This window comes from Equus przewalskii, chromosome 8 (genome assembly GCF_037783145.1).
Source record: "Equus przewalskii isolate Varuska chromosome 8, EquPr2, whole genome shotgun sequence".
NCBI lineage: Eukaryota > Metazoa > Chordata > Mammalia > Perissodactyla > Equidae > Equus > Equus przewalskii.
Window position 1 is genome coordinate 1461104 of NC_091838.1, and position 72089 is coordinate 1533192.

Here is a 72089-nt window from a genome sequence, read left to right on the forward strand (position 1 = left end):
CATTAGCAAAGTAGCAAATTGAATGTTTCTGTCACTCACAAGATCAGCTGAGCTAGCCACCGGAAGTCGGACTAACCTTTTTGTAACATGTGATTATGCCACTGTTCAAAACAAATCACTTTTAAATGATTCAAAACCCAGAGGTAATTAAATAGAACTCGAAAGAGTCTTCATACAACTAAAACTCCAGGGATATATATCTTCTATTAAATTTTATTTAATAACTCACTTGACATTCATTAGGTCCTGTCTAATGACTTGAATGTTGTTCTGCTTGAGGCCATGTGATGGGAGGATGGGCTCATGGGATGAGAAAAAAATTTCCTCTTCAGGTGGAGCAGGTATACGCCGGTACCCCAGGCCGGGCTCAGACTGTGGCTTTGGTTGGTATAGACAGTGAGGTGGCAGAGCCCACAGGGCAGCAAAGGAGAGCCTAGAGCTGAAGCGCTGGGCTAGGGAGTTATCCGCTAAAGAGAAGACCTAAGAAAACTTGTCAAACCATGTTGACTCTAGCAGACCAAAGAAACTCCTTTTGTGTAAAAATGTCTCAAGATGTAATATAAAGGCAGCCCCTTCTCCCTACCTAGCTCTCTCTCTTTCCCACAGATTCTTCTTATTCTCCTTCCCCACCCCTCACTTCAGATACAGCCTGCTTAATCTCAAAAAGCGTTAAAGACATTTCTCTCTCTCTCTCCCAGAGTTCGAGCTGATCCACTTCCCTCCAGATACTTCACAACTTGTGTTATGTCTCTGAGCAAAGTGAGAGGACCTGTGGCTGTTTCAGCTTCATAGAAGTGTTCCCCATGGGTACACTTGGCTTCCCTTTGCACGGATGACTTTTCTACTGGCTTCTTCTTCCTCAGAGTAGGTTGGTTCTGGTGGAGATAGCTCTGTCCTGGGCATTCAGTTATTTATGTTACTACATGATCCATGCTCTCCTCACCTAAACTGTAAGGTTTTTGAGGGCAGGGATCTTTTTCATAAATCATCGTTAATGCCAAGAATACACACACACACACACACACACACACACACACACACAATATGTATAAGTATAAATGCATTATCCCAGAGGAGCCTCACATGAATTGAGCTCATAGACCACAAGATAAATCAGAATTCTTGGTTGACAGGCTATTTGTTTGTTTTTTTCCCCTGAGTGCTTTACAGATCTTGTTCTATTGTCTTCTAGGCTCCAGATTTTCTGGGGCAAAGTTAGGGATTTCACATTGTTCCTTGCTTTATGTAATGTGTTATTTTCTCAGGATGCTTTTAATAAGTTCTCTTTATCTTTCATTGTCAGCAGTTTGACCGTAACGTGCCTGGGCATGAGTTTCTTCACTCTACCCTTCCTGGACTTTACTGAGCTGGGGGTTTACTTAGCTTGTTGAATCTGTGTGTTTATGTTTTTCACCGAATTCAATATGTTCTCATACATTTAAAAAAGTAATTTTCCATCCCATTCTCATTCTCTTCTCCTTCTGAGAGACCTATTGCAAGTATTGTAGCCATTTCAATAGGCTACGTATCTTTTCAACCTTTTTATCTCCCTTTTCTTCAAATTGCATAATTTATATGGATCTATCTTCAAGTTCATGGATTGCTTCTAGTGAATTGTTTTTTGTTTTAAATATCATATGCATTCCTTCTGGAATTTCCAGTAAGTTTTTTAAAAAGCTATTTCTCTGCTCTGATTTCCTATATTTTCATCTGGTGAAGCATAATTTTCTTTATTTGTTTGATCATATCTACAATAGCTATTGTAAATTCTTCTGCTCATTCCAAAATGTGGGTTATCATGAGGTGGAGCTCACTTATTGTCTTTTCTCTTGAGAATAGGACACACTTTTCTGGTTCTTCCTGTAGCAAGTAATTATGTGTTATTATGGTCTGGCGACTGCTGAATCTCATATTCTTGTAAAGAATGTTGTCATTGTTCTCTACTATTGTTTTTTTCTAACAAACAATTAAGTTGGTTAGACTGAAATGCCATCTTTTGCCAATTGGGTTGCAACACAATCTCTGCTCTGTTCTTTAATCAGTAGTTGAAGTGTGTTCTATTTTAGTCATTAACTTATATCAAAAGATAAAACGAGCAGTAACTCAGGAAAATTAACTGTCTTTAAGAATTTATTTATAAAGGAGTTTTGCATTTTAGCCACATTTTACTTATGAAACATTTGAGACATGTATTTGAGAAAATACATTCAAGGAAACTTTTTTTTAACTCAAAGGCTGAGTTTTGACTTACTCTCCCTTTGGAATTATTCTCTCTTCATTGAACATCTTCATTGTCATTGACAAAGATATTTTCCCATCATTTTAGATAACTAATGTTGAATAACTATATATGTGTTCCCTTAGTTCGATATAATAATTCATTTTCTTCTCTAGTTCTTGAATCTAGTTGCTACTAAAATCAACTCAACTTTCAACAATAGTTTTATGCACAGTGAAGAAGTTATATTAACTCATGAATCAACTGGCACCATTTAGTTGAATTAAAGAAGTTAATTGTAACTCTTTTGCGTGGGCATTCTTTAGACATAAATTTCTTGTAAAAAAAATCTTGACTGAATTTGGAATGTGTAAGAGTAGTTAGGTAAATTAATCCACTGTTTTAATTGTTTTATTTTTGTTTGTCTTAAACCACCTCCAAAACCACATCAAAATACTCAACTTACCAGATAAAATATGGAACTGAAAATATAACCAAAGTAACAAAAATTATTATCTGCTTGAGAAATGATGTCTGATTCTGAAGGGATGGAATTGAGTTGAAACAAGATTGCCAACACTATTTTTAAAACCAATCACATTTATGCAACAAGACAGGGCCCTTTTGACAGATGGGAAACAATTTTCCTTAAGTTGGATTATGTGTTTATGAGCGGGTTCCAATTAAGCAGAGGTCAGATTTTGTCTGCACAGTAATAGCCAGGATACTGTGGGAAGAATTCAAGGATTTTTTCTTCTTTTATCCTTTGCTTTTTTTCCTTGCTCATCTTTTCTTTCTTTTTTTCTTTAAGAGAGTGAAATAGCTTTTAATTTTTAAAATCCACAAAATTAACTGTCATTGGCAAATATATAATTGGCTGTGTTATATAAAATTGATTCCAGTAGTAGGACACCAGAGTCGAGGAGATAGTTAAAGGGCAGTTACAACATCTGGGCAAGTGTGGAGGTGACGCAAGCCTTAACCAGTGAGGCGCTGTCACCGGTGCGTTCCCTAAGCACCCGGAAGTTAGTTTAAAGGTGCTTAACCCTCCCTCAAGGTTGCTTCTCAGAGCTGTGTTAGGAAGAGACACCAACATCAACCGTCTGAGCAAGATGGAGCCCACTGCAAGGGCAGCCTCTGCACAGAAGACATGGAGAGGACCAAGAGATGCCCTTTACTTCATCCGAATACTGTAATCTCTGCTCTGGGAGGATCCTAGGCCTTGTGAGCATAACATGCATGTATGTGAGAGCATGTCTGCAGACTGCACCTGAGCCAGCCAACATCCACCCCTACGTGTGATGACAAAGCTTCCATTTTAAATATTCATGCCCATCAGAAACAAAAGACCTGGTTCCCTTTGTTCAGGGAGTTATGACTTTGGAAACCAGCCCGTGTGGTCTCCTGTTCGCTGCATATATTCTCTACTCTGTGTGACAACTCCTTCGGGTGGAGCCTCTGATTTTAACTCTCCCAGGAGCAGACCCACTTTGGTTTGGTAACAGTACCAGTGGGAAATGGAGAGAGAGTTGGCAATAGTTTACGTTCCTGCCTTGAGAATTCTGATTGATTGTCTATATTTACATAGTCATATATGTGTGTGATTATATTTCTCCTGTCCACTTCTTTGATCTTTTTATTTCCTGGCCTTTTACTTACTGCTTCATTCTTATTTAATATAAGAATAAGTTATTATTTAACACTGGAAAAATTCAGAACAAAAACATGTTATAACTGAATTAAGAAATCAGAAAGCATTAAAAGTAATTACAATAATAAACTTACCAAATAAAAAAGCTAAACATGAGATAAAACAACTGAGAAGTCCAGTTGATAATGATTCAGTATGATCCTAATACTCAAAGAAAAATAAAACCAAAAGCCAATGCAATTCTTTAAACGAGTAGAATTATAAAATATTAATTCTAAAGAAGAAGAAAGCTGACAAAGCAATAAAATTATAAACTATGGAAAGATATAAACCTATGAGAACAATATAAAAGTAGAAATTGGATTGGTGGTTACCATAGGGAAGCTCAATCCTTGTCAATCAAAGACAAAAGAATTAGATACATTTTAATAGATGTAAATCCTATCAGAGCCAAATCTCTTATTTCACTTTCTTTTGAAACATTGCCAGATGAAAATGTTTAGGATATTAAGGAACAAAAATGTTTATTTTGCCTAATAGATCTTAATATTTTTCCTTCATTACCTCCAATTCTTTAGGAGGTGATGTATTAACTTCCCTCACGTTTCTCAATTAATATTACATCCTGAGCACATACAAGTCTTAAAAGCAGTTGAAACTATCCAGTTGGCCGTAGGACAAATGCTCAGTAGTCCACAGATGACACCCTGTTTTGGTCATTTAGACCCTGTCCCCAGTTACGCTACACAGTGTTCCATTACGCAGGGATTCAGCAGTGCATTTGGGACCGCCGACCTCTTACAACTTCTGCTGACTCATTGTCTTGTTGTGACTGCTAAATAACATTGTCCTAACTGTAGAAACATTCTAAAATGGTTATAATTTTCTCAGAAGGCATTAAGTCACAGTCTCAAGTTCATAATAGTTATGAAAATTGCTGTCACAGTGGTTCTTCTGTAGCAGTTTACCCCTGATAGAACCCTCCAGACTGCAGCTTCCAAGAGTGGAAGCAACAAGGCTGTTTCCCTTGCCGTTATATCCTCAGCACCAAGCATAATTCCTGGCACATAGAAGGTACTTAAATATCTGAGGAATTGATGAATAAACAACTAAAGCCACATTTAAAATCTTAACATTTATAGTTGATGTTGATTGAGAGCCAATAAACATATTGCCTAATTCTTTTGCTAGTAATACTAATAAAAAGTACAAGCACATTTTCTTTTAAAAATATTAGCTTTTGTATTATTCCTACAAAAATTTGTTATGTTGAAGATGCTACTTCTAATGCATTAATTCTTGGGCTATATGCCATTATTTTTTCTAATCCAATTCTCTGCAATTAACGACAGTCCAGGGCAGTGACTGTCTGGTATCAAGGTCGATGTTTGAAGTTCTTATTGTGATACGGGATGTTGATTTGGAGAAGAAGAATACAACATCTTATATTTAGAACTGAGAATAAATAACAGCCTGTGGGTTGAGTGACCAACTTGGGAAAGGCATGTGGCGTGTACTCGGTGGCTTAACTGTAGCCGGTCAAACAGGACTTGTCAGCAGACCGTTGATCGCTGTGTGGTTGTGTTTGAGATGGTAACCAAACTCTCTTGGCTTCATGTTTCTCCTTTGTTTAACCAAGGTTTATAAAATATCGTATTTGTCAAAGTACTGAGGTCTTAACAAAGACATATTTAAACTGATTGGCAGATTGCTTTTAAGTGTTAAGAATAAATGCAAGAAATGTTAGCGTTGAGAAGAGAGACTATAAAGCAAGTCCATTGATTGGCAGGACAGAATCGAAATAGCCAAACTTATCAACTCTATGGTAAAAAAGTGAGGATCTAGAAAACTAGGTGTGAGGGGAAAAAACTAGCTAATGAATTGTTAAACAAGTTTTATATATTATTTACAAAAATCTGTTCTAGATTTTTTGATGTGTGTCATTAGGCTATATCTTTCCTTCTCTCTATCTTTCTCACTTTATGGATCTGACAATGGTCTGTCAAAACTTTTTAGAAGTATGTACTTTTCTTGTTCCTTTTCTTTCAGTTTCATTTTCCTCACATGTTGTTTAAATATTTCAAAGTGAAAGTCCTATCATTCTCGTCTCCATGAGGCTTAATGAAATGGTGTTTACTATGGTATTGTTAATACCTATCTACTTTTCTTCTTTTCACCTGCTAACGCTTTAATCCCTGACAAACACACCCGCCAAAAACTCCCATGTCTGCACATTATTTTGTAATATTTGGAAATATTTTTTTTCCTTTGCTGAAAAATAAGTTCAATTAGACCCTTTAAAAAGGTGTTTGAAGACTCTCCATGATTTCCATCCTTAGATAGATCTCAGTGTTGTTTGAGAAACAAACACAGGATAAAATATTTCATGAATGCTTTTAGTGATGTTCAGCATTTACCTCTTCTGGCCACAGGGGTTTTGGTATAGATGTCAGAGGACTTTGTGAGCAGAGTTTCTGAGTCTGGGTTGCCCAGAAAACAGACTGAGACAATGCTTTTACTTGTTAATGCTTTACTGTGAGTTACAATTGCGAGGTAAGAGGCGGGAAAAGAAAAACGAGGCAGAATAGGAGAGAAAGCCAAAATTAGGTTGTGTACTACCAAATCGGTCACATTCAGACATGAACACCCAGGTAGTTAATTAGTCACACGATTCAAATCCAGAGTGAATGAATGGGACCACTGTTGTCACAAGGGAGAATGATGGAGTGGTTAGTCGGCAGGTTCCTTCCGCCTCTTGTTTCTCACTGGTAAATTTTTCCCTGTAGGGTGTTAACTTCCTCCACGTCCAGGTTGTGTTACTTGGTGCTTTTAGGCAGGTGCTGGGGAGGACAGAGTTACCGTGGGTCTGTTCTGCTAGACCTGGATACGGGAGCTATTGAAGCTTCCACTGAGAACCTTGTGATGGAGGAGTTGCTGGATAATCCACGATCCTGGGGAAGGCTGAAATAATCCATGTTAAGAAAATGAGGTGAATGCAGTGGTTTGTGACTTGATGCTACATCATTCCTGTTTTGGGAAACTCTGGAGGGGAAGCCAAGATCCAGGGAGCGGGTTGGTCTGAGTAGATCTGGGAACCTATAGAAACTGGACCTGGGGGTCAGCCCTGTGGCCGAGTGGTTAAGTTCATGAGCCCCGCTTTGGCAGCTGAGGGTTTTGTCAGCTTGGATCTTGGGGGTGAGCATGGCACCGCTCATCAAGGCATGTTGAGCTGGCATCCCACATAGCACAACCAGAGGCACTCACAACTAGAATATACAGCTATGTTGTACTTGGGGGCTTTGGGGAGAAGAAGAAGAAGAAAAAAGAAGATTGACAACAGATGTTAGTTCAGGTGCCAATCTTTAAAAAACAAAAAAGGAAACTGGACCTGCTACAGTATATACCTTGAACCATCCAGAGAAGCTCTTATGATACCCTCTTATGCTACCCGCACCTGGAGTGAAAACCAGACATTCCTTCTTTGAGGGAGATACAAACCCAGTCCTTCAGAAGGCAACCATTTGAAATCACCTAAACAACACTTTAAGGAGGGTTAGTTATCAAACCAAGCAAACAAGCAGTGATTCAGTCTCTGCTGTTGCAGCTGGTCTTGGAACTTTTTTCACTCATACATGGTCTGTGCTTCAAGATGTCTAGTAAGATGGCCCAGATCTTTATACCCAAGGAGTCTGGGCCCTTATTTACCTTACTCTTATCAAAGTATGGTTGCTCCAGTTCTTCATTCACAGTGTTTACTAGGCACGGAAGCAGCAAGAGTGGCCAAGAAATCTCCCTTTACTCCAGACACTTCTTCTGGTCCCCGTTGTGCACCAGCTTGTCATGCTAATAAGGTCAATTATTCTAGTCTTCCTGGTCATCTAGTCTAGTCATTCTATCACTTTTCTGTGGGTATCCTGGAATGAGGATGCAACAAGGCCAGGTGATAGTCAATGGTCCAGTTCAGTGAATGGTGAATGGACTAGAAGCACAAATTCTCCAAGTAAGTCCCTAGGAGTGATAGTGAGAGGGGTCGATCCTATTTCAAGCCTTGTTTCTAGGGCCCACGTATTTAGCTAATGAAGATGCATGATTACTCATCAGCCTTCGGTTCACAACAAGTACCACATGCTGATAGACAGTGCTCCAGCTCCCCTGCCCCTGAAAACCACTTTCTCTTTTCTACTCTCTGTTTCTATGAGTTTGCGTTTCGTTTTTTGGATTCCACATATAAGTGATACTATGCACCATGCAGTATTTGTCTTTCTCTATCTGGCTTATTTCATCTAGCCTTATGACCCCCAAGTTCATCTATGTGGCAGCAAGTAACAAGGTTTCCTTCTTTTTTAAGGCTGAATAATATTTCATTGTATATGTACACCACGTTGTCTTGGTCCATTGATCCATCGATGGACATTTATATTGTTTCCACATATTGGCTACTGTAAATAATGCTGCAATTACCATGGCAGTACAGATATCTCTTTGAGATAATGATTTCCTTTACTTTGTATATATATTCAGAAGTGGAAATCCTGGATAACATGGCAGTGCTATTTGTAATTCCTTGAGGAACCTTCATACTGTTTTCACGGTGGCTGAAGCAGTTTGCATTCCCACCAACAATTTATGAGGTTTCCTTCTCTCTATATTCTCGCCAGCATTTTCCTTTGTCTTTTTGATGATAGACATCCTGACAGGTGTGAGGTGATAGCTCATTGTAGTTTTGATTTGCATTTCACTGATAATTAGTGATGTTGAGCACATTTTCATGTACCTATTGGCCATTGGTATATTGGGAAAATATCTATTCAGATCTTTTGCTCATTTTTTATTTGGGATATTTGTTTTTTTACTATTGGGCTATAAGCATTCCTTATATATGTTGGATAGTAACCCCTTATCAGATATGTGGTTTGCAAATATCTCATTCTATAGGTTGCCTTTTCATTTATTGACAGTTTACTTTTTGCACAGAAACTTTTTAGTCCCATTTATTTTTGATTTTGTTGCCGTTGCTTTTGGTGTCAAATCTAAAACATCATTACCAAGACTGATGTCAAAGAGCTTACCTTCTATGTTTTCTCTGGGATTTTTATGTTTTCAGGTCTTAGCTTCAAGTCTTTAATCATTTTGAGTTGATTTTTGTGTGTTGTGTAAAATAGGGGTTCAGTTTCATTCTTTTGCATGTGACTGTTCAGTTTTCCAAACACTATTTATTGAAGAGACTGTGCTTTCCCCATTGTATATTCTTGGCTTATTTTGTTGGAATTGATTGACCATACATATGTGGGTTTATTTCTGGGCTCTCTATTCTGTTTTATTGACCTTTGTGTCTGTTTTTATGCCAATACTGTTTTGATTACTATAGCTTTGTAGTATAGTTTGAAACCAGGAAGTGTAATGCCTCCAGCTTTGTTCTTCTTTCTCAAGATTCCTTTGACTATTCTGGGTCTTTTGTGTCTCCATACAAATTTTATGATTGTTTTTTCTCTTTCTGTGAAAATCACATTGGAATTTTGATAGGGACTGCATTGAATCTGTAGATCACTTTGGTGATATGAACATTTTAATAATATTAATTCTTCCAATCCGTGAACGTGGAATATCTTTTCATTTGTTTGTATCTTCAATTTCTTTCATCAATATCTTATTGGTTTTCAGTGTACATATATTTCACCTCCTTGTTTAAATTCATGCATAAGTATTTATTCTTTTTGATGTTATTATAAATGGGTTTGTTTTCTTAATATCTCTTTCTCATAATTCTTTGTTGGTGTATAAAATAAAAACACAGCTGATTTTTCTATATTGATTTTGTTCCATTCAACCTTACTGAATTCATTTTTTGATTCCAATAGATTTTATTGTGGAGTCTTTAGGGTAATCTATATATAATATCATGTCATCTGCAAATAGAGGAAGCTTTACTTCTTCCTTTCCAATTTGGAGGACTTTTGTTTCTTTTTCTTGCCTATCTGCTCTGGCCAGGACTTGTTGAATAAAACAGGTGAGTGTGGACATCCTCGTCGTATTTCATATCTTATAGGAAAATCTTTCAGCTTCTCACTGTTGCATATGATCAGTTGTGGACTTGTCATATATGACCTTTATCATACCTCTATACTCAATTGGTTGACAGTTTTTATCATGAATGGATGTTGAATGTTGTCAAATGCTTTTTTTGCATCTATTGAGATGATCAATAGGAGATGAGATGGGTGATCGATCTATTAGGATTAGAAAGAGGCTACTTTGTGTGGTAGTAGGTGTAAAATTATCTGTGGTTGTTTTTAGATATGTATATGATGAGTTTGAGGTAGAAAAGTAGATATCAAAGAGGCAACTTTACATATGTGTTTAGAGCTCAGGGAAGTGTCTGCAGTTGAAGTGTTATATTCTGAATCACGTACACGTGGATAGTAACTGAAACCTCAGCAGGAATAGGCGAGCAAAAATGTATAAGAGGAGAAGAAAGCCTATCACTCAGGTGAGTGAATCTGAAATAATTAGGTTTTTCTAGAAAAAGATGAGCCTGCTGAAAATATAGCGGTATAAAAATGTATCAGAGAGTTAGAAGAGAAATCAGGAGATCATGGGGGCAAAGAATTCAAAGGAAGAGAGTCTGTCACAAAGGAGGAGCTGCTTATCCATATTGAATGCTGAGATTTAAGTAAGATTACAAGCTCTCCATTGAATTGAAAATAGAAATTATTAGAAAGCTGAGGGGATTACTCAGATTGGGAACCAAATTGCATTGGGTTGAAGAGTGAATGGTCCTGGCACATACTAAGTATTCAATAAATTATCATTCTTCCTCTGTTTTTTAAAGAAAAGATTACTTAGCAATATTTTTGTTGCAATTGTTTTACAATTGAGTCCTCCAATTTCAATATTTAGCTCCGATGTTGCCTCTGGACCCATAATGCCACAGCAGGCGATGGGCCATTCGGAAAGCCAGAAGCGGACTTTATGTTTTATAAGTTAATCTGTGATGTGGTATCCCAATTGGACATCCTGGGAAAATGGATGGTTGGTGAACATTCAACAAATTTACTGAATATTTACTGTACCCCAGGCCCAGAGACACAGACACACTATGTTCACCTTCAATAATTCAACAGGAAAGTAGAAATTTAGAAAGCTAGCCAATCAATAATCGCTGTTAATTGGCTAGTGGTCCCTGCTATCCTAGAGTTTAAGTGCGATGGGAAACACAGACTTTAGACAAACTATGGTGGATAAAAAAATATTGCAAGTGTAAGGAATGTAAAGTAGGAGCTACGGAGATACATCGTATTATCTTTTCAGTTTTAAGGATCACAGAACTGAATTACGATAAAATATTAGGAATTCTATGTGAGAGGAAAGCAGAAAGTGTTAGCAGGAGAAGAGCACCCAAGCCAAAATGGAAGTAGGTGCTGGTTTGGGAGGATATTTGGAGAAGTTGTAGATTTTGAGCATCATTTTACCATGAATCAAGCCAGAAGAAATTAAGATTTGTCTAGACTAGAAGAAAACATCAATCAAAAAAAAAAAAAAAAAAAAGAAAGAAATAGAAAGAAATGAAAAGAAACCAGAAAGAATAAAAAAAAAAAGAAGGAAAAGAAAAAAATTGAAACAAAGTATTTATGAGGCAGACAAAAGAACTTGCCCTGTATTTTTAGATCTCTCTCTCTTTATCTTCAAGACTATTCTTTGGTGTATAGAAATTTGTGACTTGTTGAAACTGAGCTAAATGTGAAAAGCCCAAATTACTAATAGTGTATTTCTGTTCTATTATAGATCTTCAAATGGGTAAAGCTAGCACATAAATTCAAAATCTACACAAAGAGAGGAGTCATGATGGTATCTGTAATAGTAAAACCATGAAATGGGTCAAACAGACAGTTTCCTGTTTCTGAGTGTGTATTTCAGGAACTGTTCTAGTTCTGCCGCTTGAGAAGGAGTCACCCTTCTTTAGTGGGGCCATCTTTCATGTCCTTATTGAAGATGAGTGAGGCTTCTGTGAGTTAGGGAACAAGTCTTAATTGTTCAGACAAGATGCTTTCAGCGCTTCAGTGCAACTTCAGGGAATTAGTATCACTCGGTTCTGATTCCAAGAAAACATTTAAAAGTCAAGTCATATGTTACCTCTAAGCTACATTGTATGATTTATGATTTTAATTTCAAATTCTTCAATGTTTCAAGACAAAAAAAAGGTACAAAAAAATTGCTTGCCCCAAGGTCTAAATCTAGGATACTGAGCTTGCCTGGGTCATGAAATGGGACATATTATTTACATCCTGGGAAGAGTGTCCACAGCTTGATTCTCGAGTTCAGCTCCTTTCAGTTAAATCAGAGGCATTGTTAGCTTCACTTAATGGTTGCTTTGACCCCCTGTGGGAAAATTGAGGTAAGCGTGTTTTCAGAGGAAGAAAAGATAATTACACTTTAACTCCCAGGTTTTGAAATTAGAAGTGATCATCAAATGAAAGGACACACGCAGTTTTCATGTCATATCTCTACCTCCAATGAAAACAATAACAAACAATCAGGTTACCGTGTTCCATGTGCCGTTTTGCTTCCAAGCGTGATTATCTTTGGTATGTTACTGTGATGTGTCTCCTCATACAAAGGTCATATTACAGTTTACAACCATGTCATGCGTCTCTTAAAAAAATGGATCATGTAATCAAAGTTTAATGAACTGTTGATTAGAAACTGAAATCAAATTATGTTTAGGCTGATTCTGTGAATAAAAATGTTATGGCAGTGGGAATGGAAATAACTTACAAACAGTTTTCAAGGTTCTAAGCCATGAATTGTGGCATTGTTTTATTGATATTTGAAAACAAACTGGCAATAGTTGTTTTTCCCCTAGGTGCCCACTAGGATAAAGACTTCTTCTTATTAACATTCAAAGAATATTCCAAAACCCTCATTGATTTTTTTCACTTACAAAATTAATTTTTTTGGAGAATATGTAGGCCAATATAAGAGAAGCAATTTATATATTTCTACCTCTGCAGTGAACACATTTTGGGGCTACTTGTTAATGGTAATAAGTTTACAGCTCAGCATTTCCCCCTGAAAAACATGTGGACAATGAGAAAATATTGGTATTGTATATTTATTTGATAGTGTACTAGCCAACTCTAAACCATTTCTCTCATGAAAGGCCGATTTCTCTCAGGAAATCCCAGTGCAGATTTTGGATAATCATAATACAGAGAATGAACATCTTTCTGATGCCATGTTACTATACGTGTAAAAATATTTTTCAAAGTTTAAAAGGCAAACAGTAATATTTTATGTGAGTGGTTTTGAGTGACTAATTTTTGAGAGTGTTTTTTCTTGCTTTATGACCTTGATTTGTCATACTCTGTTATAAATATTGTAAAAAGGTATATCTTCCTATATGTACAAAAAAGTAAATCTTGCTATATGAGATGGCATTATTGAGGGAGTCATTGGACCTGTAGTATAGATGATCACTACAGTGCCTTGCTAACGTATACAAAATAAGGTGGTATCACTAGATTAGATGAGCATGGCTACAACTTTTATTTTATAGTGACTGATAACTCTCTGTATCGATTCCAGCAACATGATTCAATAAAAATTCTAGATACCTTGTTTGATAATTTTACTGCATTTACTTATGATCAAGTTATTATCTAGCTCCTGTTTGATGTAAACAAAAAACCAGATTGGTGAACATTGTATAGATATTCTGGATTATCTCTGTCTTGTCAGAATCAAGCGTAGTTATAGCACATAGTAGGGTTTCAATTATTTTTTGCTAAATCATCAATGAATGTCCAGATAATTGAAGTAAAACATGTTTTCCCTTTTGAATGACCTAAAAATTTCTGTAAGAGCATCTTTCCATGTTGTGGGAAGAGTTGAGGGCAATCAAGAAACAAAGCAGTCCCTCAAAGTTGGGTCCTTTGAAAAGATATCTTAGTGAAGGAGCTCACACTAGAAATTATTATAATAAAACAACTAACCTGTACTGAGCTTTTACTATGTGCTAGATATTGTTCTAAAGACCTATATACACCTGTATGGTCTGATTATCTATATAGTATCTTTATGAATTAGATATTATTTCTATAATGTTCACTTTAAAAATGAAGACACTAAGATGAGGCTTCAGTACACTAACAGTAGAATTGCTTACGTCATTACCCCTTCTGTAGATAACAATTATAAACTCTGGACAAAGTATAAGAACAGCTACCGGAGAGATTCTAACTAATTCCTACCCAGGCAAGAACCAGAGGGAATTTACTCCTAAAGGACAGGATTTAAATCTCACTGTGTGAGAGTCCTGTTCATCAGGATTTTGCCCTGAGAACCCTCTGCAGGGCACACAGTTGAGGCGGCTTGAACTCAGGTAGAGAGTTGTATTCTCATTGGCTTGAAGTGTCAGAGGATAGAGCTCAGGGCTGCCAGAGCACATAGAAATTGAGGAAGAAATAGTACAAAAAGGGAACTGTGGAACAAGCCCCATAATCTTCCTATGAGCTCCCTGTAAATCCTCGCCTGACTCTTGAAAAACACGTGAACGGCTCCATGAAGCCCAGCAGAAACCAGGAACTTGAAGGGTAGAACTGAGATCAGTTTTGAGTTTGCTGCTCCCACATCAGCGACAGCGTTTGTAGCTGGAAGCCCTGCCAAGTCAGGAGGGCTTGGAAATACCGCGGGCTTCACCCAATATTCAAGAAATCGTAACCCAGTGAAGTTTCAACCCAGTGCAGCCTTTCAGATTGGTTTCTTTCATTTAGTAATATGCATTTAAGTTTCCTCCACGTCTTTTCATGGTTTGATAGCTCATCATAAGCCCAAGGCGATCATGAAGTAGGTTAACTGTCTGCCAGAATATCCAAGAGGAAACCAGAATCCTTAGAGTATATCATGACAACATCTGGTTTACAAACAAAAATTATTAAAGTTGTGCCAGTGTGGTGTCTGCTTAGGTTATAGAAAACTTCACGAGAACAGCAGTACACCCTAACAGTGAAAAAGGCCAGATAATCTATAAAGACATAATTTTTTGAACCTATTAGAGAGATTAGATCTCACCTGAACTGAGTTCTGAAGAGCAGTAGCACCTCTGAAGAGCATCTATAAAAGTAGGTAAGAAAAAAAATGAAATTGTAACAAATTCTTAAAAGTGAAGTATGGACTGGTGTTAACAGTTCAGAATCCCTGGGAGCTGCAGGCATAATGACTTTCTTCTCCTATGGGGTGCTAACCAGAAAGATAGAGGGAAGAGGAGTGTGTGAGTGAGTCCCCCTTGGTGGAGAACATGCATGAAAACTTGCCCACTTCCTAGACAGCTCTTTCATTGGAAGTAAAACCATCATCCAGCTTAGGGGGAGGGGAGGACCCCTTATAAACCCACCTCGTCCCTTCTTACCACATACCCAGACGTCCTTCATCTACACATTCCATCAAGTATGCAGACTTGACCCAGGAGTGTGAGGAGTCAAGAATGTCTGTGAATAAAAGGAGCAATAACACTTATGAATATAAACACCAAACTAGTACATATGTCCTATAATAATTCCAAGAAATTTCCCAGTGTAAAATGTGTTTCTTAAAAGCCTTACTTTGGCCACCATTCAGCTGAAACATTCTCTGATTCAGCTGTAGTCATAAAAGTCTACAGATGGGGAAGAAATAATGGTCTGAATTTACAAATTCGAAATTTATTGAAAAATAATTGAATGTCTCCTAATACTTTGTTATGTGGACCGTCTGCATTTCATATGTCAATGTGTCATGTAATACACAACTTTCCATCAGAAGATGAGGTTACAACTGTGGTCCTTTCATTCCTATGGTCATTAAGAAAAATGGACTTTTTCCTTTTCTTGTTACTTTAATGAAATTTTTGAACTTTTTTTGATATGCATATAATTAAAGATGTATTTATCATCTTTAATTCAAAGAGTTCTGGTGTTTTCTTTTGTAAAAAAATATATTTTCTCTAGAAAAGGAAATATATAATGTATGCTGTGGAAGGTATTAAGTTTATGCTATGGGACCTAATTAATTATTGAACCGAGAATAGGAGAGTGAAACTTCACTGGGTTGACTTCTTCTAGGTCATTAAATTTGCTAATGTGCACCTTACACATTCTATCTAGCTTTATCTGATTCTCAGAGCTTGTTGTTCTGAACTGTATTTACTCAGATGAAACATAATAGAGATTACAGGATCAAATTTCTTTACATTTTGAAAGGAGATTGAAAGTCTCCCCATCTCCATCTGCAGAATGTTTTTCTAATAAGCTAATCATTTAAATTCATGTTGGGATATGCACACATATAATATATCATCTTGCAAGAGATAAATGTGCAGTGTAATATCCTTGAAAATAATAAGGATGATTCCTTCATTCGGATAATCAACAGATGAATTCCCTGTAAAACAGGGATGGTTTAAGCAATTTTCCCCAAGCCAATGAGATCAACCAAAGGCCAATTGGGAATGTTGTGATTTGTTTGAGTAATACCTCAAAGTCTCTAGTTTTCATTAATGAAATGCCCTGCAGGTGTTTTGAATATGGATATGCTGAAAAGATTTTATGAAATTATTTCTCTGGCATCTACTTAGTGAGAAATTTTAGTCATTCTCAGTAGAAATCGGCTTCATGGACTGCCTGGGGCAAGAGGTTTAGTGCGTTTGAGCCACATGTCTGAGACAGGTTTGTAGATATTCTCAGTATATCGACTCTGTTTCTGCCTGACTATCTGCCACAAATACCTCATTGGATCTCACATTCCTAGTGCATATATTTAGCATCCATATTATTAATGTGACATGAAATATGGAAGAACTCACTTGCAAAGACTATTTTTATAACCAAAAACATCTATCTTAAAGTATTGGAAAAATGAGCAAAGATTGAAATAATTATGGTCAACACCATTTTCTGTGTTGTCGATTAATTCTGTTGAAATTCCTCTCATATTTTAGTAGATTCAATAATATATTCTGATAAGTTGCAATGTAGGGATTAAAAGAACTTACTTTTTGAAAATTTATTTATTTATTTAGACTTTAGTTTTTTCCAGCAGTTTTAGGTTTACAACAAAATTGAGAGGGAGGTAAAGAGATTTCCTGTATACTCCCTGCCCCTACACATGCATAGCCTCCCCCATTATCAGCATCACTCATCAGAATGGTATGTTTTACCAAGGATGAACCAATATTAGCACATTAAAATCACCTGAAGTCCACAGTTTACCTTAGGGTTCATCTTGGTGTTGTACATTCTAAGGGTTCAGACAAATGTATAGTCACATGTACACATCATTATATCATACAGAGTAGTTTCACTGCCCTAAAAATCCTCTGTGCTCCACCTGTTCAGCTCTCCTGCTTTGGCACCTGGCAGCCGCTCATTCTTTACTGTCTCCTTGGTTTTATCTTTCCTAGAATGTCTTATAGTTGGAATCATAACAGCATGCAGCCTTTCAGATTGGCTTCTTTCATTTAGTAATATGCATTTAAGTTTCCTCCACGTCTTTTCATGGTTTGATAGCTTATCACTTTTTAGCATTCAATAATATTCCATTGTCTGGGTGTACTACAGTTTCTTTATCCATTTAACTACCGAAGGACATCTTGTTTGCTTCCAAGTTTTGGCCGTTATGAATAAAGCTTTTATAAACACCTGTATGCAGATTTTGTGTGGACATAGGTTTTCACCTCCTTTGGGTAAATACCAAGGAGCACAATTGCTGGATCATATGGTAAGAGTCTGCTTAGTTTTGGGAGAACCTGTCCAACTGTCTTGCAAAGTGGAGAGTCCATTTTTGCATTTTCACCAGCAATGTATGAGAGTTCCTGTTGCTCCACATCCTTGCCAGCATTTGATGTTTCACTATTCTCGATTTTGGCCATTCTAATAGGTGTGTAGTGGTATCTCATTATTTTAAAAGAATTTACTTGTTAATGATACTTTTAAAATTGAAGTTGAAATTTTAGTGAGCTTCCCTACAGAAGCATTTCCATCATTGCGTATTGCACTATCTCCCATCTTAAAACAAACAAAAAACTCCTTTATTTTCACATCTGTCTCCAAATACAACTATATGTTACGATATTTGGAAGTTATATATTCCCTAGGTGAGTTATGTAAAAAAAAATTTTGTTAAATACTTAGATATATTGTGTACATAAAGCTAAATATACGCGTTTGTCAGAACTTTTCCCTTTTTAGCTGAACGTTTGTTTCACACTTGATGTCATATTGGTAGAATCAGGAAATGAATACAAACTACAGGCAGATATTCAGAGAAAAACTGCCAACAGAATTTCAAAACCACCAATTAGAATTAGCTAGAAATTGCCTCATCTCTTTCTTCTTTTATCACATAAATATCTCTCTTCCACAAAATGAAGCTCACAAAATTCCCAGTTCAGCTCTCTAAAACTCACTTTATCCTTTCCAAAGGAAAAATAATACTGATCACTTTTCTTTCTTTACAGAACATTCTAAAGAATTGATTATTTTGTTTCTGAACTTAAAGCTGTTGCACCTTATCTGGAAACCCATCAGAAACTTTTTATTGGATTTCCAAGTAGTCAGAGAATTACTATTACTTAATCTCCTGAAATAACTCTGGCTATTTTTCTTTTCAGAATATGTCATGCTAATAAATAGCCAGCAGTTTACCTGCAAATAAAACCCTGATTACTAGCATAGACTTATGCTGGACCAATAATTCACTTCTGAACCTTTGATGGAGCATGCAGATTCCTGCCTAGGCAGCAAACGCAATTCACAGCACGTTATACATCACTGAGGGTTCCTATAGTTCTCAATTGTGCTGACTGTATGAACTGAAGGTGAGTGTGAAAACTGTGCAAATAATACGTCAGCTTCATATTAGAGCAATTCAGTTACTGAAGGCAAAGTCTTTAACTCACAACTATGGGATTTATATTAACGCCTAAAATAATTAAACCACCAAACAGTCCAATGATATCAAATCCTTCTGTAATGTAGACAGGTTTTATGTATGAGTTCTGCAAAACATACAACATACAAATGTGATAGTGGAGGATTGAAATGATTGCAGTTACACTAATTCTGGACCACAACCCAAAACAAAATAAAAGAAGTTCGGCTTCCAAAGCTAAATAATTCAGGAGAGTCCATTTTTATATGGAGCAGGCTGTTAAAAGGCATGGTCTTTATTTAGAGTCAGACGGGCCAGCATTTGCACCCAGGGCTCTGTTATATATGCACATATAAAACCAGAATAATCAAAGGTAAATCACTTAATCATTTAAAAATTCCTCCTCTGAGGAAGGAAATAAGAGGATTATAATGAAGCATAAGTAGGCTGTTGTATGAAATGTGACATAGTCACTTGTCTTTCCTAATTGAGAAATATTTGTTCTTTAAATGCTTGGGGCCAGCTCCGTGGCCGAGTGGTTAAGTTCACGCACTTCGCTGCGGCGGCCCAGGGTTCAGATCCCGGGCACGGACATGGCACTGTTCGTCAGGCCATGTTGAGGCAGGGTCTCACATCCCACAACTAGAAGGACCTGCAACTAAGATATGCAACTGTGTATGGGGGTGGGGGGAGGTGGTTGGGGAGATAAAGCAGAAAAAAAAAAAAAGATTGGCAACAGTTGTTAGCTCAGGTGCCAATCTTTAAAAATAAATAAATAAATAAATAAATGCCTTAATATATTCCATTTTTCTCCATAGGTCGTATCATGTAAAATTTATGGTAGAATTAAAACTAGAGTGTTTTGGAAAAAAATAATACTTGTATTCAATCCTTATAGCTGTAAACATAGAAGATGATAGAATCCAAATTCATAAATATTACCAGATCTGTTATCTCCAGAGGTGCGACATTCCTTTCAGCCACATACTAGTTGAGCCTGAGATTGATCACATCCAGACCCATCTGAGGTGTATGAATTGTGTTTCCTTTTATTACAGAAGTGAGAATCCATGGCTAGATCTTCACCTGGGTCACACCCAATGAAAGTGTTCCTCAACTTCTGGCACATGTAGTACCTGGTCAGTTACGCAGTTATTGTCATTTGTATTAAACATACCGAATCTCTGGAACTGAGGCAGATAATCGAAATCGATTAAGAGCTTGGTTCCCTGGTTACTTCTGTGGACACTGAATTTAGACAGTCTCTGAGAAATGTAAAAGCACCCCAAGCACAATATAGGTCAATGCAACCAATTAAGTTACAAGCTACAGAGGGTTCATCGGGACCATAAATGCTCTTCTTTCTGTATACATACTTTAGATTTGCTCCATCCCTAAGTCCAGTCACCAAGATGGAAGATCTCAGTGTCTACACAGATGCTAGCTATCAAGTACATTGACCCTCAAATTACTTTTCTGTGGTACTTCAAAGTCACCATCATCACATTTTTGTAAACTTCTCCAAACATCATATACTGGTTCTTGATAGATCTCAGAACCGAAACTATACAATTTTGGACTCCAAGACACTAAACCCTGACCACAGCGCCCATCTCTCTGATTGTCTCATTCCCATATTCACACCACATCAATTCTCAATCTCAACTAGAGCTTGGCTCTCTACTTTCCTTTCTTCTACTCTTGTGTGACTTCATTCCATTCTCCAGACGCAGAAGCCCACGATGCTTCAGCTGTTCTATGTTTTTAATGCCTACAACACCTTTGCGCCCTTTGCACCCCCTGATTAGAACTCTCCTAATGATGGACAGTCCAAAATACTATTAAATTATACAATTTCCTCTTTATCAACATATTTATTGAAAATTCATTATGTGCCAGACACTGTAGAAAGGATTTTTTTCTAATCTGCACTATTACTCTGTAAGGCATAGACTATATTTTCTTTATTTAATTCTAGGGATGAGATTAAATAATTTTTAAATAATTTTCTTTTTGCCCCAAAACTGCAAATGAGTCAGAAATCCAAAACCAGGAATGTTTCATTCCGAAACTTCTGCTCCTTCCACTAAAGAGAGTGCTTCCTCCTACAAACTTACTACTCTTGAGAGAGTCCAAGGAAAATTGCATAGTCGTATATGGGAGCCTTAACTTATCATCCAGTGGTTTTTTTTTTTTTTTTATCCTTTGTAGATTGCTGACGTAATTCTTCTGAAATTCTTTAGAGCAGCTATGTTAATCCTCCACCTTTTTTCTGTCCCTCGTCCAATAAATGTTAGTTTATTTCTTCACTTCAAATGTCCAGAAGACTTCTGATTAAAATAAAGCATTTACCTCTGCTTCCTCCAGTCACCTTTCTAATATTTGAATAGAGGTATAAAAAAGACATAAACACCACGAAAATAAAAGAATTAGAAGAGGCGACAATGGATGAAATATGGCATCAAAGAATCGTAAGGCAGAAAGTAGGTGTCAGATCCGTTAACTGACTTAGCACATTGTCGAAAGCTAAGTGACTACTTATGGCAGAAAGAGGAGGAACCAGAAGCACAGAAGCAAGGCCATTCACACAGCAGAAACCTGGAAGGATCCAGAGTAGAATCAACTGGAAGAGATTTGAGTGTGTCTGAGAATAGAAGTATACATGACAGCCTGTAAGGAGTAGAGAGGTCCTTAGAGATCTTGCTTCCTCTGCAGAATCAGGATGCACTCCTCACCCCCTTTACTCTGGCAGAAGTGGACATGTACATTCTGGCAAGGTAGAATCAGGAGACTGGACCCTGGATCATCAGGCTCACTGGAACGTGACGGCCATGATGAAATGGGAAGAATTCTCTTCCTCTCACACACCCACCACTCCCTCTTGTCCACCTCTTGCCTTCTCCACCCAGCTGGTTCCCAGAATGCTGACAACCAGGCTTAAACAGCTTTCTGGGAAAATTAACATCCAAGATACAGTATTTATAGATGTCTCTCTATATTTAAGAGTATTAAATATAAATATTAAGTATTAAGAGTCTCTCTCCCAAGAAAAAGATTGAGTTTTTGCCCTGTTGCCCTGCTGGTGAAGTCCACCATTTTACCACTCATATTTGCACATGACAAGCTTCTAATCAGTGTTGTAATGCTTCTGCATGAATATGAATGAATAGCCAGTGATCACCAGATACTTGAGAAAAACTACCAAGCAAATAATATGGAAAATATAGAAAAGTGAAAAAAAATCAATAAATAGTAAGGTGGAAACTTAGACATATAATGATAGTGATCAGAAGAAAAATCTAAAAGACTTGAAAATATATGCCCATGAGGAGAGAGAATTGGTGGTGAGGGTTGTATGTCAGGACCTGCACTGCTGTGTCTTATTATGGAGGGCATGGGACTTTTAAAAAAATTGTATATGCTCATTACTTTAATAAAAATACATGCGCCCTCACCATCTACTCACTGATATTTGTCTCTGGACTAGGCATTATCTTTTTCTTCTTGCAGAGGAAGCTGTGTTTCCTTTCTCATTATTCGTGGCGTTGATCAATGGTTCTCAAAGTCTTCTTTACATTATGATCACTTGGGCCGATTTAAAAAAGCCAATTGCCAAAGTAAAAAGCCAAAGTAATGAAATCAGAGTCTCTGTGGGAGGAAACTAGATAATTTTTAAAGTTCCCCAGGTGATTCCCATGTCCCACAGATTTGAGAACCAGTCGTCTAGATTGTCCCTAATCCATGGTCTGTAGAACAGCATCATCAGCATCACTTGGGAGCTTGTTAGAAATACAGAACCTCAGGCAAGACTTACTGGATACATTTTAACAAGATTCCCAAGGAGTTCCCATATAGGATGGGGCTTCAGAAGCTTTGGTCCAGATCTCACCCATTTCCTTCTCCTCTGGGTCATGCATCACCACTCCCTCTACACCCACCGATTTCTTCAACTTTTCTCTCCACTGATTCCTTCTCCAGATGCGTTCAACTTCTTTATATACTGAAAGTGAAAAAGCAAAAAGCAAAAAAATGAAAACAACTCTCCCTTTATTCCAATTTCTCTTAGGAGTTATCCCATTTTTTCTTTTCTTCATAGTCCAGTTTGTTGAATGAGTATGTTACGTGTAATTTTTCTCCTTCTTCTTCTTGGATCCTGTTGTTTATTCTCTGCAATCTGGAATCTTCTACTATGACATGGAAACTGCTCTTCCAAAATGGCCAATAAATTTTAATGGGCTAAAATATGCATATTTATTTTTACTACCTGTAACATTTGACATTCTCAATGTCTTGCCATACGCAGCCCTGTTAGACAATCATTCCTACAACTTTATGATGCTGCTGGAAAATGCAGAAGCAGGCTCAGGCTGACCTGAATTGCCCTGATTCCTAAATGCTTATCCTGCTTTGCTGATCATTAAAAATTACTGCTTGGAAAGGTATTTTCAACATATATTTCAAAGAAAATAAATAAAATTAGCCCGTAATACCATCACCTTGAGAAAAACACTGTCAAAATTTAAATATACATCTTTCAGATTTTCTCTATATGATATATGTGCTAATATATATCTCTATACACTATTTTTGATCTGCGTTGTCAAATAGGAACGTGAGTATGTTAAAATTTTATATAATAGTCTACAATAGCATTTTAATAGCTGAAAAGTATCTTATTGAATGAATTAACCATGATTTTTTTTTAGCCAATACCCTCCTTGGACTTAGTTGTTTCAACTTAATAGTCAATACCCTCCTTGGACTTAGTTGTTTCAACTTAGTCTTATGGACAGTAGTACCTGAACTACTGTTCTGATGTTTTCTTCTGATGAAGTATTATCTGATGTGTAATTTCAAATTTAACGTTTGGATATTAATTTCAGTTTATATAACCACAAGCAAAACATAAGTGCACATTTCCATACATCTTTATAAGCAATCAGTATTTTTAAAATGTGTTTATTTTCAGGGTAAAAGTTGCAAAATTATGATAAATTATACTCAACACTAATTGAACACTTTTTGTGATAAGTACTTTACATGTTTATCTCATATAATCTTGAGAAAAACTTTGCATGTTAGCTATTAATTGTAATCCTAATTTCATAGATTAGTAAATTGAGGCATAGAAAGTTAATATATTTTGTCTAAGCTAACACAAATGGTTAGAGTTGATATCATGATTGGAACTGTTTCTTTGTTACTAAGTCTTTTGTTTTTTTTCTTTCAATATCTGTTTATTTCTTTCTTCTATATTTTCATTGGAATATTTGGCTTTATATTATTGACTTAAAATAGCTCTTAATACCTAAAAATATTGACACTTTGTCTGTTATATAGTTCATAGTTTTTTCCCCCCAGTTTATTTGTTGTATTTTTATTTTGTTTATGACTGCATGGTAGTTTGAAAGAATATTAATCAAAATCTTTTGATCTTTTTTGTTTTGGTTTAGACTTTTGGGGTCATGGTTAGAAATGATTTCCCTGTGCCCAAATTAGACTGATAGTTTATGATTAAAAGTTTATGATTTATTTACATATTTTGATTTTTATATTCCCCTAATCCTACTGTATTCTGAGTCCCATTTGAATCTTCCTTCATTATTTGGGATATGGTGAGAACATGTATGAAGAGTGGTGGAGAGTTAAGAGAGAGTTTATTAGTAGGGGAATGCTCTCTTGGCATGCAGGATTTAACACCCTATAGAAACCTGGGAGATGGTGCTGAAACATAGCTAGAATGGTTCTTAGAAACTTGCAAAAAGTGGTTGCCCATGCAATGTGAAGTAAAAACACCAGAACTGCTGGGAAAGACAAGGAAAGAAGAACAAAACGCTTAGAAAAGTGAGCATGCTAGAGTATTTATATTAGGGAAGACTAGAAAACCCACCAGATGACTGTGTTTCATGAAAGAACTCAGAACACATTGCTTTTATGGAAGCGATAAAGTGAAAGGGGCACTGACATTACTGAAGAAACTAGGCATTGGCTTCCTTTCGGCCAGGACTTGTTCTAGGTGATTCTGTTACAGACAAGGGCTTACTAATAGCAATAGGGATGATAGGGTCCCCAAACTACAGGCCAGCTGGTGGGTCTCAAACATTATAAGCCAGGTAACCATAATTATTTTTAGTGAGTGTCAAGGTTGGAGTGAACAAACCAGTTGACATCACCCAGTCTTTCTCACAAGTCACCCCAGTATTGGCACAATATACTCATAAATGGCATAGTCACAGTGATAGGAATGGACAGTAGGCATGGGACCAGCAACATAGACTAAGCTAGCTCCTACTGCTGCTTAATATGCTACTTGTCGACATCAAAGACCAATGCAGAATCCCCAATATGATCTTATCCCTCCAGGAGACCAACAAGCCTCTTGGTGGCCAGTTGACTATCTCGGACACCTTTCCTCCTAGATGGCCAGTGGTTCATTTTGTTGGGAACTGATACTTCTCAGCACAGGTTTGCCCTCTGGTCACAGAGTTGCTAATAGCACCACTATCCAAGACCTTGCAGAGTTTTTGATTCACTGACATGGCATCCTATGTAAAAAATGACCTTGAAGCAAAAGACCTACTTAACAGCAAAGAAATCCAGTGGTGGGCAAAATACCATGAAACCCCTTATACCCCACTGCTCTTCATAAATGCTGACAGCCTGATAGAAGAGTGGGATGGTCTGCTGAAGGACCAGCTGAGGCTCCATCTTAGAGATATGTTGAAGCAGGGGGGCACCATCCTCCAGGATGTAGTATACACCCCAAATCTATGACCACTGTATGATGCTGCTCCCAGATATAATATGAAGCAGGTGAATCTAAGTGGACTCTGGTGACCACTTTGCCATGCCGCTCAGATCCCTCCTTCAGGATTGAAGGATTTGTGTTCCCAACTCTTAGTATTCAGTCCTGCTTGAGAATTGTCTCAGCTGAAAAAAGCTTCCTTATCCAGGGACATACCCCCTTCTAGACTAGTCTCAACTACTGGTGGTCCCTGGGGTATAAAAACCCAGCCCCCTCACATCAGACCGGGACAATTCTGAAGAGCCATCCCAGTTTCAGAGCTCCCCATGTGGTCAGCAGAGGCCAGTTTCTTCCTTCCTTCCTTTTCTCTCTCAGGTTTTAATCCTGAGAGGACTAGTACACTTCATGCAGGCTAGTTTTCAGCTCAGAGCTGGATTCCTGAGAAACCCAATCTAAGACACTAATGCAGTCAATTTTATATGCTTATTCAAATATTTTCCAAGAATAAGAGGACTGCATCTAAGAAGGATTTGTTTGTTTTTATCTCGTGATAAAATGTAATATGAGTCACAGATATCATAACTCTGACAGCATTATCATCTTATCTTAACACCAGTTGTTTTAACAAACCCAATGATGATTCATCAGAGGATCTTAAAGTGAAGGATTTTAAACCAATACTCACTCATGAATTCCTGTCTATGTCTGCTATTAAATATCAACAAATTCCAATCTTAAAGAGAAATCCTTATTTGTCAGAATTTGTTTTTGAGATAAGACATTTGTAGACAGATAGATGTATGGCCAAATATCTTTATTAGTGAGCAAAACTCGCAAGAGAATATACAGAAAGAAACAAATATTCAATTTTTATTTTCAAAGTTTAAGAATTTATGTAGTATTAACATTATCTTGTAGTTTGTGTGTTGTTTGTGCTTTCTTTTCTTTGTTAAAATAATGGAAGAAACAATTTTTTTGGTACAAGACAGTCCAAAAGCCACGTGAGTTGTGAGAAACACGACAAGCCTTGGAGCTAGATTATTTGCTACTTACTTGATGAGGACCTTTGGGCACATTATTAAAGTTTGCTGAACCTGTTTCTTCATTTGTAAAATGAGAGATGTTGGGATTATCTGAAAGATTTAGAAAGAGATTAAGCTCTTGTCACTGTGATGGCTCATATGAAGAGCTCAGTAAATGTTAACTATTATTTATTCCATCAGTTTTTACAAAAGTATGTAAACCTGATTTTGAGTCAAAAGAATTACGGAAATGAAGATTTTGTGCTTCCACCAAATTAAAAAAAGTCAAAACCAAGCAGCTGAGGTGCTGGAAGAGGGTAGCGAGAACATGAATACATGATAGAAGGAAGCTACTGAGGTATCAGTTTAGGCTTCATGATCGTCTATGGATTGGGGACTGAGCAGCTATGTTTCAAGCTGTTTAATCGTGTACGTAATTGGAATGTACTGCGGTAGCTACCATTACAGTTTCTATTCTAGGCAGGTCTGTGGCTGAATTGAAATCACGCTGCCACAAAACATTTGATGGCACTTTGTGTTTTCCCTAATTTGGAGACAGAAATCACCGTGCAATAATACATTACCTGATGGCACCTGCATTTTCCCTAAGTTGAGACAGGAGTTCACACACACACACACACACACACAAAGGGCAGGAATGGATGCCAATCGGCATAAAGAAGTGGTCATTACTGATTCTTCGCTACCTCCCAATTCCCTTTCCCCTGTCTCGATTCCTTCTCCCTTTTCTGCCTTCTTCTGGGTTCCAGAAAGGAGAGCCTGTACACTGTCTTCTCCACTCCCTTGCCTCTGGCTTGTGCTTGTTTCAGCCAGTGGAAGGCAACTGCAAGAGATGGGAGGCAGAAGGAGAGTGCAGACCAGTATTCACTCCTCCCGCTCTCTCCCTGCCCAGCCCAGGCTCCGGCAACAGCTGACTTTATTTGTGGCTTCTAAAGGGTTTGGTGAGACCATTTGCTCTCCTCTAGGACTAGAGATGATGGCAATTTCCCTTTTTGCTTGTGTGCGGGGCTTTACCAGCTTTGTTGTTTCGTCCTGATCCCTGCCCACCCTTCCTTTTGTAAGTAATTTCGTCATTAACGTTCTTCAGTTGTGCTCTATTGAGTTTGCTGTCTTTTCCTGTGGGATTCTGGCTAATAAAATTATCCAAAGATTCTTGGTTCAATTTAGCATAAGTTTTGCATTCTACTCTTTTTTTTTTACTGATGTTAATAGGATCTTTCAGTGCTATAAACTTTCATGATGTTTATTTCAAACCAAATTTAAAAAAACACAAACAAAAATTGAATATATTATTTGTTTTAATTGCGTCTCTCTAAGCAACAAACATTTAGGTATTGCTTTGAACCTCCCAAAATGTATCATTTCTTTAAAGAATAGTTTGAACCATTTACGTTTGTTCTCCAAACATTTGTATAGTTATAGGTATGACGGGCTGAATCATGTGCTTCAAAACAACTATGTTGAGGTCCTAACCCCAATACCTCACAATGCATCTGTACTTGGAGATGGGGTCTTTCAAGGAAGTGATTAGGTTAAAATGAGCCCATCAGGGTGGGCCCAATCCCATATGACTGGAGTCCTTATAACAAGAGGGAGACACGGGGGGATGAGCTCACCCCAAGAAAGGCCACACGGGGACACAGTGAGGAGGCAGCCAAGGAGAGAGACCTTAGGAGAAACCATGCCTGCAGACACCTGGGTCTCGGGCTTCCAGCCTCCAGACTGTGAGACGATAAATTTCTTATTGTTTAAACCTCCCAGTCTGTGGTATTTTACGATGGCGGCCCTAACACATCTCTGCAATAGGCTATCTTTTTATGCATTTGCTTATGTTTACATATGTATGTAACTTCTTCTTTGAGAATAATTTTTAATATTTTTGTGTAGCTTACATCTCAATGGTCAGGACTTACTTCTTTCTAATTCTGTTTTCCAGAGGTTCTATTGATCTCCTCTAGGCTTTTTTTGCCATGGTTTCCTCTCCCCGATTCTTCTTGGGAAGATGATAGAATTTGTTTCCTTCTACATGAATATATTTTAATTTTAGAGTAATTACTTATTACAGACTCATATTATAGCAGAGATATTAAAATAAGAAAGTTTTTAGCCAAACTCCTTACACTTGTTATTTTCTGTTTATTTATTTGTTTGTTTGTTTATAATGGCCATGCTGACATGTATGAGGGACTATCTCATTGTGGTTTTGATTTACATTTCCCTGATGCTTAGTGATGTTGAATATCTTTTCATGTACCTGTTGGCTATTTGTATGTCTTCTTTGGAGAAACGTCTGTTCAACTTTTTTTCTCATTTTTTTAACAGTGTATTTGAGGAGTTTTTTTAATTTGTTTTTTGCTGTTGAGTTGCAGGAGTTTTTTTAATATATTTTGGATGTTAATCCCTTATCATATATACTTTGCAAATATTTTATCCCATTCATAGATCACCTTTTCATTTTGTTGATTGTTTCCTTTCCTTTTTCTTTTGATGTAGGCTCACTTTTTTATTTTTGCTTTTGTTGCCTGTGCTTTTGGTCTCATAGCCAAGAAATCTTTGCCAAGACAAGTGTTATAAAGCTTTTGCCCTATGTTTCCTGCTAGGACTTTTATAGTTTCAGGTCTTATGTTGAAGTTATTAATTCATTTTGAGTTGATTTTTGTATATGGTGTAAGATAAGGACCTAACTTCATTCTTTTGCATATATACAAAAATCAGTTGCATTTCTACACACTAACAACAAATAATCTCTAAAGGAAATTAAGAAAACAATTCCATTTACAATTGTGTCAAAAAGAATAAAATATTCAAGAATAAACTGAACCAAGGAGGAAAAGACTTGTACATTGAAAACTACAAAATATTGCTGAAAGAAATTAATGAAGACACAAAAAACTGGAAAGATATCTCATGTTCATTTATTGGAAGACACAAAATTGTTAAAATGTTCATACTATCTAAAAGGATCTACAGTTCAATACAATCTGTATCAAAATGCTAATTGCATTTTTTGCAAAATTAGGAAAAAAACCCTTAAAATTCATGTGGAACCACAAAGGACTCCAAATAGCCAAAACAATCTCGAGAAAGAACAAACAGACCTCACAGATTTTGACCCCAATGCATATTACAAAGCTACAGTAATCAGAACAGTATGGTACTGGCACAAAGATGGACATATGGACCAACGGAACAGAATAGAGCGCTCAGGAGTAAACCCACGTGTACATGGTAGAATGATCTTTCACAATGGCGCCAAGGTGATGCAACGTGTAAAGCACAGTGTCTTGAACAAAAGGTGCTGGGAAAACTAGATCTCCTCAGCTTAGGCATTTTTGATTGGTTAATGACATCACCATTTCAAAAAAGAATATTTGAAGCCTGTGATAACTGATTGACAGACCATAAATCTGTGTATCAAAATATGAACATTTTGTAATTGTTTATTATTATAGCCGTCTTTTTATTTTCATAAGAGGCAGAACTTTCATTTTTGTATTCTCATGTTGAGAAAAGCACTTATTAGGTAATATGAGAGTCAGTGAGTCAATGAGCTGCTATTTCCCCCACTCATCTCAACTTTGTAATCTCTGTGATGTACTGAAATGACTGAGTTTGTATCCGCAATTTCATCCTTTTTCCTAAAAATTCTGGAAGAGCTTGGCTGGTTTGTATCATTCTGTTAAGGCAAGGATCAATCCTTCCAGTCCATTAACTTCTATAGTCTTCCTTAGAATTTGGCTTACATAGAATTCAAATTCCTTAGAATTTGGCTCAGACCCTTCAGAGGGAAGCAAATTTCCTTTTGCTAATTATTGATCATCCCTCTTAGCATATGTTATTAAGCTAAAAGAACCCTCTCCCATAATGGCTGAGGAGGAGAGAACAGAAAATGGCTGAGCATGTAAGACATCTCCATTTTGTAAATACTGCCTTTTACTTTCAAAAACAACCTTTTTGTTTTTTCAATATGATTAATTTTGAATTTAGGAACTGTTGTGAAATGAGCCGTTAAAATAAAATATAAAATGGAATTTGACAAACTTAGAGACCTGAATATACTCAAATGTCTTTCACAATACTTAATACTATCCCCTAATAATTCTTCCTAAAATTCACTGAGAAGCAATATAATTGAAAATCAGTTTGCCAAACTATATCTATAGTCAGCATTATATTATGCAATGTATTCATTGTATTTATTATTATGTATTAATCAAGTGCCAATTACTCCAGACTCAGATGAGCCAAATCAAGCCATACCCCCAGAACCAAGCAGTAATGTCTTACGCATGAGCAGACAGAGCTAATCCAGGGTAGCAATGGTTTATTTCCAGACACTTTGGCCTCAACATTACAATTTCCCTTGTACCCTCCCGAGCAGAGTTTTTTCAGAGTGTACACATTTGCAAAAGCCCACTGTAAACAGAGAGCACAATGCTCATGCCAGGGTCAGCTGAATTCAAATATAGATGCAGCAAAATACGCCTTCAGTTCATTCTTCTTCCCGCATCCATTCCCCTTATTAATCACACTCCTCTGTTCCTAGGCATCCAAATCTTATCTCAACTCTCTGTATGTTATTAACTCTAAAACCACACTTCCATTTATATATGCTACCAATTCTCTTAATGTATCTTCAGATTAGATCTTTCTTCCAGTCTTTCACCCTGTAAAATCCATCTAACATCTCCCATGGATCTCCCTAAGCACCTCAGACTCAACATATCCTACAATGAGCTGATCAGCCTCTGGTCGAACCTGTTCCTCTTTCTGTTTTCTTCATCTGAGAAAATGGATGCCTTTCATGACCTGCTCTATGACTTTCCATCTCCAGTTTGTCACCACTGCCTTTTATTTGCCCTGCTCTTGTCGAACTGCTTCCTTGAACATGCCTAGAAAAACAACTCTTTTCTGACCCAGCCACAGTCTCTATACATGCTGCTTTCTTTGCTTGGAATGTCTTGTTTGTACTTACACAAACAAGCACACACTAAGTCATTTATGATCAGAAGAGGCGTCACACTGATAAAAAGATCCCTCTAAATCTACACTCTGTAGCTCCTTCCAGGTTGCCATACCACCCTCTGCTAGCCTTTATCACAGCGCCTACTAATTCCTTTGCAATGTTTGGTTTCTCTATTGCCTATCTCTCCCTCAAGTGGAGATTTAATTCTTACTTATCATTGAAAACCTAACACCTAACACAGTCTGTAGTATACAAAAGGAACACAGTAAATGTTTTATGAATAAGCAAATTAATAAAAACTTTGCAAATATGGTCTCAGGGAAGCAAATGCAAAACATGCTACTGAGTAAAGTAAAAAGAAAAACTGGCTTTGAACTTTGCTGTTGTGGGCAAGTTATTTAGGAGAAGGATCATGGCCACATATGCGATGAGGAGATTAACAATAACTTTTTAATGCTAGGGAGTTACTTTAAGCTATAGAATGTGGAAGCAATATCAGATAGAATGGTTTCTTTTATTATATAAATGGCTACATCATTTCTCCCAGAACCCTTGGCTCAACATGTTTTTAATCAAATATTTTTAACGGAACATTTAAACAGGTAGAAAAAAAAATATGATGATAAAAATCTGTGTAGCTATCAGCCAGTTCTACCCCAAAAAACTCAAGGCTGATCGTATTTTATTTGCACTCCTACCCACTTCCTACTCCACATACGATTTTGAAGCAAATCTCAGCAACTAAATTGTTTCGTCTATGTACATCAATTTCTCTCTCTTAAAAATGAGGTCTCTTTTTCTTGTAAAAATAACCACTTGAAATGATTACATCTTTTAAAATTAACGTTATTTCCTCAATATCCTCACCTGTCAGTCATTGTTGAAATTCCAAACACCTTTCATTTTTATTTCACTTTTTTTGTAGTTTGAATCAGGGTCTAAATGAGGTCTACACACTGCAAATAGGAGCTGTCTTTTTGTCTCTTTTAACCTACATATTCTCTCTCTTCTCTCCCTCTCTCTCCAATATATTTGTTGAGGAAACCCTATTATTTATCCTTTACATTTTCCTACAGTCTGGGATTGCTTGTTTTATCCCATAAAGTCATTTAGCATATTCTTGTTTTGCTGTGTTTCCTGTAAATTGGTGCTTGAACATGCAGACTTCATCCAGTTTAGGTTTGATATTTTGCTAAGACTGCATGATGGATGGTATAATCTTCCGGTCAGAGGCACATATTGTCTGGCGGCCTCTCTTTCAGCAATAGTCTAATGTCCAAATCCATCAGTTCGCTAGGCGAGCAAAATGGTGACTTTTCATGAATCCTTCTTCATCTATTAACTGTTATATTTCCATAAAGAGAAACTGCCCCTTTTCATACTTAGTCCAGTTTAGCTTAGATAGAAAAGCAAGATATCTTCATGATTCTCTCCCTTTATTTACCAGTTTTCAAACCAAGTGCTAGTTTACTAGCATCCAAAGACGTCATTCCAAATCCCCTGACTGAACTTCATGTGAATGTAAATTTCTTCTTACTCGACCCACCAAGTTTGTACGGTGACTAAACAAAACACAATCACTGTCTTTAGAAGAGCTAAACACTGGAAAATTATACGTATAATTCTGGGAAACTAAAGCCAGGAACAATTAGCCTGGAAATTGCTTTGGTGGGTTTGATAGGCTGGAATATTTCCAACTTCCTGAAACCACATTCGTTTACATTTCAAACAATATTTAAGAATAATACAGACATATTTAATATGCAAGTTTGACCAGCCTAGATTATTTCAAGTTAGTATAAAAGTGCTATTAACTCAGGTCTAAGGTTAAAAGAGGTCAAAATTTAACCCTACATTTGGGTCAAAATGTTTAAACCATTCTTCCATATAATGACAGTAACACACTTAAGGCTTGAAAATAGTTTTTTTGGTTACACAGACTAGAAATGCAAGTTTTCCTTTTAGAACATAAGTCAATGTGGACCCTAGGACAGGATGCAGTCTATGCCAAGCAGAGGCTCTCAAGAAATAACCAGGATTCAATGCCATGTTGATATTGTGATTGAGTCCCTGTTTATGAAGATGTGTGCCTGTGGAGCGGGGAGAGGGGACTGCTAACTACACAGTCAAACAGCTCTAGACACTTTCTGCTCTGGTGCAAGCACGGAACTCCGGTTGAGGAGAGACAAGGAAAGGAGAGGGGAAATGTCAAACTGATGTGACTCTCCACACGACGAAATAAAAGATGGGTTTGGCCCACGATTGACAGATGTGGTCCATGCCTCTCAAGTACCGTGAAAATAAGCTTCCTTATTTACACTGTGAAAATACTTTAGGATTTCATGTTGACAAAACTCACGGGGCAGGAAACTAACTTCCACGCGTTGTCCTTGTTGTGGTTTTAGCTATAAACAAACAAATGAACAGAAACGAAAACAAGAGATAAATCTTTCAGCTTTGTAATTGCTATGAAACGCCTCTGGACTGACAGTGTGGTCCTCTTCCTTATCTTTTCCGTCTTCCTTTCCACTTCCCTTCCTCCTTCATCACTACAGCACGTGCCTTCAAGAAAGATAAAGATAAGGAGCAGAAATGAAGATATAGAACTCAAAAATTCCCACTGGTTTTGAACAATAGCACTTCCAATGTACTCTAAAAGACTTCTTTGTTATCTGATGAGACGTAATCTTACAGCCAGCAAGAGGAAATAATACAAATCTGTGAGATTTTTACAACACTTTAATTTAAAATTGTCCAAACCCTTTGGTCCTTTCCTCCCAGATGAGATGGGCGGGATTTGAGTTCCTCAGACTCCTTTTCTAAAGCACAGCCCTTACGCATCATGTGTAAGACGTAAGGCATCCTCTAAGAACTGTTAAATTTGTTCCCCTTCCCCCACATATGTGCCCCTTAAAAGTCTCCGATGACATGAGGCCTTGTGGGGACTACAGATGCCCTGGCAGTAAATCAGGAACCACCTAGTCATATGGATAATTGTAGCATGTAACAAGTCTGAAAAAGATGGATCAAGGAGGTTTTCTACCATGCAAACTTATAGCATTTGGTGGCCTATTTAATATCATTGTTGCAGGTCGCATGGGTTATTGGGTTAATTTTGCTGTTTTGGATTTGTAGAAAATACCGTCAATGATATGCTAGGAGGCAATGGTCTGTACCCTAACTACACGTTAGAATCTCCCGGAGTGCTTTTAAGATATACTGATGCCCACCCAAGACCAATTAAGTCTGAACCACTCAGGATGACGCTTGTAAATTACTACTTAAAAAAAAAATCCCTCGGCAAATCTGATGTGTAATCAAAGTTGGAAAGTATGGCCTTAAAGGGAAAAAGACCAGAAATAAGTATAATCCTTGAAAGCACCAGCAACGCGTGGCAGCTCCAGAACTTCTTGGTTTCTTCTTTAATAACATTTTATTCTCTTCTATCCTATTCTGTTTTTAGCCTATTTGCAGCTAGATTTTTCTTTCTCTAGTAAAAAAATAACTGGTTTTTGAATGTCTTTCAGCATTCTAGTTTTCAACAGCTCCACTAACTTGAAGTGAAGTATTTGAAGTAGGTAAGAGTGGCTTGTGTTCATTGTAACGCATCGGCACAGAATTGGAAGCACATAAATAACTGCTTGGCTTTCCCCATTACAGTCTCACGCTGGCAAATCCAAATTTATGGAACACTTTTATCTAGTAGGTGACAAAATCACTTTGTCATGATGGCCTTTTTGTTGTTGAAAAAGCAACTAGTACAAACTGGGGAGCCTTAGGTGAGCTCGAAGCTCAGCTTCAGTGCTTAGAATCGGTGCATGCCGTAACACACCTATAGAATTGAATCCCTGTGGAACTGATGCAAAACCACTAAAATTAAAAGTTTCGTTTTTTATATTTCCTTTTTTAAAAACATATTCTCGATATATGGAAACTACAGAGAACTTTCCTGAAGGCTGTTTGAGCATCCATTTTCATTTGATAATAGCACTTTAAGATAGTGTATCAATGCAATGGAAAATTCCATTTGCAAAAAGCATGACGAACTAAGAGTGTTGACACATTGTTATGTTATGACTAACAATGTGCCCTCGATAGGTGACTGACTAATGAGGAGCATCATTGACGGCCATATGTTGGCGTCCTCGTCCAAAATCAAGTTTTAATGTGACTTTCCTCCCTCAGTTCCTGGCTGACCTTGGCTCTGGATAATGCTTGCTGCTGGAGGGTCTTTTATTTTTTTTCCACAATCCCTGATTTACCAGATTCTAGGTTCCTGGTGGACCATAATTATTATAACTACAGGAGTATCTGTAAGACATTCAAGAGGCAGTATTTTACTGCATTCTCAAGCTGCTCTTTAATGTTATTTAGCATTTGGGTCCGGAAATTTACTTTTTTCTTATAAACATTCAGTTATATGTAGTATTGAGTAAATTTATTCATAATTAGTTGTTACAGAAAAGTGTCATCGAGTTTTTAACAATACACATTTACAGTAACAATACAGCAGTCCCCCCTTATCAGAGGTTTCAGTTACCTGTGGTCAACTGCAGTCAAAGATATTAAATGGAAAATTCCAGAAATAATTCATAAATTTTAAGTCATGTGCTGTTCTGAGTAGCATGATGAAATCTTGCGCAGTCCCACTCCACCTGCCCAGGACATGAGTCATCCCTTTGTCCAGTGTATCCACTGTATCCACTACCTGCCCATCAGTCACTGTCTCGGTTATCAGATTGACTGTCATGGCATCACAGTGCTTGTATCCCAATAACCCCTATTTTACTTAACGTCTCCATTGCTCAAGAGTACTGACACTGGCAATTCTGATATGCCAAAGAGAAGCAGTGAAGTGCCTCCTTTGAGTGAAAAGAACTTAGTATATAGGGTCTGGTACTACCCACAGTTTCATGCATCTTCTGGGGGTCTTGGAACATATCCCCCATGGGTAGGGAGCACTACTGTATGAGGCAAACACTGAAAAACTTGTGGAGGCCAGCAGACAAGGATTTCCTCAACATCTTTCTCCTTCTGAGATGAAACAGATATTGTGGCATAGGTCTTTTTGGTGTTTTCTGAAATTTTTTTTGAAGATTGGCACCTGAGCTAACATCTGTTTCTAATCTTTTTTTTTTTTTTCTTCTTCTTCTCCATAAAGAGCCCCCAGTACATAGTTGTATATTTTAGTTGCAGGTCCTTCTGGTTGTGCTATGTGGGATGCCGCCTCAGCATGGCCTGATCAACGGCGCCATGTCCACGCCCAGGATCTGAATTGGCGAAACCCTGGGCCACCAATGCAGAGCACGTGAACATAACCACTCAGCCACGGGGCTGGCCCCTGTTTTCCTAAATATTTTTAAGAGGAGTTGCCACTGTTAGAACTATGGATAGCATTTCCTTTTGAGATTGAAAATATATTGATAGGTCAGTAACAATGGCAAATTTTAGTGACTCACGAGCGTCTTTGCTGTTTGAGGTAGCTTGTTTAATGCTTTAGCAGAGCAATAGGGTCTTTACAGTTGTTAGCCAGCTTAGAAGTCCTATAGTAAAACCACTTTTCTATAAAGATATTAACTGTAGGAGTTATTTCAAAGTCATAACTAATGAGACTTGTAATGGCTGTTGACCTCAGGTCTGCTGAGTCAGGGCTTTGTCCATGTTCCTTTGGGTTACACTGTTGAACTGGTTCTCAGTCCTGGCTGTACTTTAAAACCACTGGAGGAGCTTCTAGAAAGTAGTTATGCCTGCACCTCAGCCTCACCCAACTGAAATGGAATCACAGGCCATGGCTTGGAATCTATATTTTCTAAAAGACTTCCCCAACTGATTCTAATGCATAGTGGTGATGGAGACCTCTGTATTATGAACTTTTCACACCACATTGTCTCTTCCATGGAAGATGAAACACTCACCTGAATGGTGATTCTATCTGATATGCTTGTATCTCTAAATAGATTGGCCATCCACAGATGAATGGGTAAGGAAAACGTGGAATATATATGGTATAATATATATATTATATGTGGTATATATAAAATGTGATACATACATAAATATATAAATGGGATATTATTCAGCCATATAAAGAAGGAAATCCTGCCTTTTGTGACAACATGGATGGACTTTGAGAGCATTATGCTAAGCGAAATAAGTCAGGGGAGAAAGACACATACTGTATGATCTCACTTATACATACCTGGAATCTAGAAAAGCTGGACTCATAGTCACAGAGAGTAGAATGGTGGTTGCCAGGGCCTGAAGGGTGGGGAAGACAAGGAAATGTTGGTCAAAGAGTCTAAACTTCTGGGTATAAGATAAATAAGTTCTGGGGATCTAATGTACAGTATGGTGACTATAGTTAATAATAGTGTATCATATATTTGAAAGTTGCTAAGATAGTAAATCTTAAAAGTTATCATCACACACAAAAAATAGAAGATAACCAAATGTGGTGATGGAGGTATTAACTAACCTTACTGTAATAATCATTTTGAAATATATATATGTGTATCAAATCAACACACAGTACATCTTAAACTTACACAGTGTTACATGTCAATTATATCTCAATAAAGCTGAGAAAAAAATGGGTAGATTGACCAATGCCACCAACAAAAATCTTAAAGCCCGGAGCACAGCAAGCTTCTTTGCGGAACGCTCTGTGTGGTTCGCTTCAAGATAGAGTAGAAGCATTTCGGCTGATGAATCTCACAGCAAAGGAGGATGACTGGCTTCAAACTTGTCAGTATGCTGCAAAACTTGATTTTAATATCAGGATCTGTTCGATTCCAGAGTATAGGACATGCCAATTGCTTATTCATTTGCTTTGTGAGTGCTATTGAAAATCTTTATTTTTTTTCAACAATGTCACTTCTCCATCACCAGAAGATGTTGCAGATGAGTAGAACTTTTTAATGTAGTCCTTTTATTGCTTCAGAACCTGTGATTTGTTGCTGCCATCATAAATCACTGAAGCATGTAATTGCAAGAATGGAGAGAGAAGGAGCAGAGAGAAACACAAAGGGAAAACCAACACAAACAATGCATCATATTGAGTCACAGCCCTTCACAGCACCCAGAATAAACTTTGTTTTTCTGCGGAGAAATCGCTCCTCATCTCTATATTTCCATTAGATATTTTTCATGCTTAAGTGTGATTTAATGATTCCAACCTCTGAGAATTTAGGCACTGCAAAAAATGGCATGTCTGCAATCTTATTTCTTGGTCTTGTAGATGGCAAACTCTCTTAAGAAAAATTTCCCTTGCCTTTTTTCATCATCAAAAGGTAGAAATGAAGCATTAGTTTTATAAATGATGACCAATAATACAAATGAATGAACAATTTATGATTTAAGGATTTTCTTAACTCTTTAAAGTTTATTTTCATTTTGCATATTGTAATCCCTCACTAAAACAGTCATTTATCTAGAGATCATTTCAAATATTAGAATATGATTTCTGGATTCCAAAACTAGTGAAATTTTCGCTTCTGACTTCTTTTATAAATAATTGTCTCTGATAACCTTAAATAAGGTATTCAGAGAATATTTATTGAACATCTATTAGGTGTAAAAATTATGATAATCTCTGGAAGGTACATGAGAGCACCTTCCAAAGTTCCCCATCGAGTAGCAATAATGGACAGACGTAAAAGGACGGGCAATGTATCAACCATGACACCATGCAGTGTGGGTGTCCTTTGAGGACAGTATATTAGATCCTGACACCTCAGATTAGCAGTTGACAAATTGTGAGATGGAGATCAATATTTGCATCAATAAATATTTTCTTGTTTATTTGTTCACTCAACAAACATTTAAGTTCTAAGCCTTGTGTTAGGGGTACGATGATATATAATGCTTGTTGCCTTGTCTATAACAGCTCTGAGTCCTCTGGGAGAGGCAGACACTGAGAGGAAATCTAATACATGATATGTTTATGGCAGTCACAGAGTTAGACATAAAGAACAGGGAGAACGCTCAGTTGTTGCAACCCTATGAGACAAGGCAACCTTCTTGGTTCTTGTTTAACTGAATTGTATGTTGACATTTGTTGAAAACTATATATAAGCATCTTCATAAAAATAAATCTCACCTATGTTTCTGGAAAAAATGGGTTGAATATGAGACCAGATTTTAATGTCTAAATGTGGCCTTATTTCCCAATCTTCAAACCTTGGCTCCTTTGTGAATAGCTATAACCCTTGAATGTTGATTGAACACCATGAACAAGTTAAAGCAGCAAGAGCTAATGTGGTCGTATATTTTAGTCCTTGGCTTTCTGGAGCAGCTCTCCCTCCCTCCCTCTGTTCTCTCTCTCCTTCTCTCTCTCTATCACACACACACACACACACACACACACACACAAACCTCTGGAAACCCTGGCCTTCCTGCTCATTGTCCTGCAATCAAGACTGAGATAGAAGGGAATATTATAGTAAATGATGGGAGTTATGGGAAAATAAAGTTAAGGACAGACCATTCAGAACCTGTGTCATGTTCTAACCAGAGCCCCAACTGACACAATACCTCAATAAAAATACTGGCACAGTTACAAAAACATGAAATTTCTAAAAAATAAATAAATACAACAATAAATATAGGAAATCATCTTTAAAAAAACAAAAAATATAGGAATTTGTCTTTAAAAAAACAAAAATTGATAGTAGCTCATTGGAAAGGAGTATAAGGGAAAGTTGAGTTTGTTGAGCTGTGGAAACAAAGGAAAAAGTGTGCAGGGATTGGAGAGCACCACACAATAACATCTTCCTGGACGGAGCCCGTGACTGACCTGAGCCCAGAAGATGGAGTGACCGGCGTCCTGGACGTTCTGCACCTTCATGGCTTGTTTGGTTCAGCTCGATTGGAATGCTTTCTGTTCAGCTGCTGTAGGACAAAATCCTAAGTGGAAAGAAAACACATGCAAACCAAGCCAATGTCCACCTCACTTTGACATTGCTCCCAGATTTTTTATGTGTGTGAGCTGATTGGTGTATCAAAAACTCCTGTGCCAGGAGGTCTATTTTTGCATTGCTCTCCTGCCTAGACACTTCGGTTACACTGACCCTCTTCGCTCTGCTTCTGTACATCTTGGTGAATCTTATGAACTTCCCAGCAATCTGATCCTGCCTGCTTCATGTCCCTGCCCTTTTTGGATAGTTTGATTTTTGTGAGAGAGATTGTGGTACGTGTTTAAATCAGATGAACTCTTTAGAAGTGAGGTTGTAAGCCCTTTCTTTTCTTTTAGGAACATTAGCCCTGAGCTAACATCCACTGCTGATCCTCCTCTTTTTGCTAAGGAAGATTGGCCCTGAGCTAACATCGTACCCATCTTCCTTTACTTTATATGTGGGATGCCTGCCACGGCATGGCTTGATAAACAGTGTGTAGCTCCGTGCCCAGGATCCGAACCCAGGAACCCCAGACTGCCAAAGTGGAACATACAAACTTAACTCCTACACCACTGGCCAGCCCCATGTAAGCCCTTTCTTAATGCTAATAACTCTATTTAATATAAAGGAAAGTAATGGGAGATTTCTTTCCTTTTCTGCCTCATAAAGAAATCAGTATTTTTAGTTTTTTATAGCATAAAAATCAGAGTATTAACAAGCATTCAGAGACATCAAAATTACACAATCTTCTGACTTTAGCATTTAATTTGTTAGGAAAGCCTCCTGATTTTGGAACCAGTATTATCAGTAGATGAAGACAGCATGTTTTGTTCTCATGTACCGATTGCCCTGTGCCTAATTCTGTGGCGGGAACTTTTATAGGCAAAGGAACAGGGAGTTGGTAGTGGGTTGTGGGTGAGCAATTTTCAGTAATATTAAGCAACATGATAATTATCAACCAAATGATTCTAGGAGGTAAATAAAGCACAATTTAGCTCAAAGAGCTGAATATTTGGGAGTTAGTGGAGTGTTTGGGGCCTTGGAGTATTGAATATTTTCCGTCATGGTCTCCTTCAATTTGCAAGAGTGTAAGAAGGTATTGTCAGTATTCTGCGTTGTCATGCTTTGAAGTGTCCAAAAAAAAGAAAAACAAAAATAAAAACCGCATCATGATCAGATGGCCAAATACAGTCAGTGCCGCCAGTCTTTGTCATCATCGTAAGTTGCTCCAGCTCCATCATGCTCAGTGATCTGAAGAGTTCTGCTTATTCTTTTCTTCCTTCGCCTTGGATAAGCATAGACTCATGTTTCACTAATCCAGGATACTAGGAACGTTCTTCAGGCTGACTCGTTTCAACTATTATCTTGATTCTTACAACAATAGATTTTACTCATTTAATACTTTATCTTTGAAAAGGGAAAACAATTTGTGGTTTAAAGTAAAAGTCCTGATTCCTGGCATGGTTCAACATCCGCAAGTCAATCAACGTGATTCACTACATTAACAAAGTGAGAAACAAAAACCACATGATCATCTCAATAGACGCAGAGAAAGCATTCGACAAGATCCAACATCCATTTATGATAAAAACCCTCAATAAAATAGGTATAGAAGGAAAGTACCTCAACATAATAAAGGCCATATATGACAAACCCACAGCCAATATCATACTCAATGGACAAAAACTGAAACCCATCCCTCTCAGAACAGGAACAAGACAAGAGTGCCCACTTTCACCACTCTTCTTCAACATAGTACTGGAGGTTTTGGCCAGAACAATTCGGCAGGATAAAGAAATAAAAGGAATCCAAATAGACAATGAAGAAGTAAAACTCTCGCTGTTTGTAGACGACATGATCTTATATGTAGAAAACCCCAAAGAATCCATAGAAAAACTATTAGAAACAATCAACAACTACAGCAAAGTTGCAGGGTATAAAATCAACATACATAAATCAGTAGCATTTCTATATGCTAACAATGAACTAACAGAAAAAGATCTCAAGAACTCAATCCCATTCACGATCGCAACAAAAAGAATAAAATACCTTGGGATAAATTTAACCAAGGAAGTGAAAGATCTATATGATGAAAACTACAAGACCTTCTTGAAAGAAATTGACAACGACATAAAGAGATGGAAAGACATTCCATGCACATGGATTGGAAGAATAAACATAGTTAAAATGTCTATACTACCTAAAGCAATCTACAGATTCAACGCTGTCCCAATCAGAATTCCAATGTCATTCTTTACAGAAATTGAACAAAGAATCCTAAAATTTATATGGGGCAACAAAAGACCCCGAATAGCTAAAGCAATCCTGAGAAAGAAGAACAAAGCTGGAGGCATCACAATCCCTGAATTCAAAACATACTACAAAGTTACAGTAATCAAAACAGCATGATACTGGTACAAAAGCAGATGCACAGATTGATGGAACAGAATTGAAAGCCCAGAAATAAAACCACATATCTATGGACAGCTAATCTTTGACAAAGGAGCTGAGGGCCTACAATGGAGGAAAGAAAGTCTCTTCAACAAATGGTGCTGGGAAAACTGGACAGCCACATGTAAAAGAGTGAAAATCAACCATTCTTTTTCACCATTTACTAAAATAAACTCAAAATGGATCAAAGACCTAAAGATTAGGCCTGAAACAATAAGTGTTCTAGAGGAGAATATCGGCAGTACACTCTTTGACGTCAGCTTCAAAAGAATCTTTTCGGACACCATAACCCCTCACATGAGGGAAACAATAGAAAGAACAAACAAATGGGACTTCATCAGGCTAAAGAGCTTCTTCAAGGCAAGGGAAAACAGGATTGAAACAAAAAAACAGCCCACTAATTGGGAAAAAAATATTTCCAAGTTATTTATCTGACAAAGGGTTAATCTCCATAATATACAAAGAACTCACACAACTCAACAATAAAAAATCAAACAACCCAATTACAAAATGGGCAGGGGACATGAACAGATATTTCTCCAAAGAAGATATACGGATGGCCAATAGACACAAGAAAAGATGCTCATCATCACTAATCATCAGGGAAATGCAAATCAAAACGACACTAAGATATCACCTTACACCTGTTAGAATGGCAAAAATATCAAAACCAAGAGTGACAAATGTTGGAGAGGCTGTGGAGAAAAAGGAACCCTCATACACTGTTGGTGGGAATGCAAACTGTTGCAGTCACTATGGAAAACAGTATGGAGATTCCTCAAAAAGTTAAGAATAGAAATACATTATGACCCAGCCATCCCACTACTGGGTATCTATCCTAAGAACCTGAAATCAGCAATTCCAAAAGTCCCATGCACCCCTATGTTCATCACAGCATTATTCACAATAGCCAAATCATGTAACCAACCTAAGTGCCCAGCAACTGATGATTGGATAAAGAAGATATGGTATATATATACAATGGAATACTACTCAGCCATAAAAAAGGGCAAAGTCATCCCATTCACAACAACATGGATAGACCTTGAGGGTATTATACTGAGTGAAATAAGCCAGACAGAGAAAGATGAACTCTGTATGACTCCACTCATAGGTGGTAGTTAACATATGGACAAAGAGAACTGATGGGTGGTTACCAGGGGAAAAGGGAGTGGGGGGAGGGCATTAGGGGTGAAGTGGTGTACCTACAACATGACTAATAATGATATACAACTGTAATTTCACAAGGTTGTCAACTATCATAACCTTAATAATAATAAAAAAAAAAGTCCTGATTCCTTTCCACTCTTCACTCTGCTGAAATGACGCGTTTTCAAAGAAAGAGCCGATATGGTGTCAATGAACCCTCACTTACACGGCTGATGTGTACAGGCTGCAAACTGTACAGTCAAACACTTAGGTCATTGTCACTGTGCTCATAGAGGTTTTATTGCTTCCTGTAGTAGCCTTGTCCACACAGTAACAATCCACCAACTAGGAAAACGTTTTCTGACTTCCCAAGGCTTGATCTTTCTTTAGTTTATAGCAAGATTTTTATATTTTACTACCCAATTTTATGACATTCATTTTCTGGAATTTTTGAATGCTTTCATCAGCTACTTTTCTGTTACGGCAAGAGACATTCAATTCACCTCATGTTTCAGAAGTGGTTGTAACCTTTTATTAGCTTAGAGGCTCTTTACAAGATTTGATTTTTTAAAAAAAGTCCAAGCAATATGTAGAGTGACAAGTGTCTAAGTCTTCTCGTCTCGCTCCATCATCTCTCTTCAGTTGTAAAATGTTACAAAACATCATATGAGTGAAGACTTAGTCAGCATGTAATGAAGACCATTGTTAAACACCACAAAAAAATCACTAAAGGACATCGAAAAGTTTTATTCTCTGGTCTTTTTATTTTTTAAAATGTCTGAATTAGCTTCAGTTTCACAACTCTACTATCCAGAAGCAGAAAAGAGTAGCCCAATTTGCTCTTTCTCTCAGCAATTTCTCCGTGTACCAGAACATTCTCATCACCATAATATTCTGCCTTAACATTATCCATCTTTAAAATTTACAAACAATGAAATTTCCCTTGACCTTGCATTTCTTTTTTTAATTTCTTTGCAGTTATTCTCCATTTCTTTGCTCCCCTTCAAAGAGACTCCTTAAAGGAACTGCCTTTACACACTTCTTCCCATCCTATTTTCTTCTCACCCTGTTGAAAAAGGCTACCCTTCCCTCCCTCGCCTCTGAAAATTCTTGAAAAGTTCCTGTCCTTTTCTTACATATCTTTGCAACATTGGTAGTTTGACTATTCCGTTCCTTTTGAAATATGTATGTTTGTTTCTAGACTCGCCTTGTTTTCTTCCTATTTTGCTGGCTTTTTCACTAGCTACTTTTCTATCAGGGCTTTTTCTTGGTTCTTCTCTTTTCTGTATTTATGTTCTTGCCTTAGTGAGCTCACTCAGTTTTATCACTTTCCATAACATCTATATGCTGCTGTCCCTCATATTTGTATCTTCTGCATGAGTATCAAACATTTTTCTCAAAGTCTTCATCTGAATGTTCCATTGCATCTCACCTATCACATTTCCACAAGGGAGCATTTAGTTTTCAACACTCAAATCTGCTCTCTCCAAGAGTCCTCATTTCCATGTTCCTCCAGTTCCTCAGGAAAGGTATCTAGGTAGGAATTGTTATTCACTCCTGCCTCTTCCTCACATCTCATGTCCAGTTCATCAGGTAAGTGCTTGTAGATTCCTGCCATAGATACATAGCCCAAATCTGAACATATCTTTTCCTATCCACTGCTACAGTGCTAAGACAAATAGCATTATCTGTCGCATCAACTCCTGCAATAGCCTCCTCATTGAGATCCTGTCTCAATTCTGCCCCTCTAGAGTCCATCCTCAACTCTGCAGCCACAGTGATCTTTCTAGAATATAAATATTTTTTCTGCTTGAGACACATCACTAATATCCCAACATTCTCAGGATAAAATCTGAGTGTCTTGCCACAACCTAAAATATTCAAAATGATCTGAAATTTGTAGAACTCTGAATAGAACGTATATTCCATTCTAGAGTGCCTTTTATAACACGCTGTTTTGTCTGTCTGGACCATCCTTTCTTTCTTTCATAAGCCCAGGGTAATATTTTAAAGGTATCAGATAGTGTGTGCATTTTTGTCTAGGTAGTGCATGTTTTCCTCGCTCTTCTCTGCTTTTCCTCTACCTCTCCCCATATACACTCCTTTATTCAAGCAACCAGGCCATTCTGTATCCACTGATGAAGACGAATAACAGGAAAGAGCAGAAATGAGGGACCCCATCCTCCCCTCCCCCCACTGACTATAAAGCTTCCCTAGGACGGAATGAGGAGGAGAGATGGAGGGAAAAGGTGATGAGAGCAGCATAGAGATTAGCGGGCCCTGGAGGGATAGAAGTGGACAGTGTCATTCTTCCATCTGGTCACAAATGAACACCTTGCCCCTTGAATAACCTGAGACTTTCCTCAGTCCCTGTCTTTCTCACTCCATGTGGATAATGTCTTCTGCAAATAAAAAAAAGTCGGGGCCTGAACAGCAAGTGCGCTGGTGGCTGTGATGGAGGAAGACTGTGGGGACCACCAGTTGCACTTGAACTTGTTGAGAGCTAAACAGAACCCATGCTAAACCTCCCTTAGGTCAGTGATTTCTTGCCTCCATAATCTACGGGTGCTTGTCCAGAGTACTGTTGATTTATAAATCTGGGTGCAACCTAGGTGTCATTATTTGACATAATAACAGCTCCATACTAGACACAGGTAGATATCTCTTCACACTTTAGTACCGTTCAAGAATGGGCATCAGTTCTGAGGCATCCCATATGGTGTTGGAATGTCTACCAGCAGCAAATTGCCTCAAGCATAATCTATGTAAGTCTGCCAGGGAATTGACCCAAATAGGATTTTTCAAAAACTAGGCAAAGAGGAAGGGCCATGGAAAGCAACCTGCAAACCTAACTGCCTTTTCCTCAAGTTTAATCTTCTCGAAATACGCTCTTATAACTGTTTTCTTAGGTTTTCATTGCTTGCTATTTTCTTTTTTACTGTTCTTCATTATGGATTATATTTAGAGGAGACAAGCAGACACAGAAAAACTCAATTCATGATGAAAATTCCAAATCCTCAGGTGACTGTGGTGAGAGACAGTTTGATGTTTCAAGAGGAATATTATGGGATAATTATTCTTTGTCTATGGTAAAAGTATATGTAAAAAACCAGTCTTGATGCCAGCTCCTGTCACTAAAATTACTATAATCAGAAATAATCTCTGGAGCACTGCATTCTCAGTAAATTAAATTATAATTAGTAGATTTCAACTTGATGTCCTTCACCTTTTTGAAACATGATTTTAAATTGTCAATCATCGTATATACTGGAATGCAATTCTGTACTCTTGACATTTGCATTGTCTCATATTTTTCTATATTAAGAAACATGTACATTCATACATATTGGCATATTCACACACACACACATACACACACACACACTAAACTTATCCCATAAAACTTATCTAATAAGAAGTTGATGGCAATGTCCACATGTAAATAAATCTTGAAAATCCAATTCTACTTTCTACAGATGTTTTGATGTTATAAATAAGCACAAATATTGCTGACACTGACACCTAAGATGATATTTTGCTTTGCATTTTAAAAGGAATGTTTGTCTACTCTTTGTAGGATAAAAAATGGATGTTGGGCCATACAGATTGTGTTCTATTTGAGTGTGTAACGTCAGCCCTCTCTGAGGTGATGAGTGGTGTTTGACATCAGGAATTCCTAATCTTCCATCAGCTATCTATCCCCAGCTGGGCTCCCGAGGAAGACGACACACTAACGACCCTCCAGGCAGATTGCACACTGCTTGTTAAGCCAGGCTGCTGGCAGCAAGTCCCCACCAGGGACCTGTCTGCTGATATAGACTGGACCGTGTGTGTGCAGTGAAGGCATCTTTTGTCTTTTCTGTGTAAGGTGTAAATCAGAGGGAGAAACAGATCTAGTGCTTCTTGTCTTCCATTTTAGTGTCGCTTTCTGAATTTTAATCCTCTAAATGTGAGAGGCAAAAGCAAGGATAGCTGGTATGAAACTCAGTCTATAAACTCAGTTGGGGAGGAACTGTAACTTTATTCTACCAAACTTACACTTAAATTTGATTTTGAGGTCCTATTTTCACGGATGTTGGAAACTCAATCTTTCCACCAATTTAATGTCACTCAGGTGGCATCTAAAGTTCCAGGGGACTTACGTAGTGCCAAGTCACGAGACGAGGTGATTTGATCCCTATGATCATAATGTACCCTTTCTGGCTGAGCCTAGTCTCTGGCTGACTCTCAGGTCCTTGCTGACCGCACAGAATCTTTAGATTCACAACTTGTCAGTGCCATTTTATGCAACTTTGGTGTTCCTGGAGGATACTCTTGCTGGTTAGTGCAACACTAGCCCAAAGGAGATTAGGTGCTGATGCCCAAAGTCTCTCCCCTCTTCCATCCTACAACCAAGAGCAGAAATCCGTCTATTGTTCCTGTTATATGAAGCACATGGAGTGGAGGACTATGGGGGAGATGGCTGCATGTCTATGCTTATCTGCACAGACGTTAACAGTGAGGTCACTTCTTCTCTAGGATCCGTTATCTCAAGCCCTAAGCGGGCGAAGGGTATGTGCAGAAGTTTTCTTTGCTCTTCCTAAACTTATTAGGGTTTTATTCCTGCTTCCGTCCCTGTCCCCACATTTCATCCCTTGAAGGGGGCAAAGCACAGGGCTCCTTGCCAAGGATCCTTCAGCAGAAACAGGAGGCTTCCTGCTCTTCATCCCAGAATTCAGCCTGATCATCCGAAGTATATAGCCTTTTGAAAGTCAACATGGTAATTGATTCATTTTTCCTTTGCATCACGCGTTCCTTGAAGGGTAAGCATTGAATGCTTCAGTTATCTTGCCGAAAGGCAAGGGCACTGTGTGAAATACATTAGTTAATACTTCAAAGTATAAGCAGAGGAAAGGAAATAAAATAAAACAAAGATAACATAAGATAGCTTAAAGAAATGTAGCTGAAGTCAAGTCTTTCACGGCCAGCCGCACTTCTCCTGCATAACTAGTTCCACTTGTGGTGTAACCTGATCTAACTAGACCCAGTCACAATGGCAGAAAGAGAACCAATAACAAAGAAAGGTTCAAGAAGAACAAAGAGAACATACCACTTTGGAGAAGAAAATCACCAAAGACTGATACCATTTATACTCCCTTTTTTATTTCCACTAAAATTCCTTTCCCAACATGGCCCCATAGTGGAAAACCTTCTCCTTGAAGGTAGAACGATGACAGAATTAGAAAGGAAAATCCAATTTTCCTCCTCAGGAAGAAAGTATTATTCTTGAACAGGTAAGTTCAAAGGGTGCTTTCTGGCAACATCACAAGAACTATAATATCTAAGTTTTCTGAGCTTCTGCTGGTGTTTTATCCATTTCTTATCCTGCAAACTGAAAGAACTGAGGTAAGTGAAACAAAAACTAGTGTAGGATACACTAAAAATACCTAGTCGCCTTGATTCACACAGTTTGCTAAGACAGATTTAACACATTTAAATTATATTAAAAAATACTTTGCTCTAAACTAACTACTTCTTTAACATTGGGAGAACTCGTCAAACCATCCTCTGGGCCTGTGTTCTCTGATCTGTACAACAAAGAAAATAATGATGGAAAGTCCACGTGTTTTTTATGGATTAAGTAGGATAATAAACGTCATTGGTTGGTAGAGTACCCAGCTAAATTAAGCACTGAATGAATGTGGCCATTGTTCCTTTTATTAATTGCACTATTATCTTTGGAAATTCTTCCCAGATTTCTGTGTGGATTCCTCTTCCTTTCCCTACCCCTCCCATGTCAGCATTTTGAAGGCATCTGTTCTTAATACTTTCAACTAGTATCTGTAGATCAATGGCTTAGGCATATAGCACCAGTCTACACCTCTCCTCTTACTTTCAGATGCTTCGATCCAGTTTTCTAATTAGCTCCACCAGATGAGCAGCAGTCACTCCAAACTCAAACTGTCTTAACTGAATCAACATTCTCTAAAACCTCTTTTATCTTCAGATCTGATATGCAGTCATGTGTCTCTTAACAATGGGGAGGTGTTCTGAGAAATGCGTCGTTAGGCGATTTCATCATTGTCAGAACATCATAGAGTGTGCTTACACCAACCTAGGTGGCATAGCCTGCTACACACCTAGGCTATCTGGTACTAATCTTATGGGACCAATATCATATATACTGTCCATCATCGACCGAAACTTCGTTATACAGCACATGACTGAACTATTGAATGATGTCACCCTTCATTTGGGGTTTCACTTGATCTTTTCTTCTCTTATTTGCCACCTCATATAGGCCACCAAGGCCTGAAGTTCTAAATCAAAAACATCTTTACACCCACTGTCGCTGCCTTGGTTCAGGACGCTATCATCTCTTACCTGTTCTATTTCACTTGGTACCTATCTGGATCCCTGTGTTATGAAGACAACCTCTAACGCATTCTACATATAGCAGCCATAGATGAGTCAAAAATATGAATGTGCTTATCATTCCTCTGAAAATCCTCAGTGATTCTACAGAATAAAGTCAAACTCTGCCTCTTCATGATGTAATCCAGCCACACTCTCCTGGCTCCTCAATTGCTTTGGTGCTGCTAACATGCCACCATGCACTGTATACCAGGCAACCTGCAAGTCCACACATGCAGGATGGTATTTTATGCTTTTATTCCTTGTCATATCCTTGAAGTCCTTTTTCCTGCCTTGTCTGCTGGCAAACGCTCACTTACCATCTTTCCTCCCTCCAAATCTGCTTTGGACTTGTCTTCCTTGAAGTACGTCCGTCCCGATTGGTTCTTTTCATTGCCAAAGAATGCTTTGTCATTAGCATTCCCTTTTTGTGCTCCTCCTATACTCAGCTGAATCTTCAGCCATGGTACCAACCAGTGGACCTGTCGCTCCTTCTCTAGGTAGCAGTGATGTGACTGAGGGGTTGAGTCTGACTGATGGGAGGGTCCTGATGGGTCTAAGTCAACAATGAGAGCCTTTTTCTTTTTGCCCCTGATTGTTTCAGGGAAAGACTGGCCTAAGAGATTCGGGGACTTTGAAATTCAGAAGAGGTTTTCCTGGGAGCTTCTAGGAAATAAATTTTCTTACTTTTAAGAGAGAGACATGGAGATCTGGGTTTGCTATTTCACTGAATGTGAAAGAGGAAGTAAGTTGCCGGCAACAATCGGAGGACAAAGGGGCCACATGACAGAGGGCAGAACTAAGAGAAAAACCGAGACATACGACAGAAGTTCAACTGAACTGTTCCCCAATACCGCTGTGCCTCTAGACTTTTAGTTATGTGAACCCATACTAAGTTATTGTTAAAACAGTTTGAATTTGGATGCTTCTGAATGCAAGTAACCAGAAAAACCCAACTGAAAAAACCTGCAACAATTTCCTGTATTATTTAGTTAAACATCTGTCTTCCCTTTCTATTTACTTGAAGGCAAGAATTCTATCTACTTTATTTGTGTCACTCCAAGTCCTAGATTTGATCTTGGGAAATGGTACTTAGTCAAAAAGGGTTTGATCACTGAAGGAACTAATTTGCTGGATGCCTGTTCTGTTTCAGGAATTATAGGAGGCTTTTTCACATATATTATCTCATTTAATTTTCATAATTAATTTGATTGTGAAGGAGATATAAGAAATTTGCTATGAATACTAATTATCATGAAATGTATTCAGAAATGTCTGTATCCATCTGACGACATGCAGATCAGTACCCACAAATTTTATTTTCCTTGGTTGACGTGTATGGGACAAGATGACTTCAGGGAGGAGACTGAAGTGTAGAGATCCAGGACCATCGATGAGAACGAGACTAAATGATGCCCCAGCCAGGCCTATGATATTGCAACAAACCCTGGAGACCGCAGTGGGCACCGGCATGGAAACAGAAGGAGCTGTTGATGCAAGAGACCCCACAGAACCTCAGGTCACATATAGTGAAATTTTCGGATATGGGTAACAAAGACCTACACTTCTAGAAGAAGGACATTTGCCCCATTCTGTGAAGTGCACAGCATGACTCTCGCATAGTCAAAATGCATTTAAAAGTGAGAACAAGTACAGCCCCCTGGGCAGAGAATCAGAGTTCCTGACAAGGCCCAGCCCCGTCAGGAAACGTGAATTCACAGGGAGTGGACCTTCACAAAGGGCTCTGAAGAAGGAATGGAAGATGGGTCAGGACTGCATGTGAGACGTCCACAAGAATTCTCTCTAAATTCTAGGGTAACGCTCTGCAGTAATGTGCTTGGAGAAAATTTGCCAGAGGAATTTCATTTATGTCTGTTCAGATAAATTTTTTTTAGATATCCACAGACTGATGAATCTGGGGAAAATAAAGTTATGCTTGGTAGATAGTGTTTAATAAATTACCACTCAGGTTTTAGTTTTTGCAAGGTAGTTTGTAAGAAGAACGAGGTAGGTTAGTCTTTGAAATATCAAAGAGCAGTGGCATGGCCAACACATCATTTAAAGTATATGATGATATGCCACTCACACTCACCGGGAGGGCATGACACAGGGTCGTGAATACCAGGAGGTGGGGACCATCTGGGAACACCTCAGAGTCTGCTCACCATAATTATTATTGAAACATTTCCCTATGTAAAAAAATCCTGGAGTTATAGATCACTTATTAGTTTAACAGTTTCCAAGACAAAAATTCTGCTTTTGCAGAATAACATGCCTAATTCACAAATTATCCTCTTTATTTCAAATTATTTTATCTTTGAAGATTTGATGCTTTCATATGCTATCTCTTGATCATATCCAAAATACACTGGTAATACTCTATTGAGGATTCCACACCCCTGACACACACACACACACACGCTCACACACACACACCTGACATCATTAATCATTTCAAGTTTTATAGTAGATGAGTCCTTCCAACCAGATATTCTCTCTCGTGATCTTACTTGTATTTGTCCAATATTAATGATTCTGTGGTTTTAGGATTGGAAAATGGCATCTTGCCTCAACTATCACTTCACAAATAGAAAGAATCAATGATAACTATTTATAATGACAGTTTGCAATCATTTGAGTACAATCGGAATATATCATTTCCAAAGTAACACATTTTATGACATTCATCATTCATGATTCTTTGCTTCCTGGGGAGCAATAAAAGATAACAGAGCGAAGGACAAAGATGGGATGTGATGAAAGGCCTCAATAAAGTTAAGATTTGTCCTCTCTTTGTTCTAGAGAAGTGGTTCTCAAAGTGTGGTCTGATAATGCATGGCGTTTCAGAGACCATTTAGGGTCTGCAATGTCAAAACTATTTCCATTATAATACAAAGATGTTATTGGCCTTTTACACTACCTTTTTCTTTGAGTTTATAGTGATGATTTCCAGAGGCTATATAACACATAATGATACCATTTCTTTGATGGCTTTGTATTCTTGTGTTTTGAATATTTCTCAATTTTAATCTCTAATACATTGAATATTAATAGGTACAACTAGTGCTGTGCTGTTGACTGTTTAAAAACAGAATATTTGGGCCAAAAAAACCAAACCCTGATTCGTAGTGTTCACTGATTTTCTGTGATGTGGATACCCCATGATGGTCAACTTCAAGCTACCAAAGTGATGTCACTGAACACAAAGATGAGAGTTGCACACAGTCAGCTCTTGTGATCCAGTGTGAGCTGACCTCAATGCATCGCTGGATATCACCCAAATAAACAAAAGCTCTTTAGGGTCAACTATTTTTTAAAGCGTAAAGAGGTCCTGAGAAGAAAAAGGTTGAGAACCAGTAATCTATCACTTGTCCCACATGTGTCTCACTGGTGGACTTGGTGTAGGCAAAGTTTTCCAGGTACAACAGCCAACCATTTTCACGATTTTGCTTTCTCCTTTGGACTGTGATCCTTCACTGAAACCCACAAATTTAATTAAGCCTCGCTTATAAAGCAAGAAAATGTTCCTTCTACTGTGGTCCCCAGGCACTTGTTACCTGTCTCAAATACAACAGATAATATTGAATATATGTGTGACAGTGTCGCTTTCTCATCAAATAGTTATCTGGGATTTCATTGTTCCTTTGTATCTGCTCTTTTTTATCTACTAAATGAATAAATGAATAATAAGTATAGATTAATATTGTATGACTTTTGAAACATTTACATTTTAAAAGAGAAACCAAGACGAGGATAATCCATTCTGCGTGGGAAGTAGTGGAACTGTTATTAATAGGGAACTTATAGTTTTTAAAGTTGAACTGGCTGGCTGGCATTAGATATATTTATAGGAAACATTACATGATTTTTACAAGTTAGCAAAATTCAGAAATTGAGTTTTGCTACCTTATTTTTTTCTGATATTAAGAGAAAGCTAATAGTTTATTGGCATTAAATAAAAAATAATTAATGAAGAGGTGGGAGGAAAATTTTGGAGGTGATGGATACGTTTATGGCATGGATAATGGTGATGGTTTTACTGGTGTGTACTAATCTCCAAATTCATTAAATTTTATACATTAAATATGTACAGCTTTTTGCATGTTAATCATATCTCAATAAAGTACATTTAAAGAAGAAAAATAGGGGCCAGCACCATGGCAGAGTGGTTAGGTTTGCGCACTCTGCTTCAGGGGCCAGGGCTTTCACTGGTTCGGATCCTGGGTACTGACATGGCACCGCCTGTCAGGCCATTCTGGGGCAGTACCCATATAGCACAACCAGAGTCACTCACAACTAGGATATACAACTGTGTACTGTGGGGCTTTTGGGAGACGAAAAGAAAGAAGAAGAAGATTGGCAAAAATTGTTAGCTCAGGTGCCAATTTTTTTAAAAAAAATTAAATACTCTATCTCAATAATGCATAAGAGCACACATTATTCCTAATAATTTATGGTATTATATTAACTGACTGCATGTGTAACTACCTTTTGTGAATTTTCTAGACGATTTAGTTCTTTCTTAGATTTTTGGTCTTTCTTTGTAATGATTCAGTTTTTACCCTGAGAGAACATAGCTGAAATAGACAGGAAGAAGTAAGAGTAGAGAAAAATATGTAAAAGAATGTTTTAATAACAGTACAACAGATCCTCTTTGTAATGGAAATCCTAGGATAGAAATGTCAATGTTGTGTTCATTTTTTTCTAAATCAACTCTTAAACTACAACAAAATAGCCAGGTATGATATACCTTGCTAGAATTTAAGAAATTCGTATTTATTTCTCTGGCTTAAAAGATTAGGTCTTCTTTAGACTTAGGCATCTTACTCAACCTCTTTGAGTCTATATTGCTATTCACAAATAGATATATCCTTCCACATCATAATTCATCAAGCATGGCTCTTCATTCTCTGGGAACTGTTTTGATATTGAGAATAGTTTTTAAGACATGAATGTAATTATTGGGTGAATTTCTCAGCTAATACATAAAGATGCAGCTAATTCATATTAATGGAAGAACCAGCCAAAGTAGATAAAGATCATTCTCATCTAGTATCCAAAAGGTATTTTCTAGAACATTGATTTGAGAAATTAGACATATGTATTAGATAGATATAATTGTGGTCAAATGTATTTGAGGACGTCTTGATTAAATTAAGGTTAGCAAATTGCTGAAAAGGTCAGAACAATGATTGCATTACTCCGTGAATCTTCATGGGAAAGTGTTGTATATACAATGTTGTTTTCCAATTTTTTGACTATGAAATACAGTTTTCACAGAATATCCTGCAGGAACACACTTTAAGAGCCTTCTTTATATATATGTTCCAAGTGGGATATTGTAAGAGTGAATGTGGGCATTACGATAGTTAAATAATATTATTTTGAAATATTAATTGGTTAACCCACAAATTTGTTTTTATTGGTAGACCTATAAAATTATTCTATTCCATAATGATTTTTAAAAATAATACCATTAATAAAATATGACAAGAATGCATATTCATGCACATTGTAGCAAAAATAACCTCTCATTTTTACTGATTATTTGAACTTTTAAAAGCAAGTGGAACAGAGGCCAGCCCAGTGGCATAACAAAGTGGCTGTGGTTTACAGCAGTTAAGTTCACATATTCCGCTTCAGTGGCCTAGGGTTTACGGTTTTGGATCCTGGGCACAGACCTACACGCTGCTCATCAGGCCATGCTGAGATGGTGTCCCACATAAGATAGAGGAAGACCTGCACAGACGTTAGCTTAGCAACAATCTTCCTCGAGCAAAAAGAGGAAGATTGGAAAGAGATGTTAGCTCAGGGCCAATCTTCCTCACACACACACAAAAAAAGTGGAGCAACTATTCTTCATACATTGTCATATTTGATCAGTTTCTTAGCTGTATTTTTCTTGAATATCATTGGCTTTTTCATAAATGTATTTTTAATATGGTTTCATTATTTTTAGATTTTTCATGAAATTTCAAAAAAATTTCATAATTACATTTTATGATTAATATATTCGAAATTGTTGAATCTTTGGTTCTTTTCTATGAATGATAATATTTCTAAGTAAGAAAACAATTTCTTTATAGGTGCCTTGTAAACTCAGAGCAAACTCTGCCAAAAGTAATATGATGATCAATTTTTACACTTAAAAATAGGTGTTCCATCAGATTTTCTTCTCAAAAATCAATATATTCCAAAGCACAACCATAGAATTTCAAAATGAAATGTGCATTCTGATTCAGAGCTCATCATTTAATCTGTTCAGTTCTCTGTTTCTGAATGTTTTACTATTTTCAAATATCTTTTCTTTATTGAATTTGCTAAAAGCTTCAAAAACTGAAGTTGTTTATTTTTGTCACTCTCTTTGTGGGTTACTGTACAAATTTTCAATTCATTTTGAACAAATGCAAGTAAAATTTAGAAGGCATAAAAATTTAATACCTCATAGAACATTTTTGACTTACAAAATAACTTCTCGAAGGTTCATGCATGTCTATGTTCTCAATGATGAAAAGGAGAAAAGAGAGACAAATCATAGCAGAACACTCTTTCTGGAGTTTTTTGTTTTGGGCATCAACTTCATTTTGCAGTTTGGTTCTATAGTTTATACTGTAAGAACGTGTGAAATATGTGTAATTTTTCATGTAGTGGTTTCTATTTCAATTGTTACACTATTACAGATTTTTGGCATATGATCAGGAGTTTTATGTACATTCAACTTATTAAGAATATTCTTTAGGCTATGAAGCTGGATTCGCCGAATTTTTTGTTTATATTATCAATGAAAACAATTTTATCTCCACTGTAAAGCTTTCTAAGTGTTACAGACACATATTTATAATAATATTAGACATTTATCTTAAATAGAATGAAATTCCAAAAGACGTCTTTGATTTAATTAATTTGATGGAAAAAACTAACAATTTTTGGTATTAAATAAATTGATTTTCTATTTGAAGCATCTAATAACACTGATATAAAATTTGCATCATCTAAATGTTTATGTTCCTTTTCTGCTAATGAAGCCATCATATTAATAGCAACTGCTTCATAATTTTGTACATGCATAAGTAAATGGGCAAAATTAACTTAAAAAACAGTCATTTAATCTAAATGAAAATCCTATTTCACAGAGTATCATTAAATATGAATTCCACGGCTGTGCTTAAATTCTCACCTTTAGAAATAATCTTCTTAAAATATTTAGTAACTTTACAATAAGATGCTAATGGTTCCTCAGTAAATTTTGTCTTCCGGTGCTCTGTAATGCCACTATGCTTCTCCCCTCCCTTCTTCGTGTGTTTTTAATGTGTTAAATCATAAGAGTTTAGGCAAATTACGTGTTCATTACCAACTTTACTTGGAAATACAATTTCTGTATTTTTTAAATTCAGTGTGCACTTTTTAGGCTCATAGTTGTATAAAAAGTTTATTACGAAATAAAAACATTAATGCAAAATAGAATAAATTTTAGATTTTAGCCATGGAATAAATGACAAAACCTCTGTCGCAAGACATGTCATCTATAGTTTACAAGACCTAGGATGGGACTGCTCAGCGTTTATTGCTCATGCACACGACACACTTCCCACTGACCCCACAGACAAGGGGTGTGCATCTCACAGGCGGCGGTGGACCACAGCACAACTGGCTGGCATAGCAAACAGTGGCACTGAGCACTTTTCCAGCCTCCACTGCAGGCCCCACCATATTAGCTTTTCCTAACTGGTTATGTTGAAGGGCATTTTATCAGCCATTCTTGAAAGGGAGGAGTTAGTTATGATGCTAAATCTAGATAAGATCAAGAAAAGTAAAGCCCGTTACCTCTTCCAGGCTTTCCCATTTAGCTGTGTAAACTGAGGACTGTTACTGCAAAGACATTTCACCTGCTATTAGACAAGATCTTGGGGGAGCCTGGATACACAAAATGGCGGCTCCTCAAGGATATCCGGAAAGTAGAAGGTTAACACGCTGGTCTGCAATCTGTATTTTCTCTCAAGTAGGGGAAACATCCACAAGAGAGAAAGAAGTTGGCCCTGTCAAATCGCCTTGTAAACATGGTAATGTAGTCCTACTGGCAAACAAAATAATGGTTTTTGCTGGAAAGTCTTTATCTTTGGAATGCTTTTAACTGAATGCACCTCATCTATCTGGGATTGCTTATGGTAAACAAACCTGGAATCTACAGATTTATGGGGTACGGCTCCCTGAGAAATGTCACAGAAGATATGCAATTATATGAGGAGGAATGGAGATGTTTCCTGAACAAAATGGCTTCTTCCGTGGAAGATACTGTATACTTGGTGCCAGAGTGCATCCTGCTGCAGCAAGAAAGGACCAGGGAGCTGCAATGGAGAACCTAGACCCTTCTTGTTGTGCCAGTGCCTTGCAGTTGCTTATATCCTCAGAATTGTGGGTAAATCTTTATGCTAAATAAAATGTTGGATTTATGTAAGTCCTATTGGAAAATACAATCCTTAATGTTATCACACCATCTCAGAATATACTATTGCAACTATTAATTATGACACTTTCTTAAAAAAAAACATGAACAAAGACTGAACTGGATGGGACTATGGGACAGCAGGCGTAAACCAGAATTGTTCCCTGTCTGTACCTGGAGGAGTGCGTAAATCTAATTTGGTATCAATACACATTTTATTTTAAATAGAATAGAATGGAGTAGAATAAAATAGAACAGAATCAAACAGATAAGAAAATATCAGGGCACACCTGCCTATGTAAGTTTAGGTATTTTTTCCTTTTAATTTTGTTTTGGTTATTTGTAAGTGTGTGTATGTGTGTGTGGGAAGAGAGAGAGAGAGAGAGAGTATGACATAATGTGAAATGTGTCTATGACTGAGGGTCATGGTAAAAAAAAGAAAAAAAAAGGAATACCATGGCTTCTGTTATGAGACAATATGCCAGAATCTTAGGCAGCCTGTGTTGAAAGTACATTTTTTGATAATTTGAGAACCATACTCTTGCTTTGTATGGCAGCTGCTGTGCTATCATGTAGTAGAAATGTTTTAAGTGGATAGACTTTGGGAAGGAAGTTTGCAAGGCTGACCTCAGACCTTGAGACTTGACATTCAAATCTGAAATTGAGCCTTGAGGCTTCAGATTAATTTCTGACTGGAAAAAAATACAACTTATTTTTTTTAAAGTCACTGTAAAACTATAGAAAATTTTTAAATATCAAACAGCTTTACCAAATGACAATTTGAGCGCAAATAAATCATTCACACGTGAAATAAATTTCCTATAGCATACACTTGGGTTTTTAATTAAAAGAAAAGTACTTATGAAGCATCAATATGTATTTTGTAGAAGACCACATGTTTGGGGGAAAACAATCTGATTTGCTTGGATGACAGAAAACATAAAAAGGTTTGCGTGTCTCTCAATGTGCATTGTAGCACAAGGAGAAAGAAACCATTACATGGGTGGAGTGAGGAAAAAGAACGTGAAATTATCTACCTAAAGTCTGACTCTGATCAAAAGCTCCAACCTGTGTCATTTATACTTTCTATAATCCCATCATTATTTCAACTCAACAAAGCAAGTTATTGAAACATTGAGCAGCAATTATGGCCAATGTATTAAAATCAGTAACATGTAAAATTTAAGAGATGTTGATTCCATCTATCCAGGAAGACAAGGATTTTCCAAAGCCAGCGGCACAGGAGTCTTCAAAGATTGTCGTTCAGGCCATCAGCCTTCTGCTGTTTTGGGACGAGAGCTGAAAACAATGTGCATATTCAATTACTTTCCTAAAATGAAACGCGTTATAATGCTGATGTTGAGCACTAATATTTACAGAACACTTCTATAACTGGGATTCTGCTAAATTCTTTCCATAGATTATCTCGTTTAATGTATCCAGTCACTTGCTGAGTTAGTTACAATTATTATACCCAGAATATGCGTAAGGAAACCGGGAGAATTGTAGCTCCCTCTGGGCTACAGAAAACCTCAGAAATGTCAGAATTAACTCAGACCTGTATGGATTAAAACTACACACTTTCCCTATATCATGTTCCCTTCCTCTCTCCCTCCCTCCCCCTCTTCCTCCCTTCCTTTCTCCTTCCCCCCCCCACCACCCCCCACCCCCCGCTTCCTTTCTTGTTGATTCTTTCTACCTGAAGTTTTAGACTCAGTGCTGTCTTTCTCAGAGGTCACTATCTATTTCTCTCCCTTACCTGTTTCCCACCCAGAGAAGTCAGCAGCTAGTCATGATCTCTACCTATACCACAAAAATACACCTGTCACATAATCTAAGTCAACTCTGGGGAATAGCATTTAGAAATTAATTACAGATTTTCACAGTTGCTTGTAATTACTTCAAGTGTATTTGGTTGAACTACTGGTCTAATACTTAAATATTCATTAGCAAAAGGCCTGACCATCCTGATACTTAAATCTTCCAGTAACAGGCAGCTTACTTCTAACTTTAAACATGCTTATTAAAACAAATCTTCATATTTAAGTTCACTGTTGCCTTATGACTTTATTCACTTATTAAACAAACATTTATTGAGTGTTTCTCATATGTCTGTCACCATTTAGGTACTAAGGATACATCAGAGAAAAAAGCAAAGATTCCGGAACCAGTGGAGCTTCCACTTTCTACTCAGGCCATAACGAGTATGTTCAGGTTCTTGTCATTCTATGCATCATTCAGATGTTAAGTGATAGGTTTTATGGGCATCTTTAGTCTTCCTCTCTCTAAATAAAGCAGTCTCTGTTAGTTAAAGCGATATTTGTGGGATGTGTTTTAAAGCCTTACCATTTACACTCTTCTGGAAGCTAAATATTCCTCAGAGTGGTACAAAAGAGATATATCTTAATGTCGAAGTACAATAGAATATGAATATGCTTATTGCAGATAACCCATAAACAAGATGAGCTGTTTGGGTTTTGGGTGCTTTCTTATATAAATACGCTAACTTTTAAGGACTGATAAATTTGGTGGGTTATTAGATTGCATAGCACTCCCTAGCTAGGGCATGTCTATTTAATTTTTGTTTTTATAAAAATAAATCTTGAGTGCAGGTTTTTCATAGCTTGTCCCTACTCCTCTTATCCTTCTGCCCATAAGCATTTTCCCCAGAACTATCCAACTGTTTTAGGTAAAAGTCTGTTCTAAGTCTCAGGTGACTCCTTCCAATAAATTTGCATGTACGTACACAACCAAGGGGGGATAATCAACCAACAAGAGCGATACACTCTGTCCAAGTTTGCACCATCATTTCTACACATTGAGTAGTCTCGACACTTGATGAAAGGGAGACAATCTTGGAGGAATAGAGCCTTAACATTCATTGAGTTGGGAACACTTTTCTGTCAGTGACCTCAGTCTCTTCTGAAATCACTGCTCATCTCAAGCTCAACCCATGCCCTTCCGAAGGGCAGAATTCAGATGTCAGACATGCACATACTCATCCCACACAGAGTAAAAGTCACCTTGGAATGAGAACTACAAAGTGCATTTATGGCCAGAAAATACAGAAACGTATTTGACCAAGGATTCTTAAGAAAGATCTGAAGTCACAGCATTTAAAAATATTTATAAAAAGGTATTGTGGAAATTTAATTTTTTCATCTCTTTATTTTTGGAATTATCAATTTTTCACCAAGGCTCTGTGGTAAAATTATGATAATGACAGCTCAGCCTTCTCACTGGTCCCTCAGTGAACAGTGACTGCCCCAGGGGGACTGCATGAACACTGCCATCAACCTTCTTCCGCTAATCTTGATAGGAATATATGGTTTCAGGAAAATGCGGATAAGGATAAGTGGCCCTAAGTCAGAGTCTAGCAGGTTGCCATTTCGTTTTGGAAAATTCACCAATATCTCAGTAGAATAATACTGGAAAATAAGACGGTAGCCACCATCTACAAATCTGGAACTGCCGATATTAAATTTAAAAAAAAAAAAAGAAGAAGAGAAAATGGTTGTAAAACTTAGCTACTCCTATCTCTTCTTCTACCATGATTCTTTCTCTTTTGTTTAGTGACTTGGATAATTATCTTTAAAAAATATCCTGTACTAAAAAATGTCTCTTACTGATGAGTCTTTAGTAATTGCCAAGAAACTTCTGAGATCCCTCAATTTTTCTGAGATGTAGCAGACAAGTATGCTCAATTATGATTTATTTCAAAAATTTAAAAGTCACCTATGGCAACTTTATAGCATTTCTCCTTCTATTATGACAGCAAAATGTAAGAATCCACATTGTTCTGTTTAATACACAGTAAAGCCGTAGTAATGTAGTTATATTCTGCACCTTAGTGGAGTGTGCACTATTAGACCCAGAGCCACAGATAGGTCTCCACTCTGTGTATTGTGATTGGACTATTAGCCCTAAATTAGTTGCTTAGGTGTGTGCCATTCATAGTAATGAGAACTGGCTGCTGAATTCAAAGGAAATCAACGTAGATATGTCTCAAACCCACCGCTCACATTTGTGTTAGCTTTCAGTTGCTGGCATACAAGCTTAGAGGCTTAAAACAACACACCTTTGTTTTCTGTTTCCATAGGTCAGAGTCTGGGTGCGGCATAACTGGGTCTTCTGCTCAGGGTCTCACAGGCTGTCATCAGTGTCAGCCAGGCTGCATGCCCTTCTGGAGACCCAACTGGGGAGATTCCTCTTCCAAGCTCCTTCAGATTGCTGGTAAAATGCGCTTTTGTATTGGTTTCCTGTGGCTGCTGTAACAAGTTACCACAACCTGGCTGGCTTAAAGCAACACACATTTATTCCCTCACAGTTCTGGAGGCTAGAGATCTGGATTCAAGGTGTCTCAAGATCGAGCTCCCTCTAAAGGCTCCAGGGGAGGACCCTTCCTTGCTTCCTCCAGTTTCTGGGGGCTGTCAGCATTCTTTGGCTTCCTTGGCTTGTGGCCACATGACTTCAATCTCTTTGCCATCCTCACCTCAGACGTCAGTCACCTCTTCCTCTCCTGAGGGCACTGACTTTTTTTCTGGATTTCTGCCGGACGCTGCCTTCAGGTCCTAGAGACCTCCAGAAGTCCCTTTCCTTGTGGGCTTCCTCAACATAAGTGCTTACTTCATCAAGCCAGCAAAGAGGATCTCTACACTGAGGGCTCAGTTCCTCTTTAAGGCATTCATCTGATTTAGTCAGGCCCACCCAGGATTAATTTCAAATTAACTGAAATGGGATATTAATTACATGCACAAACTCCCTTTATCCTTACCATATTCTATTGGTTAAATATGGGTCACAGTCCCACCCACACTCAAGGAGGGCAGTATACAGGGCATGAGCACCAGCAGGTGGGAAACATAGTGACCACCTTAGGGTCTCTCTGTCACAGTTTCCCCAAGAAGTTCCCATGTTTTCTGCAGTCAGTTTCCTAATCCAGAGCCAAAAAGCTGAGGTTTGACTGTTTATACTGTGCACTTGCCTGACCTCTTCGTCTTCACACATCATAGAAATCTCAGCCGAACATTTAGAAGGTAAAATCTACTTGACTAGACTCATGGAAGGTGGAGAGAAATCTAAAATTGACCTGGTTCAATGCCACCACTCCCCTAATGTCAAGTTCAGCAATTCAATTCTACATTTGAGAATTTGAGAATTCTACATTTGAGAATCCTTTATGGATTTCAGCTTCTGTTTGAACGCATCCAGCGATTGGAAGCTCACTATTTCTCCAGGTGCTCCAAGACCACTGTAGACAGCAACAGTGGTTTAAAAAGCTATCTTTAAATGAGCTGAAACATTTGTTTCATTATTGAAGAACAAACAAACCAAATTGTACTGGGTTGAATGGTATTTCCCCCAAATTTGTGTCCACATGGAAGCTCAAAATATGACCTTATTTGGAAGTTAGGTCTTTGCAGATATAACAGTTAAGATGAGGTCACACTGGATTTGGGTGGGTCCTGAATCCAATGACTAATATCCTTAAATTAAGGTCAGATGAAAACACATAGGACAGATGGCCATGTGATAACCAGAGGCAGAGACTGGAATGGTGTAGCTCCATTCTCCCTTTTCCCACTGGGAATATCTCTTCTATGCCTGTCCCACCATTGCATTTTGGAGCAGATAACTTGTTTTGTAGTTTCAAAGCTCCACAGATGGAGAGAAATTTTGCTTCAGGATGGGTCCTACTCTGAGTCTCACCCATACCTGATTTAGGTGATTTAGATTATGAGGTTTGGAACTTTTTAAGTTGATGATATTTAGATGAGATTTTGGTAATCAAGTTAATGAAATGGATTATGACTTTTGGCGATGTTGGAGTAGAGTGAATATATTTGGCAGATGGAAAAAATGTGAATTTGGGGGTGGGCAGAGGGCAGACTATGCTGCATTGAATAGTGTCTCCCCCAATTTATGTCCACCTGAAACCTCAGAATGTGACCTTATTTGGAAATAAAGCTTTTGCAGATGTAATTAGTTAAGTTAAGATGAGGTCATACTGGATTAGAGTTAGCCCTACATCCTATGATTGGTGCCCTTTTGCAAAGGCCATGTGAAGACACAGAGAGGAGAATGCCATGTGATGACAGAGACAGAGGTGGGAGTGAGACAGCTGCAAGACAAGGGAAGCCAAGGACTGCTGGCGAGCACCAAACGCTAGGAAGAGCCAAGGAAGCGTTCTCCTTAGAGCCTTCAGAGGGAGCACAGCCCTACTGACACCTGGGTTTGGGACTTCTAGCCTCCAGAACTGTGAGAGAATACACTTCTATTGTTTTTAAATGCCAAGTTTGTAAAAATTTGTTATAATAGTCCTAAGAGATTAATGCACAAACATACAAACAAGCACTTTCTTACCTTTTACTGTGGAACCTCACATGACAAGCTTATTTCCTTTCACTAATGGCAGCATATCCCATGCCCACCTTAATCTTGTAGTTTGGCTTTCTCTGAGCTAAAATCCACAGTTCCTTCAAAGATTTTTGGTGTAGCACAATTGCATCCTGGTTTGTGTACCTCAAAGACTTGTAATTTGTCAACCCCTTATGTTACTGAAACCAAAGTGGGTTTCCGACTGGCGAGTTAAATCAGACTCTTCGCCAGAAGTAGTTGTCTCACAAAGTAAAGTGTGTTTGCGGCAAATAGGAGACCCTGAGGGCTCATTTCCAGAGTCATGGCCTCCGTCCCCGACAAAGGCAACCAGAGACATTTATTTGGGATGGGGAATGAATATTCAAAAGGGAGAGGTGGGTATTTTCTTGCACAGGCTCAGTTGGAAAACATGCTCCCACACACAGTGCAGGTGATGGTAATAAGGCCTAAGCTCCTCCTGGAGAGATCTTAGCACTAAAAATAAGGCAAAAGTCACCCTGGTGTAGTTCTTGTGGTGAGGCTCCTCTGGTTCAGGGTGGTTGGTGATTGCATCTCCTCAACATAACAAAAGGAAAAAGAACAACTTGGAACAACAGTGAAATGCTGCCAAACCCACCCTTGAGTCAATTAGTCAGTGACACTTATTAAAATATCACAGCCAAGACTAAACATATTCCAGATGTGGAATCTCCAAGGCAAAGTAAAATATGTCTGAATTTATTCTGAACAGAGCAGTTCTATTATTTCCATGTAATAATCGTATGAGCCTTTATAACAGTTTCATTACAGTGTTAAAACGTAGGTTTGTAATCTACTACAACTTCAAAATCTTTTTCCTATAAACTTTTTCAAATTCTGGTTATATCCAACATACATTTGAGCACGGGATTTATTGGACCAATATACGGGTTATTATGTGTTCCTGTTAAATTGATCTCAGTTTGAGGCTACACTTTTAGCGATAGTACTTATTTCTAATTTGGATTTTGAATGCCAGTGCCTAAGATCTAATTTTGCATTGCTTGCTTGAGAATTTGATAAGCCTGCTATCAATGTTTTCATCTAGATTGCTGCTAGAAATGCCAAGCAGGTTAGGATAAGTTTCATAAAAATAAGATGAAAGATAGAGTTCAGTGGCATGTCAGTATGATATTTTCTCCAACTCAGCAGCAACAGATTAATCAATACTTTTTAGGAAACTATTCAATCAGAGAGGAACCCATAGAATACTATTAATATCAGCCAATATTTTATGATATAGCTCACCAGAATATCATAAATTGCCTCATGTAGCTTATATTCACAAAAATTTAGCAGTATTTATGATCTTATATTAATTTTCCAATTAAATAATTTAAAAATAAAATCAGGTTATTTTGGTGCAATTAATTTGCGGGGAAATTTCATTGCTGTGTTTGCCAAATATTTACAAACCAGCTCTTTAATATGATATTTCAGATTTTTCTCTTAGGAATCCAGATTTGCTTACAAGTTTGTGGTTTCCGAAATCAACGCTTTGCCTATTCTTAAAACTTTATCCTGCCTGAAAAGTCTTAATTCATCAGCAGTTTAATTTTTATGAAAATAAATAGTAGTTTTAGTACACCCACATCTGTCATGATATTCCAACGTTCTGTTGACAGTGTTTGCTGTAAGTTTTCCGGGCTACTGACCAGTCTCCTTAAAGGAAAACGCTAAAGCACAAAGGGCACTGATTAGATTTGCCTGATGTGTTCACATTACTTCATTTCCCTTAAGCAAGAGGGAAATGAACTCCTTCCTTGTTCTTTTTGCTGCAAACACAGCAGAGCAGACAGAATCCTTCTTTTGAAGGCTGCAAAGAGACTATGTGCTCAAGGATCACTTTTAACACTGGTCTTCACGACACTTACATTCACAGCACTTGAGCTAATCTCTTGTGTTAAGACTTTCCATTTTCAGAAGTCTGCTGAAAAATGCAAATTTTATATTTTTTGTAATATGTGTTCTATAATAAGACAGTTTCCTAAACTGTTTGGGTCGTTAGTGTTCTGAAAGATATTAATTACGTTATTTGAAGAAAATTAAAGGTCTGTATACAAATATATTTGGGAAATATCCACTCCATGACTTTCCTATTGGTGTCTCATTCCATGGTAGATAATACATTACTATTAATAAGGATGGTAAATCTTGCAGCAAAAGAACCTCTTTAGTTTTGTGTGATACAGCGTTTCATAGAATTATTGAGCACGAGACATTTTTTTCTCCACCACACCTCTTAATATCTATTTCAAGGAATGCATCTGAGAAAGCATTGAATTAAGCCATCAGCACCCAGGACTTCTGTATGAATTACGTGATCATGAGTCAGAGTGACGTAGAGATGCTCTCTCCAGACCCCCTTTCAAAGAAGACTTCTGCCCAGCTGTGGAGAACGCAGTCCACTCACTGCCTCCAGTCGACAGGTCTGGGAGCCTCCATGAGCAAGTTCATGGGTCCTGGGGAGCCTGCACATGATGACTGAGAGAGCTGGGGGTTGAGGCTCTGGTCATTCAGGCCCAGTGGAGCAACTCTGACGGGAGCCTTTGTTCCACAGCTTCCTGCTGTGTTGGCCTAGTCTTTGTCTAGCCTTCACTTCAATTCAACTTCTTTTCCTGCCTACTCCTGCTCCCTCCGCCTTCTCTTAAATGCTAATCCTACATCTTGCACTCCAAATTCTGTCTCAGCATCTGATTCTTGAAAACTTCTGTGAGTTGAAAAGCAAAAACTTTTTTTAAACAAAGTGCTTTGAGACAATTTCCTTTGCACAAATATATCTTACTTAAAGGTGGGAGGAGAAGGAAAGGTCCAGGACAGGGGCAGTGTTGGGGCAGAGCCGTCCGGAGAGGGGCACTCCATTGTGGACTGGACACATGAACAGGGAGACCATAAACCACGGATAAGCCTGGGCAGGAGCAACCAGGAGAAGCAAAGAAAACGGATAATTCCAAGGACAATTATAGTTGCAATTTAACTGCATTCTTTTGGTTGACCTAATGATGACTTTAGCATGCAGTGTTTCTCTGGTCTCAGGGCCAAGGGCAAAGCCAGCCTTAATTTTAAATGAGACTATCAATTAGAGTCTGGGCCAGATTGTCAGTCCATTTCATTATCCTGCCTAATCTCAACCCTCTGCTGAAATTAGCTTCATGGCTCCTTGCAGGAAGCGGCGATGCTGACTCGGCAGGAATATTTTTGGACTGAGATTTGCGTGAAGACAAATCAACTAGTCAACTCAGGAGAAAATAAAACAGCCTCAAACTAGTTGTTGGAATAAATTGAATTGACTCATTGGGCCATTTAAACAAGAAAGCGATTCCAAAATCTGGCTAAATTGAGCAAGTATTCTGTGAAGCTATTATCAAAATAAATATACACAAAATTATATCTAAAACAGATATAAACACTACTTTGGCTATCACATGTTGAATTAATCCCTAAATTCAGTTCTCAAGTACGTCATGTCCCTGTAGACCAATTTTTTTTTATTGCTTCCTATTAGCCAACAAAAAGAGTCTTTTCCTGCCCCTTCGCAGAAAGCTGTCTCACAGAGACGTGTCATTTGAGAATACTGAGTTTTCAATCAGCCTCCTGTCTCGAGAGAAGGGGATGTTTTATTTCTTCTTTGGTCCAGATACCTAGACACTGATGTAGTTTATAGATCCAGAAAATAAACCCACTTCAAAAACTAGGACTATGATTCAAAAGTTAGTACTCATTCCTATCGTTTGAATGAATTTTATTTCTTTGTAGCTAATAGACATGAATCAACTCAGAAACTATCAGAGACACGCAGAGTTGTTTAGTTATTTGCCTCTTCACAAATTTGAAAATTGAATATATTTTCAAGGAAAAATAAATCTAGTGAAACTTAATAATGGCCCCTCTCAGGAAGCTAAACAAATTTTCTCCTTCAAATCTAGTCTTTCTCGTATTATACTCCCCAAGGATTTCTGTAGCTCTAGAGCATAAGAAGTGATTTGTGGGGACTTGTAAAAATGTAATATAAAATATATTTATATTATATTTTATAGCACATATATATATACAAAGGACTTGTAAAAAATATAATAATGCGTTGTAATTATTGGTTCTTGGAGTCAAACTCAGGTTCAGCTCCAGGAAAGACTCTTTCTTTCCATGATAGTAGAGTTTATAAGTGTTCTTTAGTACTTTGTTAGTGTTTTAACTGTTGTTCTAGAGATATTTTGAGGCCAATAACTCCTGAGGAGATATTGAACCTCCAGGAACACAAACAGGCTGCTAGAGGAATTACTTAGAAGAAGCAGAATGTTACCGTGTTATGAAGATGGATGAGGTATTTCTGTTATCATGACATGAACAGAGAAAGGAGAAGAAATTGCTAAGTTCTTACTGTCTTCTAGCCCTCTGCTAGATCAGTTACATACACTGTTTCAACATCTTTATCAATGGCCATCAGGTAAGGAGGTGGTAAGCATTTTCTTAGGTAAGGAAATTAAGTTGTCTAATATTCCTAAGACTTCTTATTTTCCAATTTGTGGAGATTTGACTTAAACTTTGTTAGAAAGTCTGAGTCCTTTCTAATTCGTTAAGCTTCCTCCATCAATAACGTGACTGCCATCAATATTTAATTTGTATAACATTTTATATTTAAAACCAGGTTTTATATTTTATGTTTATCTAGACATTTTCAGAGTTAAAAAAAAAAGGAAGGAGAAAGCTTGATAGGATTTTAAAGTTGTTGAATAAGAATCTGACAAGAGAGCATATTTTGTACTTGCAGTTTTAATTCTGTTTTTTATTCACTGGTAATCCATGAACAATATACAGGTTTGAGCGAGCAAACCAATAAGCAAATTTTTGCTACAGATCAACAATTTAAGAATGAAACAATAAAGAAAAATCCTGAAACGTAATTGCACTACAGTTAGTTGGTGGCAGATGTATTAGGCTGTTACTTCAGTAAACTTGACTAAAACCATACCAACCGTTTAGGTTCTCTGATGCTCTTCCATTGGGAGATATTTCTCCACGGATCTCCTATGTTTCTGCATGTCTTGCCAGCAGAGGCATAGACTTCCTTTATATCAGACTCTCTTTCAAGAATGTTTATATAGCAAATAACCTTGGAAGATACAGAGGGCATGTCTTTCTAAAGCAAAGGGCAGGTTTGCTCACAGCCTTGGAAGATGGCGATGGTGTCTCTTTCTAGAGCGGGAGGCAGGCACACTTCCTGGGACAAGGTGCAGACTCATAATACTCAGTATCTCTGACAGTCAGGGGAAGACTGATATCTCCTCAACACCACTACCACAAAAAAGGAAGGCCAGCACCTTATTCATTAAGTTGGATACTGGAGATAGTATGTGCTTCACTTGAGAATTCTACTTGGTTCTTTATATTGGTTAACTCATTAATCCACAACTGTTGACTGAGTTTCAAAAAAATAGGCCACTTTGGAAGATGTCCAGTAGGCCCTGGCATGATGTCTCACTTTGGGATCCCATAACCAGAATGAACCTTCGGAGCTGTGGCTTTCCATGACTGATGACTTTATAGATTGGAGCCTTTGACAGAGGAAGGAAGCCTCCACCTAGAGAAACCTCTTAGGATTCCACACTCGTTGCCTCCGTGACACGGCTATTGAGTAGGTACCTTCTGAAAGGGAGCTATTAACCTGCTACTGGGCTCTGGTCAAAACTGAATGCCTGCTTCGTGGAGGCTTCATGATCCTCTGGTGTTATATTCCCATTTTGAAGGGTTCAACTTAGACCAATGACTAACAAGTGGAAATGGTCCAACAAGGCTCCCTGGTCAAATGGAAAGTGTATACTTAATAACACAGCAGGTCTGGCCCCAGTGGCATCTTAACTTCGTCTGAAAAAATGACCGCTATCCCTTTGGAGGAAAATTTGTCCTCCACTCGGCCTCCTGAAGGATAGCCTCTGGCTCAATGGAGCCCTTGATTCACAGAGATTCCCCTAATGCTTAAGTTTGGTTCACTGATGGTTTGGCTGTGCTAAAACTTGAAGATGTAATCTGGGTTGGTATACATTTTCAACCTTAGCGTCACCTGTGCAGAACCAAAATTGGATAAGATTATTCCATTCATAGGTAGAACTCAACTGTTCTTATGGCTCTGGCCAGTGCTCTCCGTGCTGAACCTTGTTACATTTTTAACGACCTTTTAAATCTTGCCAGTGGTCTAGCACTTTGGTCTGCCACTTAGGAAACAAAAGACTGGCAGAGTAAAGACAGGCGCTCCTCCTCCCCCTCTTCGTTTTTCTTCTCCTTCTCTCTGTCCTCCTCCTCATCCTCCTCTTCCTTTTTCTTCTCCTTCTCCCGCTCCTCCTTCTTCTGCTTCTTCTTCCTCTTCCTCTTTTGCAAAAGCCAGTCAAGGTATTTGATCAACCTTCCATACTTCCTATCATCCACAGGCGTCTGGTTTTGCCTAGTGTTGAAAAAGCCTACCCTAAAATAATAAGATAAAAAAAGACTTCTAAATCTACTTTCCTCACCTCTTCCGTGTCTACACATTTTAGGAAGGCAATTTTTTTCATTGAACGCAACTGTCCTCAGAAATGGATTAACTCTTCTAGTTTACTTTCTGGCTAATTTTCATGACAAAATGGGTGGGGAGTTATATAGACTTATTGTTTAAAATTTGAGATTCTGTCCAGGCCATTCCTGGGCATAAGCCTTCTTTCTTTTCCCTAACCACAATTTCAGACCAGTCTGGGTACAGCCAAAGGGGGTCTAAGGAATTCAAAATAATTCTTGTTCAGCCATCTGGATTCTCTTTTTAAATTGATATGGTCCTAGATTGTGAGAATAACGGCAGTTGGTTGAGTATA

The 72089-nt window shown here is 37.7% G+C and overlaps 1 long non-coding RNA gene across 1 annotated transcript; it reads right to left on the reverse strand.

The window, feature by feature from the left end:
- Positions 1–29457: 29457 nt before the first annotated feature.
- On the reverse strand, positions 29458–40481 carry LOC139084996 (uncharacterized). Its single transcript, XR_011542926.1, has 3 exons — positions 40319–40481; positions 37724–37782; positions 29458–34086 (listed from the first exon to the last, which is right to left on the reverse strand). It is a non-coding gene; the product is annotated as an uncharacterized lncRNA (long non-coding RNA).
- Between the last annotated feature and the right edge of the window lie 31608 nt (positions 40482–72089).